The sequence below is a fragment of the Vanellus vanellus genome, assembly GCF_965231255.1.
Source record: "Vanellus vanellus genome assembly, chromosome: 15".
NCBI lineage: Eukaryota > Metazoa > Chordata > Aves > Charadriiformes > Charadriidae > Vanellus > Vanellus vanellus.
The window spans coordinates 14553063-14622241 of NC_138920.1; the positions used below are offsets into that span (position 1 = coordinate 14553063).

The window sequence follows — 69179 nt, forward strand, 5'->3', positions numbered from 1 at the left end:
CTGGGGTGAAGGCAGGGGCGAGCCCTCTTCCCCTGGCAATTTTCTGGTGGGAATTTCAGTGCCGGGGTCGGGGGGGGAGGGGGGAGAAATGGCTCCTTGCTTTCAAGTTTCCAGCCTGTCAGCCTAGGGACTGTTGAGGAACGGTGGGTTCGCTGGCAGCCGGGTGGTTGCGGCTGAAAGCTGCCTCCCGAGCTGCGCTGCTGGGGCTGGCACGGCCGTATCATTGCCGCACGCGACGTGGGCATGGCAGTATACCCACGGCAGCTGCGGAGAAGCAGCGTGTCCCCCGCCACCAGGTCACTGCTCCGTTCACTCGGCTGTCGTCCAGCAGTGATTTGCAGTGCCAAGCGTCAGGCTAGGTGGTCTGAAGGTCCTTCCTGCCTTTGGCACGGAGGAATTATGAACTGCGGGATCTGTTTGCAAGCAAGATCTGCCTGAACACTGTCCCTGCTCCCTGGCACCCCCTGGGGAATCAGGTTGATGTGGGAAAGATGCCCCAGCTCTGGGTATCTGCCTTGGAGCCCCCTCCAGCTGTGGACATGCCCGAGACCCCAGCCTGAAATGTGAACCTCGGTGTTAGGAAGACTTGGGGCACTGGGTTGCGCAAGAACCCCGCTCCCAGCCTCCTCGCAGCGGTGGGGTATTGCATGCCATGGTTTCTGTGTGTCTGGAAGTGATTTGAAAAAGCCGATCTGCTGTTAACCCTAAACAAAACAAGGGCCTTAAAAAAAAAAAAAAGAAAAAAATCTTGTCTCACTTATTCTTCAATCACTAGCCAGGAGCGACAGAAGTTTCGGGCTAGATTTTCTTCACGTTCCTGGAGCCTCTTATTAATATTTTGCAAGAGCAAATCAGCACCAGTCGACGGGAGAGCCCGTACGGCTGCAAGGAGCCTCCTCTCCACTCTCCGTCGTCCTGCCCTGGCCGTAGAACCGAGGAAGGTGCTGGAGCATCGCAGTGCTGGAGGACCAGCCGTGTGCTGCCGTCCGGAGCCGAGCCCCCGAGCCGCTGGAGGCTTTGGCTCTTTGCCCCTGCCCTGGGAACAGCAAGGTGGGTGCTGGGGGGAGCTGGGGGCCCCCAGATCAGGGCACGTGGCTGCTTGTGGGGTGAAGTGAGCAGCCTTTGGGGCAGTCGGTCATGGCAGCTGCTGGGGACACCCCATGTGCATCCCCCCATCCTGATCCTGGCCCTTCTCCCCAGCTTCGGCGGAGCATGCAGCGCTTTCCCTGGCCACATCCACCCCACAGCCTCCCACGTGGCCCCAGCAGCATCCTTGGCCTCTGGGCGGGCTCAGGACTACGCTGGGGCTGCGGTTGGAGCTGGTGCCACCAGTTGGCATTTGGGATGTGGTGGGGATGTGCTGCAGTGGGGTGGTAGAGGGGGAAGCTCAGATTTTCCCAGGCCTGGAAACGGTGCTGAGTTGGGGCAAACCCTCCTGGGTGGGGGAGGCAGCTGCAGAGCCTCGTGCCTGCCACCCTCACGCTGTGCAAGTGGTCCAAGCCTGGGCCTCCTCCGCACGGGGTGGCAGTGGGCTCGCGATGCTTTCCTTATGCAGGGGAAGACCCCCTTGTCCCTCTACCTCCGACTCCTGCTGCCCTGAGGGACACAACCTCCTGCCTGTGTCTGGCAGCTGCTGCTCACATTGAAAAGCAGCTGGACCAAAAGTGGTCCCCAGAACCCTTGGGGACATGGCTGCGTGGGGATGCCCTGATGGGGACCCAGCAGCTCAAGGGTAAAAGCCCAGCCTGCATGCAGGGCTGGGAGCGGGGCAGTGCCGGGCGAGGGGTTGGAGCAACGCTGCTCTCCCTGTTGCACCGGGGTGGTTTGGGAGAGGAGTTCCTAAAACACTTTCCACCCATGGAGCAAAGCCCAGCGCTTCAACCCCAGAGGACGAGCACGGTGCAAACTCTGCCTCGCAGTGCATTTGCCACTGGTGCCACGTCCCAGAGCAGGGATGATGGGGGGGAAAAGCCGGGGAGGGGTGGCGGAGGGGAAAAGGAAGGGCATGGCTGCTGGAGGAGGAGGGATGAGAGCTGCAAAGCAGGGAGAGAGGGGAAGGAGAGCTGTGAGGGGGGATGGAGCAGCGTGCAAAACACCCAAAAATGCCTGGGTGCAATAGATACTTGGGTGCAAAGCACCCAAAAATGCCTAGACCAGGCGATGCAGAGGCTGCGCTGCCTGCGCGGGCAACGCCGCACTGCTTCACTCCTCCTCCTCACAGCCAGCACCCATCCTGCAGAGCGAAAGCACCCTCGCCCAGTTGGGGTGTGGGTGAAGCACAGGGGTTCTGCGCCCAGCAGCAAAACCCCTCCTTTCGCCTCGCTGCCCCGGGGACATGGGGGACACCACGGGGTGCCAGTGACCCCCCACCCCGGTCCCCAGCTCCTCACCGGCCACATCTGCGGCGGCGCGCGGGGAGGAAGCGCTGGACATCCCTGGGCAGAGATAAGATCGGCGTGCGCACCGGCGGGGTGACCTCTCCCTGCGCCCTCCTCACCGGGCCTGGTGACGGGCACGCAGGACCCCAGCCCAGCACACAGCCTCAGGACTTGTATATTATATATTTTTTTACTTTTTTTATTTTTTCTTTCCTTCCCCCCCCCCCCCCCCCCCCCCAGGTTTTATTGGGCTGGTGGCTCACCGCCCCCACCCCGGCCCCCGGTTTCCCTTCCTAGCATCCCGCGCAGCCCAGCACCACACCTAGCAGAGGAAGCGTGGCGGGGACGGCAGCCTCCGCTCCCCAGCACAAAGGCATTTTTCCCTCCCTGCCCCCAGCCCGCGCCTCTGGCTGCTGGTTATTCCTCCCAGCCGGGTCCGACGCCGAGCTCCCACCCGCCCGAAAATAGACTCGGCACCACCTGGACCATCCCAAGGGGGTCTCGGGGATTTGGGGGCTCGAAGAGGGGGTGGTGGGGATGGCAAGAAGGTAAGAGGGAGCGGTGCTGGCTGAGCCTGATGGATATTTCTGCTGCTGATGGCTTCGGGTGGCTGCACGATCCCCAGGCTGGGCTAGGGGCTGCGTAACCAAATCCAAGGGATTTACCCCCAAAATTTGCATCCTGGTTACAGAGGTGGCAGGTGGATGCTGGCAGAGCTCCAGTGGCACAGCAGCAGCAAAACCCCAAACCGCAATGGGAAAATTGCTTTTTCTTCTCGTTTTGCAGAGGGTGCAGGGCTGGGGGGGAGCAGGCAGCAGGGCAGGGGCAGGATCCGTCCCTGGGCTGGGCTGAGGCGCTGCACCCTCCTGCGGTGGCCGGTGCCTTCTTCACTCACTCACACGGACCAGCCGGGCTTCTAGATGTGTTCAAGCCGCTAATGAATTAATCACCCTCCAATTACTGGTACGGGGCCGGTGCTGCGGTGTGTCCAATTGGATGAACGAGATATTTCACAGGAAGAGATTTCTTATTAATCACAGCTAATAATTATCTCGAGGGCACACCGCACAGGTACCCAGAGCGGTGCGGCCAGGCGGGATGGACGTGACCTACACCCGCACCCGCTTCTTCATCCCGAAGGAGATGCCCTTTACCAGGGGTGGCCGAGGGGAGTGGGGACATTCTTCACGCAATGTGGGGGGACCCACGCAGGGCTGCCGAGGCCGGCAGCTCCCCGGCACCCCGAGAGGTGCCTCCATGCCAGCGGGTCCCGCGGGCTCCCCCGGGGCCGGGGCTGCTCGCAGCCTTGCTGGAACAAAGGCTTCCCAAAGAAAGGCGCTTCCTGGAGAGCAAAGGACTCGGGGCCGGGGCTGCGTGTGAGCTGAAGTCATCTGCTGGGAAACGCTCCGCGTTTCGCCGGAGCCTCCCTTTTTCCAGGGCCCAGCTCAGCGCCCGGTTTCCTCGTGCACAAATAGTTCAGTGGGTCAGGCAGAGCTGGCAAGCGGCGAGCAAGCTGGCCGGGGGCTCCCAGGCGCCGGCAGATGCAGTACGGCATCCGTGTTAGGAGCATCCTGACAGCAGCCATGTGCCTGTGCAAGGGTGACATGTCCCCTGTGTCCCCAGCTGAGGACCAGACTCTTTCCCACCCAAGTTGGAGCGGTGGGTGGAGAACGGGTGATCACGGTCAGCCCCAGCTCCGGGAAGGGCTGGCTCAGCTGTTCTCTGCTCGTTTGCTCTTTTTCTTCGCTTCTAGCCCAATCTGATAAGTGAAGGGCACTGGGGACATAGTGGAAAGGTGCCCTGGGCCATAGTGGCTCTCTGCCCTGGGAGTGTGCCACGCCGGGTGCTCGCTGCCATCCTGCCCCGCTGCCACCCACGCCGGCAGGTCCCTGCTGGCTCCGGGGCTGTGCCGGGAGCGCGGTGCAGACCGCGCCGGCCAAGCCTGGCAATCAGGCACCTCATCCGAGGAAGCAGAGAAAGTTGTCTTTCTTTTTCAGCTCTTTTCAATAACCAGAGGTCAACCTTGTTTATACAGGGTTATAACTGGAACAGCAGCAATACCCATTGTGCGAGTGGCGAAACCCACAGTTAACCTGAAAAAGCTGTTTGCTCCGCACAAGCGCATCCGCCACAGCATCCCAGGAGGTGGCCAGAGTCCTCGGTCCTCACCGGGGCCGTCCTGCCTCCCCTTCCCCTGCCTTCACCCTGCCATGGCCCCTTCTTGCACAGCCCTGGCTCTCCGCTGATGGTCCCACCACCTCGGGGTGCTGTGCCTCCAGCCACATCACCCCGTGTTTGCTCCCTGACCTGCTCCCCCTCAAACCCGGGGGGGCAGCTCCCACCCCCCGAGCGTGACCAAAGCTGCTGCAAATCCCCCCCGCCCCCCACGGTGCTCACGGCTGGGCTAACGCCGGGGAAAGGCTTCGGCACGGTGCGGCGGCGCGGCGTGGTGCGCGAGGAGGGCTGAGCGCACCGGGGCGCGCGGGGCGAGTGCGCTCGGGGCGCGCGTGTGCCCGCTGGCTGGAGTCGCTTCCCCGGCAGCTGATTGCGGCAGCCGTGGTTGCTTTAATACTCGGTTCCCATCACGGAGAGAGCCCAGGCTTTGAGGAAGGAAAGTCTTACACTTCTACCAAGTATTTCAAGACTCCCATAAACACATTTTTGGTTCAGCATTAATGAATTACCTCAATGCAGAGCTACTCATGCCAAATACATGAATACAGAGTGTAGAAAAGCCGCTGAGAAGCAGATTTGGCTGCCATTCAGCTGCTCCGATCGGCGCAATTTCTTTTCTCGATTATAGCAAGAAAATGCACTCTGCCTGTGGCACCGCGTCCTCCCAGGAACAGGCAGCTGGCCGACAGTTGGGCTGCGCGCAGCCTGGGCACGGCGGGGTTAGTCGCTGCTTCCATCACTCAAATTGGCAGAAAATGCTGCTCGCTGGTGTCTGTGCAGGAGATGCAGCCAAGAACCGGGATCCTGCTCTTCCTGCGTGCCCAGGCGCGCTGCCCCGCGCCGCCCGACCTCCTCTTGGGTGCTGGGGAAAGGAAAACTGCAGTTAGGAGGATTTCCGAGCCTGGCTTTTTTGGGGAGGTGGGTCGGGGCTGCCTGTCTGCGGTCCTGCAGCCACGCGTGCCCACGAGCACCACGGCCGGGTGCAGCTCCACCATGGCCCCGCTCTGTGGAGCCGCGAAGCCTCACCCGTGGCCTCAGCGAGCACGTCCCCTGCGTTCCTCCAACAGCAGCGGCCCTGCCACGCTGGGGACTGCCAGGAGACGACGTGACGTGTCCCCCAGGAAAAGCGCCGACCCCCCTTTTGCAGAAAACTTTCTCGCCGGGGCTCTGCTCTGCGGGTTCCCCATCTCCACGTCCCGCCGGGTGTTTGCTCTTCGAGCGTCATTCGACTGAGAGCACCGTGGAAAAATAGGCTTGTGCTACCTCACAGGTGAGGATGCCACTTTCAAGCAGGGGAGAGGAGGGCAATTAAGGAAGGCAACACACAACACAGCGATCGCACCTCTACCGCTTGGCGTCTCACTCCCCAGAAGATCATCAGCAAGAGCTGAGCCGGTTATCGCCTCTCTGATCCCTAAAATGAAACTCCAGCAGCGAGCGAGCAGGGGAGAGGGGGCGGCCGGCTGCACCCCTGCGCCCACCGAGCCCCGCGGCCGGCGGCAGGAGGGTCGCCCGTCCTCTCCCTCGCCGGGAGGGCTGATGCAGCAGCGCAGGATGTCTCCATCTGGGAAAGGTTTGCTGTTCTCAAGAGCTGCTGTGGCTCCCGACATGTTTTAACTTAGCGCGAGGCATTACCTCACCGGGCCGCCGCAGATGGCAGATGGCAGATGGCTGCGCCGCGCTCCTCTCGCCCCTCTCCCTGCTTTGTCTGCAGCCCCTCAACCCAGCGCTTTCCACTCAGATTTTTCATGCGCTGGCCAGTTTGGTCACAGGATCCTGGGGAGGCGGTTGCCAGGTTTCTGAGCATCACCCCAGCCAGGCCTGGAGGAAGAGGAGCCCTTTGCAGCATCCCTGGAGGAAGAGGAGCCCTTTGCAGCATCCCTGGAGGAAGGGGAACACGGCAGCATCCCTGGAGGAAAGGGAGCCCCTTGCAGTACCAGCGGCACCAACAACCTTTGCCGAAGCTCGCAGCCCACCGCCTTGCACACATGGTCTCATGGAACCTCTCTCCTTTGCCAAGGCTTTCACTGCCTGGCAGAAAGGATGAGGATGTTGCTGAGAGCAACCTCACCTTTGTATAGACAGGGAAACCCTCAGTGCCAAACCCAAGTGGAAGAGAGGAGTTTTGGCTCAGAGGGGTGTAGACACTGCTGTGGGTCTGTGCCTCAGTTTCCCCATGTGCCATGCAGGACACAGGGCAACCCAACCTCTCCTCAGGCCCTTTAGGGACAGCGATCTCCCTGGCAGGAGGGTAGGATGTATCAGGGTAATTTTGACAGAGTGCTTATCTCCTGAGAAAGAACAATAATAATAATTACAATAATAATACTGAAAATAAAGAAAAGGGTCTGAGTGCTTTCCTTCCCTGCAAGCAGAGGAACAAGTTTTGCTTTTTGGTGCTGTATTGGGGACATTAAGCGAAGGGAAATGACCATGAACGTGCTGCATTTGCAGCTCAAAGCCCCAAGAACTGTGACATCTCCCCCCCCCCCAAATTGGTCTGAAAATGAGATTTAAAAGCTTGCCACGGGACAGCATGTTTTTCTTCACTTTCTGATTTCAGAGCATCCTTTGTGCTGCATCTCAGGGAAAATGGCAGTGAAATCCCCCAGCAAAGGATCTGGGGCCGGGGGATGCTGCGGGGGGTTTTGGCGCGGGGATGCAGGGTGGGAGGAGGAGGACGGCGTGGACCCCCAGGGATGAAGGCTGCGCTGATGCCGGGGATCCCCGCAGCTGGCGGGGCGCAGGGGGGCCGGGGGCAGGAGGGAGGTGACGGGGAAGGGCTCCAAGGGAAAGGCTTTGTTCGCGGGCCAGCCGGGAGCGTGCGAGGGCCTCCGGGTTCCAGCGTTTCTCCTCCACTTCGCTCCTGCTGTGCGCGGGAGCCGGGCCAAGGTGGAGCACGGCGGGGTGGAGCGGGTCCCCGAGGAAGGCAGGGGACAGCCGCGCATTTAGCCCATAAACTGCCTGGGAAAGCGGCTATATCTTTTCGTCTCCCTCCTGTGCTCTTCTCTCACCCGAGCCGAGCCCGTTTCCCAGGCTGCTCGCCCCAAACACCTCTGCCCTCCTCCTGACAACCCCTCTTGCGTGGCCCGTTCAACCTTGCTCGGCTCTGAAAGTGCTGGGGAAGGATAAAGTGAAGGCTCACGACAGAACAGACCTTCGTGGCGTGCCGGAGCTGGAGAAATAAGGTTAAAGGCTCTTATCTGATGGAGCCGCAGCCTTGCCAAAGCCTGTTGCTATCAGCTCGGGACACATGTGCTATTGGCAAAGCTTCGGGGACACAATAATACAAACAGTTTTCATTGTCGAGTCAACAATGATGGGAGAAGGAGCCTGGTGCTATTACCGGTATAAAAGGCGCGCTGTAGGAAAGCTCAGGACAGGAGGATGCAGTCGGGATCAACAGCGGGGTTTAGCAGATTACAGTTATATTTGTATTCGGGAAGGAGAAACCTTCCATCCCCAGTGGGCTGGAGCCAGAAGGATGGAGCCGGGGGTGGCGGGGGGGGGGGTTAGGCTGCAAGGAAAAAACTCTTTGAGCAGCGCTGGAAGCGGTTGCAGCAAAGTGCTGATGGCAGCGGGTTTGGGCAAGGGCAGGAGGAGGCAGGTTTGCAGCGCGTCAGCCCGAGGTCGTGCTCTGCCGGCTCGTGAGAAGTCGCCCAGGGGAAAAAAACCTCGTGGCTGCACATGTCTGAGCAGAGGTTGCAGGGCGAGGGAGGCTGCCGCAGTGACAGCCCCGGGCTTGTGGGATCTCTCCATACCCTCTCACTGCAAAGTCCCAATATTTGAAAAAGCCCACGCCGGCACATGCAGGGTGGATGGGCGATTCGGCACACGCTGCACCCAGTCCCTGCTGTCATTTGGGCAGATACGAGGATGGTGGAGAGAAGGTGGGTGACTCCACGTGGGCTGGTGCACAGGGGTTGTGCGGTACCTCTGCCTTTTACAGGGGGAAGCATCCTTCCAACACCTGTGTCATGTCCTCCTCAGCCTTCCCAGGCCCCTGTTAATCCAAACAGGGGATTTCTGGAAAACACATACTCCCGGGCTGGGCTGGATGTGCAGGTGGATGTGTGGGATGGGACAGTGAGTGGGATGGGGGCACCATCCTGCCCAGGGCAGCAGCCCCTACAAAGCGGCGCCCGCGGGGCTGCCACATGCCCCCAGCTCTGCCTGCCCTGGCCCCGGTGCTGTGCCGTGCCCCCAGGACCAGACAAGGTCCTGATCCGTGATGCCACACACCGGTGAGGGCACAGAGAGGGCGCGTAAGGGATGCAGGACCCAAAGCGCAAGGTGGAGGGTCTCCAGCCACCCAGCTCGCAGAGGGCAGGGAAGGGGCGGTCAGCAGACGGGGCACCGGGACTGAGGTGCAGTGCCATCCTGCACCCTCGGAGGTGGATGGTGAGGTGACAGGGAGCATCGCCTCGGCTGTGCCCGCGGTGGTGAGGAAGAGGATGCAGGTTTGCCAGCTGTCGTGTCATGGTGGCAGGGGGACAGTGGGCACAAAAGCCCCCACACCACGGGGGAGAGCTGGACAGAGCTGGAAAGCCGGGCAGGAGGTCAGGAACTTACCGGCTGCTGTCAGGGGCTGAGCGGGGCCAGGGCGGCCATTCCCACCGGGAGCAATGATGTCAGGCGGCGGCCATGGCCAGGAGGCAGGAAACCCGACGCAGCCAGCGAGTCTGTCCTCCTCGGCCTTCCTCTTGTGTTTTCGTGAACAATGCACCCCGTGGCAGTGGCCCTCCTGCACCCGCGCACAGCCCCGCGTGGCCACCTCGCACCCGTGTGGGCACCCTGGCCGCTGCTCCGCGCTGGGGGCTGCTCCCCCTCCACGTGGGCTGCGGGACGGTGCCGGCGTTGCAGTTTTTGCAGGGGGGATTTGGCGTGTCTGTTGCATCGCTGCGACGTCTGGAGGGAGGAAAACGTGGGCGTGCATTTGCCGCAGCCTGCACCGCTGGGGCACCGCTGTGCTGCCAGGCCCCTGCCTGCGCAGGCAGGGCTGCCGCTGTGCCCCCCTAGATGGCACATCTGGCCACGGCAGGACACATGTGCGGGGCAGACAGGCTGGCGAGCCCCAGAGAAAGCCCTTGGAGAAAGGATGGCCGTGCCAGATGCTGGCCTGGGCCTCTCCCACTCCCAGCTCAGCTGGGGCAGGGTAAATACCCGCCTCGAGCATCCAGCAGTGCCCACACGGGTGTCCAGATATTCCATCTGGAAGCAGCAACAGGGATTACTCAAATGGGCCGAGGGAAAGCTCCAGCAGACTGAGGTGCTCAGTGATGCTGTGAGATGCATCCTGGGCTGTGTCAAAAGCAGTGTGACCGACAGGGCAAGGGGGGCGATTCTGCCCCTCTACTCTGCCGTGGTGAGACCCCCCTGCAGTGCTGCCTCCAGCCCCGGGGCCCCCGGCATCAGAAGGACATGGACCTGTTGGAGCAGGGCCAGAGGGGGCCCTGGAGATGCTCCGAGGGCTGGAGTCCCTCTGCTGGGAGGACAGGCTGGGAGAGTTGGGGGGGTTCAGCCTGGAGAAGAGAAGGCTCCGGGGAGACCTTAGAGCCCCTTCCAGTGCCTAAAGGGGCTCCAGGAGAGCTGGGGAGGGACTCTTGATCAGGGAGTGGAGCCATAGCACGAGGGGGAATGGTTTTAAACTGAAAGAGGGGAGACTTAGGATAGATATTAGGAAGAAATTCTTTCCTGTGAGGGTGGTGAGCCCCAGGTTGCCCTGAGAAGCTGTGGCTGCCCCATCCCTCAGGTGTTCAAGGCCAGGTTGGACGGGGCTTGGAGCAACCTGGGCTGGGGGGAGGTGTCCCTGCCCAGGGCAGGGGGTGGAACGAGATGATCTTTAAGGTCCCTTCCAACCCAAACCATTCTGTGATTCTATGATTCAATGACTATGATGCCATGCAGAAGAGCATCTCTGGGCTGGGGATCCACTGGGGCAACGGGAGGGACGAGTCCTGCCTCTGCCCTCCCAGCCCAGGCAGCCGGGGCTTGGGCTTGCCTCCTGGCCCCAAGAGTAGCCCCCGTGCACCCCGTGAGCACTCAGAGCAGGCAGGGTGACGGCAGCCAAGCTAGGGGCTGCGAACGGGGTGGCTGGGTCGGGGCAAGGCGCCTGGTCACAAACACCCAGAGGGAGAGGGATTTCCTGAGCGCAGCCAGCTAAAGGATGGCCCCAAGGACTCCAGCTCAGCCTCTCCCTCCACCCCACCCAGCACACCCTTGTTTTCGCAGAGGTGCCTCCGCATCGGGGACACAGCAAGCTCCGTTTGCCAGCGGCTGGCAGCGATGTCCGTGTTGGTGCCGACAGGCCGGCTGGCATGTTTTCCCCCAGGGAGGCTTTAGCAGGAGGCTGTGCATTTCTGGGAATTGTGTCAGGCAGGGAAGGAGGTTATTGTTCGAGCTGCAAGTGTGCGGCGCGCTGATGAGATCAGGGCTCGGTGCTTGGCGGTGGGGCAGCTGAGCCGTCTGCAGCGCTGCTGATGGGGCGATAAGCGGGAGAAGACTCTTATCTGTCGTCCCATCGCTGCAGGGAGAGCAGGAGAGCGGAGGGCATGGTGCAACCCCCGGGACCTGGCTCTGCTCGGCCTCGCCGTTCGGTTAGGGGGTTTCAAAGGGAGTGATGAAGGCAGTGAGGCAATGAACACGCTGCCTTCGCCCTCTGGCACGCGGCAGTGTAGCTACTTGCTCTGCTGACTTCGGCCATGCAAACTCTTCTTCCCAATCCTCCCAGTTTGCCCAGCAGCCCCCTCAGCTACATAAATCCAGACCCAGCCCTAGGAGCCCCAACAGCTTTTAGAGCATGGGCGCCCTCACTGTGGGGGGAACCAGCCCCACATAGCTCCCAGCAGCCATGATGAAGCAGCTTTTGCTCCAGCCATGGATGGAAGAGGCCAAACGCTGCCTGTTCACTGCCTGGATTTCACCCTCTGCCTCACTGGTGGGGTAGCAGGAGGTGTGTGTCCATACAGCCACTGCGTGGGCACCATCCTTGTGTCCCCATGGTGGTGGTGATGGCGGGACCACCACAGCCACCAGCCCATGGCTGAAATGCTGAGGACCTTGTGCTTTGGCAGGGCAGCTCAGGGGAAGGTATTTCTGAGAAAAGGCCCCTCTGTGCTGCACCAGCCCTCCCCACCGAGTCTCTTCTTGCTCCCTCTCTGCCAGTCGACCCCTGTCTCCAGCTCCTCTCAGGTCTTGGTCCCAGCCCTGGCTGCCCTACCACGTGCCTGCTCCTTTGCAGGCAGAACATGGGTCCCATCGACCCCAAACGCTGTGGGAGACAAAATCAGAGCCCTGTTTGCAAAACTGCTGCGAGGAAGGGGCTGAGGGGGGATCAAAGCCCTTTTGCAATCCTTTGCTATGGGTGAGCTGAGAGGTACGACATCAGCCCATGAGAAGCTAACCATCCTCCTCCTCGGGAGGATGCCTCCCTCCACGCGCCACGGCTTTTGACACAGAGCAAGTCACGAGAGCTCGAGGAGGACAGAGCTGCTGCCATAGAGGGGCACCGCCATCCAGAGAGCTTCCCCACCGCCTTGGTCTGGAGATCACACTGGTGAGCAGGGACAGCATAGGAAATGCTACATGGGAAAGCCCTGTGTGAGAGCCCAGGAGCCCCTGCCTTCCCACAGCAGACTTATCAAGGCACCAGTTCAGAGTGGCGCTTTCCATGGGCCAAAAGGGAAGTGCATACACACCAGACTTCTCGGGGTCAAGGATGCTGGGCAAGCAGCGAGCCGAGAGGCTGCAGGGGGCAAGGGAGGGAACCGGGGCGTGGGGAGGGAGACACAAATAGCAAAATGAATGGCTTGAACTTCCTATGTTTTATGGAGGCAAATAAAAGGAGACAGAAAGGGGGAGAAAAAGGAGACCTGAATGCTTGCACACACTCTCACGCACACGCGGGCCAGCCCAGACCCCAGAGCCTGTTGGTGGCTGGTGTGGCGTGGGCAGCCAGCACCCACTTGGCTGGCACGGCTCTGGGCCAGCTGCTTGTCTGGCCCAGCGTCCCCTGAGAGCACCTCGCGAAGCGTGACAGGCTTCTGCTTAGCACTTATTCCTCCCCCTGACATTAATATTTTGAACAGCAGCCAGTATAATTAAAATCGTTAGAAGGAGGAGATTTAGGGAACATCCAAAGCGCCTCAGAAGAGCATCTGCAAAGCTGGAGGTCCAAACTCCACCCTGGTGCTCGCAACGAGCAGGACCCAGGGGAACCATCATCTCCTCCGCGTCCTCCCTTCCACGCTCCATTTTGCAGGGTGGCAGAGGCTGGGCTACCACACAGGGTGGTCCTGGCCACGTTCCCTTCTGTGGCTGCTGCCCGCCGCAGCCAAATACTGCAGGCCTTCCTGGTGCAGGACTTGTCCCAGGAGGTCCAGATGGTAGTGTCCCCAGGCATGGGCTGCTCATGTTCTGCTCCAGGACAGATGCAGTGGGAGGTTGTGGGGAGTGGAGGACATGGACCCTCTGTGGGCTGCTCTGCTGGAGCGGCACGGATGGAGCCTGCGTTATCTCCTGGGAGCCATGGCGGTTTCTGTTGTGTTAGGAGGGCCTGTGCCATGAGATGAGGTGTGGAGAGATCCTTTGACTCCTTAGAGGAGAAAACAGGACTGTCTGCAAGACAGAAATGCAAGTCACCATTTGGGCCACATTCTCCGGGTTTCTTAAGTGTTTGGATGGAGCATTTTGGCCTCCGGGGTCAAATGTCCCTGGTGCCAGGGCTAGGAGACTAAGGACATCAGACAGTTGCAGCAAGGAGGAAGACAAAAGGCAGGATTCCTGCCTCTGTTCTGGGGCTGGCACAAGCTCATGTTTAGGGGTTTGGTTTCCCTGTCTCTCTCCTTCTCCTCTCCCAAATTTGAGCTGCCCTGGGCTCAGGGAGGAACAGCAGAATAACCATCCCCAGGGAGGTCAGTGCTGGGAAAGGCTTGACCGTCAGTGCAGGAGGGTGGCTCGCTGCGGGCATCCTCGCCAGCAATGCATGCGGGCAGCAGGAGCCACACTGCAGAGGCTGCTGGGCCAGGTGGAGACAGACAAGAGCCAAAAGCAAACAACCAGGAGCCCTCAGCTGCGGCCAAGGCAGGATCATGAGGGTGAAAAGGAGGGGAGATGCATCAAAACCCCTCCCCAAAATCAGCACTGCTCTGGCAAAGCCTATGGCAGCTGCTCCCATCTCCTGGCTGCTGTCTGCAGTGCTGGATGAGGGCCCGGGGTCTACCAGCTACTTGCTGTCCCCTGTTCCTTGGATTGGGTCTCCTGCTACCAGCTCAGAGCCCAGTATATTGCCCAGGGACAGCCAACCTTCCTGTCCCTGTGAGCCGTGACCCCGAAGCTGAGATCCTGGAGACCTGGGCACACCTGAAGTTAAGGGGTGTCTCAGGACAGAGTTTCCCCAGGGATCTTGTGGTGGGTAGGTGGGCAAGGCTGGGCCCAGGAGTGCCTCTTGTCTCTGCCTTCTCCAAAAGTGGACCAGATTGAGTCTCCGGTGGTTGGGAGCAACAGAAAGGGTGGGGTTTGGTGGCTGATCTCCAAACAAATGATGGTGACTTGAATCTGCTGGAGATACTGGAAGCAAGGAAAGCTCATCTGGCTTGATCCAGCCCATCCGCCAGGTCAAAATCAGCTGAGAGTCACTTAGGAAACACTGTAGCCCATGGGAAAACCAGGTAAGATTTTGTGGGTTTTTATTTTGCAGCAAACTCTTCTTCTGGGTCCACCAGCTCTGCCTGCCGAGGGGAGCTGCCAGCAAGACACCACGTACGGAGACTTTCACAGTGCCTCTTGGTGTGCAGGGGTCAGGTGAAGCCCCCTCACAAGCTCTCCCCCGAGCCCAACTCCAGCGACAGACTCGCCCCTGCTGTTTTTAGCACATTCAAGTAGCTGCTTTCACAAGAGGTAAAAGAAAGTTCATGGATCCGTTGACAGATCAGCCCAAGCGGGAATTTCTCTGGGAATTCCTGCAATAGCAGGTTGGCTCCCGCGGAGGTGGAGTTTCCTCTGGATCTACCTCCACCCAGGCTTGGGGAGCGCTCTGGCCACCAGCTCCACGCTCGGGGGGCTGGGCTGAGCGACGCCACCGCTGCTTCCCAGCCAAGGTCAGCCAGAAACCCTCCCTGCTCTGCAAACGCCTGTCCTGTTAACCCTTGGGAAGAGTGGAGCCGCAGGCTGGCACGGTTAGACAGAGCTGGCCCCTACCCGCAGGCGTGCAGGGGCAGGGGGCATTTTCCTCTCCCATCCTGCAGGCAGCGACTGGGGCTGCAGGCGTGAGGATTTCATGCCATTGTGTTCCTTGGGGACCTGTTGCCAACCAGGCAGTCGTAGGGCCTGGGCGAGGACGGTCTGCCACGGCGGGAGGCCGGTATTGGCGGGGTGACGGGTTTCTTGCTCAGAGGCAGGGAGCGACGGGGTGACAGCGCTCGGCATCAGTGACTGTTCTCTCTGGAATCTGAGACATGTCCCCGGCCATACTTGTGGTCAGGAACCATCTTTGCGTTGCAGTGATACAAACCACATTCACAGTGGCAGCAGTGCCGCTCGAGCGCGCCTCTGACGCCAAGGACCGGCGTGACCCGACCCCACACACAGGACAGGCAGCTGTCCGCTTCCAAGGACCTCCAGAAGGTCCCCTTGTTGGGACTTGTTTCCTCCTCCCTCGCAGAGGTGGGCCTCTTCAAAATGGCACCCCCTCACTTCACGGCCAGACCCTGCCAAGAGATGGAGGCTTTCCAGATGCTGCAGAGGCTCCAGACGGCAGGTTGGAGGGAACTCACATTTGCAAACATGAGGCCAAGCCAAGAAGTTTCAAGGTAGCTCCAAGTGTCATGCCAGGAAGAGGGTCTAGAGTTCAGGTTTGGTCTGGGGCCACCTCTGCTGTTTTGGGGATGAATCGAAACATGTCTCGCACATCTGGGGAGCAGCTCTTGCCCGAGGGGATCCCAGAGTTCTGTCTAACTCCATGCGAGATGCCACAAAGAACAGCAAACCAGCAGCTTTATGTACCTAACGGGCAGTTTGGGGGGACAGCCACCCAGCAGAGGTTTAGCAACGATCTGTTCAATACTCCCCACCTTTGTGTCCTGGTAAAGCTAAACTCTGTCCTCAGTGACTCAGTTGCCACAGGACAGAGCAGGGTTGGAGCTGAGCTCAGGGAGCCCTGGTTCCCAACGCCTAATTCTGCCGCCTGAGGCCACATGTAGCACATCTCCACGCTTCTGCTAGATCTGCAGCCCCACCGAGGCAGGACACGGCCGCTCTTTACCAGCACAGTCAGGGCCCTCTCCAAAACATCCGCGCTTGGCAAGGGCTGCGAAGCCGGCTGTGCAGGAGGAGGCATCGAAGTTTTTCCCCCTGCCAGGAACCAGCTGGAGAGAGCAACAACATTCAGCAGCGAGTCCCATCGCGCAGCTCCCGGGGGACGCGCCGCCCTCGCACAGAGTACGAGTGCCACCTACAGGGGGGCTCCGCGCCCCGGCCTGGGCACCCCCAAACCATCCATCCCCTCTCCACCCTTCTGCTAATTAGCCTCAAGTCCCCTAAAGCCGTGCTGGACTATCTGCACAGCCCCATGTCTCGGTTTAGCCAGGCCAGCAGGGATAACCGTGGCACTGAAGGCGACCTGCCGGGGGATTGCAGCCATGGGGGATATCCCTGCGGTGCTCGACGGCTGCTGGAGCCACTTGCCCGGCTGCTGCCTCGCCTCCTCTTCCAGGCGGTGCTGCTGCCGGGGCCGCAGCGGTTCCGCGGGGATCGGCTCACCTGGGCTGGAGCGAGGGGCAAAGCAAGGCCCACCTGTGGCGGGGGCCGGCCATGTTATAAAGGGCAGGGCCCCCCGCCCCCGGCTGGGCTGTGCGCGGGTGACCACCCGGGGCTCAGCTCAGTGAGCCCTCCATGGGGGGGAGGGGAAATCCATGAGGGATGGGGTGGCCTCCCCCTGGGGGATGCCGTGCCCGGCTGAGGGGTAGCCGGCTCGGCCGCCGCGAAAACGGACTGGGACAACGCGTGTAGCCTCGGCTGGCTCGGGGAGTGCCTGAAATGGCACCGCGGCAGCGAGAGACCACGGGGCTCCGTCGCCGGGCCGTCAGGGCGGCGGCCTGCGGGCTCCTGAGGGTACGGACTACAGCTCCCGGCGCGCCCCGCGGCAGGGCAGGGCAGGCGCGGGGCACGCCGGGAGTTGTAGTCCCGCCGTTCGGCGGCGCGCGGGGAAGAGGCGGGCGGGCGCCTGGAGGACTACAAGTCCCGTCGTACCCTGCGCGCCGCCCGCCCGGACTGCGGTACTGGCGGTTGTGGTGGGCACCGGGCAAACGCCGACAGCCCCCCCTCACCGCTCCCCCCCCCCCCCCCCCCCCATCGCCCCGGGACCGGCTGCCGCGGGGAGCGGCGCGATGGGCGGGGAGGAGGAGATCGTGCGCATCGCCAGGCGGCTGGACAAGATGGTGGCCAAGAAGAGCGCGGTGAGTGGCGGCGGCCGGGCCCCCGCTGCCCGGTTGGGGTGAGGGGCGGGGGGCTTCCCCCTTCCCCGGTTTCTGCTCTGGCAGCCGGGGCCTCCCGGTCCTCACCGCCGGGCTGTAAGACCCCCCCCTCAGTCCCCGCTGTGAGGGGACCTCTCTGTTCCCCGGGGAGCGGGCGCCTCTCCAGCCCCCATTTTGGGGGCCTGCCTCTCTATGCAGTCGTTATGTGGTGGAGCAGAAGCCCCCATCCTCCATCAAGGTGGGGGTTCCCTCCCCAGCCCTGCCGGCAGCGGGGTGGTCTCCCTCTCTGTTCCCCGTCGTTGCGGTGATGTGGGATCCACCCCGTTCCCTCCCACTGGCCGTTATGGGGGGGGGGGGGCGGCTCCATGTTCCCCCCTCCTCCCCACACTGTGACCCCCCACCCCAAGGCCTCACGCAGCCCCTGCCCCACAGCTCAGCACCTCTGGGGCTCACCCTGTGCTGCCGGTGGGGGTGGGGCCCTTTCCCTCCCGGGGAGAGCAGCCTCAGCCCTCCTCCCCTGCCCCCTTGGGGAGGGGGGTCCTCACGCTTCCCCCCCCTCCTCCCCCCCCGGCCTGGAGCTCTGTTTTGCCCTCAGAGAAAACCCAAATGCCTCTTGTATTTACCTCCTGTGTCCCCATCCCATGCTCACGCTCCCTTGGAGTGTGGAGGGCTGGCCGTGCTGCTGTCCCCACCCTGGGGGTCTGGCCGGGTGGACTGTGACCTGTGTGACTGTGGGGGGGGACGGGGACGGACAGACGGACGACGACACACAGCAGCAAGTGTTTCCCTGCCTGATGGGACATGCCAGTTGGTGTTTGTACAAACAGCCTCATGCAAGCGCCAAGGCAGCAAGCTGGGTGGCAAGGATTTGTGATGGAGGTGGGCTGTACATCTGTGTTTGGGGTGGGGGGGAGAGGGTTTTAGGGGCCAAGGGAGGATGGGGGTGGGGCATGGGTGAGGAGGAGGAAGGGGTTAGGGGAATGTGGTATTTGGGTAATGGGATGCTGAGTGTGGTTGTCACATGAACTTTTGGATGTGGGACTGGCTGTGTCGGCCGTGGATAGGGGTGGGTGCTGGCACTTGTGTAGCTGTTGTAACAACCCAGGAAAGTGTGTTTGGGCTAAACCGCAGCCTGTGATGTCTGTTCCCGTTCATGGCAGGTTTTCAACGCCATTGTTGAAATAGGAAAGGAGCAACTTTGCAGAATTTGCTTCCAAGCGTCATTGAGAAAGAGGCAGCTTCTTAAATGAGTGGTATGCAATGTTTCCTCTTGGTTGGCATTTTTTTATGGTACTGAACTGCGGCATATTTATTGTATATTGGCTAATTTGTAAACTCTCCCTGCAGGATGGTTGCCTGGAGTACCTGTTTGTTACTCCAGTTTTTTCTTGGATGCCCATTTTACTGCCATTGTGCCAACTGGCTCAATTTCTCATAATGGAGATGGGAATCACACGGTGATTTTGTATGTTAAGGGCTGGATTTAATGGAGTCCTTTTGGCTGTTGGAGGAATGGAAAAGTGTGAAACTGCCTGAGTGGGAAGTCGCCCGTTCTGGGTATGGTAATGCTGGTGTGAGTGGCTTGTGTGCACGCTTGAAAGCTTTGACTCTGCCTTGATTTGGCTTTCTCAGCATCTGTTCTGTAGGGTGGCACTGGCAGCTGGATTGCATCCTGTGATGAATCGGAAATGGCCCTGCTGCATAGGAAGGATGGGATCTGAGGACAGGGTCTGTCAGTGCAGGCTGCTTCGCTTCTTTGCAATTGTAGGCTCTGTAGGTCTTGTGCTGCAAATGGGCTTGGAGTGGTTGGTGTTTTAAATGAGCTGTTAAATGTGAACACTAGAAGGCCTTGTTTGACAGAAGGGGGATGGGAGGAAAGAGCTAGCTGAATGGAGACAGACATACTCCAGACTGATCTGCAGAGTGCTGCTGGAGGGAGACTAGTGCTTCTGTCCCTGCCATTTCTCTGATTGACTACCAATTTTCGGTATCTACAGACTGCCTAGTCAGATACTTTTTTTTTTTTTTTTTTTCTGGATCTGGGTTCTGGGATGCACAGCTGATGCAAGGAAACTTCATATAATGAATTCGAAGTGAGCAGCTCTTCAGCTTTGCTGCTTGATGGCTTTGCTCCTGGTATCAGCTCTTGTCCTGAGCGGAGTCGGGTATTAATGTGAAAACTATGAAACAGCTACATGAAGTTTCATGCTGTCAAAAGAGGATATTTTTAGCTCTGGCTCTGGATAGTGTTTTTGAGCTTTAGATGGGTGGCTGAAGTTCTTGCAACTATGCTAAATTGTTCTTGTGAGCTAATATCAATAATCAGGGTCCCCAAAACAGTGAGTTTGATAGTAGGATTGTTCCTGTAAGCCAAGTAGTGTGCTGGGGGGGCAGTTGTGATTCAGAGTGTATTTTTCAGGTGTTAAAAATGTTAAGCTTGCCAGGTAAGGATAATAAGATAATGCTGCAGTTGTACCAAACACCAGCAAAGATCCATGGTGCTTCAGTGCTCTTCTGTTTTCCCCATTCCAATCTCTTCGGTGCCTCCAGGTCACAGGATCTACTGTCTGTCTGGAGCAGCAATTCCAGCAGTAATCTTGTTGACCTTCTAGGGAAGGCTCATTGGTGGTTATCCCTTTAAATTCAACTTTCTGAATTTATTCCCAAGCTGTTGCATTTCTTTACTAAAAGCTGAGGAACTCATTCTGTTTCACTCTTTCCTTTCCAGGATGGTGCAATGGATTTACTGAAAGAACTGAAAAGTATGCCTATGACTTTGGACTTGCTGCAGGTGAGTTGCACAGTTAGGGTAAGAAGCTGAAGTCTGCATCTGGATGAATTCAAAATGTTGGCTAAATAACCTTAACAGATTTCCTCTTGCTTCTTGCCTTGCTCAAAACATCAAAATGAACTTTAAATCCAGAAAATAGTACTGAACCTGGGCTTTGGACTGGCAATTAAATAGCTCTGGGCCACCATGTGCTGCCAGAAATTTGTGCACAGCTGATGAGGCAAATGTGGGTAACTGCTCAAATCCTTTCCTATAGTTCAGAAAGAGGAAAGACCAGAGTAATGTAGCAAACACAAAGGGCAGTCACGGAAGAAGTTCTGTAAGTCTTTGTAATGGTGATATTCAGGACACTGAGGAGGTGTGAACAGAATTACAATTCAGAGATTAAGATAGGCATCTTGGATTTTTACACTCTAAGCTTGAACGTCACTTAGAGGTGTGTAGGGAAGGTATTTGTGGGTGATTGGATGTCTAGTTTCTCATTGTTTTGAATAAGCTGGAGAGTGTCATCTCGCTCTTCCAAAGTTGTAAGTAGACAATAATTCTGCAAGTTCTTGGATACTTCTTATCTTGGTCATTGCTTTGTCTTTATCATGCTTATTTCTGATTTCAGTTAGTAACAAATAACGAATCTTTTCTTGAATGATTCATTTGAGTGTTCACTTGCAGTCCACCCGCATTGGGATGTCAGTAAATGCACTGAGAAAGCAGAGCACAGATGAAGAAGTGATAGCGCTTGCCAAATCCCTCATCAAATCTTGGAAGAAACTTCTAGGTAAGAAAATCAGCATGTTCCTGTCAGATTCAACTTGTGAAGGAGCTGGCTTCAGCGGGAGGCTGGGTTTCTCAAGAAAGCTTATCTATTGATCTGAATAGAACATTCTAGCAAATCAGCCTTTACAATTGCACCCTCTGTCTTTCAAGTTTTGTCTCCTACCATGCATTCCTCTGGGTTTAGCTAGCTCCTCCTTGAAAGAGCGTTGAAAGCTTCAGGACTATTCTTAACGTGTACCTGGCCATATAATAATTAGCGGCTTTATTTGTAGAAACAATAACTGCACTCAGAACCCTCTGCCCCTACTTGTGCTATGTGGCATTAATACAGCGTGTGCTGTCAACCTTTTGCAACAGCTCGGAAAAAGAAATGCTGGAATGCATTTTGGGTGATGAGTTGGAGAAGGATCTTAGTTTAACACCTTGTAGGCAAATTTACATGGATTGTTTCCTGCTGGGAGGACTTTCGTGGTGGTCAACACTGAGAAGCAGAAGCTTGTAATTCTGTCTGAGGAGTCTTAATGTTGATAGAGCACAAATTAATGTCAAATTACAGATGGAGGGATTACAATTATGGTCTTAGTGGTTATGTTTGCAATAAAAGAATGAGGCACCTGCAGCGCTGAGATTGGAAGGGCAGCACTACCTGAGCCCTGCTAGCAAGACTGTGTGTCTCCCACTCTGTGCTAGTGGCAAAGTACCCCAATGTGAAATTCAAACACTCCTTATTTTTTTAAACAGATCTTTTGGGCAGCTGTGTGTAAAAAGAAAAAGAGTGAGGTGGTGTTTAAGGCAAAGTGAAATGTGCAGCTGGCTCCAGTCTGTGCCCCATGGCTCCATGTAGGCTAAATGAGTGTTAGGAGCACTGTTTTCCTGTCCTGGCTGGGACTGTCACTTCCACCCTAGGGTTGATGTGTATTGGCTAGGCTGAGCCAGTTTACCTCTGGGTCAAACTTCTTCTACAGTGCGATGAAAGTTCTCTCCAGGGTTGTGTTACTGGCTTTCAACATCACTTGGGAAACACTAGAAGTTGTATTCCCAGAAGGACTAGCCCATACTGGCCCTTCAGGTGGCGTTGGCTGGAAATGCTGCTTTCGGTGGTGCTTTAGAGAACTTGATCTAACCTGTACTCAGCAGCCAGGGTGTCTCTGAAAGAAACTTTTGTGATGAGGCATGACTTGAGAGGAAGTTTATCTCCTAGGCAGGGAAGGTGATTGCTCTTTGGTTTGGTGAGGAAAGCTTTTGTTTGAGTTAATTTCTACTTAGAGGCAAGCAAAAGGTCTGTTGGAAAGCAGGGGAAGGCCATAATGGCATTCTTTCTCCCGATTCTTTTTGGAGAATAATAACTTGCCTTATGCCAACGCTGTGTAGTGTTAAGACATTGATTAATGTATGCAGGGTTGTAGCACAAAGACCAGTTCTGAACCCTTTGGCATCCGTTTCTCCTCTTTTGAATATAGATGCTTCTGAGGAAAAAAGTGAGGAGAAAAAGAAAAGCCTGTCCTTGCCAACATCTTCCTCAAAGGAGACTGGTAACTCAAGAGACCAAAGGTAATGCTTCCCTTTAACTGTTACAGAATTTGAATTTTCTTAAAATTATTCACCTTACATTATTTTTAAGTTGCAAATTTTGCATAGTAGAATTCCTGGTCAGAAACGCCAGGGGTGTAGAATTCTTCAGAGGCAATCTGTGTGGTGTTTTACTACACTGTAATGCAGAAAAATACATCTACAAAATACAATGGCTTTAGTGAGTTTTTTGATTTTACTGACATCTTGTTTCATGTTTTTCTACTCTTGGTTATGTGTTGATTTTTCTATTAGTAAAACATTCCTGTGTTCTTTTTTTTCCTGTGTTGCATTTTTATATGTTTTTGCTTATTTTTAACTTTGAACTCCTTAGAATGAAGGTTATTTTTGGCCTTTGCAATCTCAAGTGATGGATGGGATTGATTCATACATCACTACAGTAAAACTTCCATTTCTTTGTCCTTGACAAGTCCCAGCAGAAGTCCTCTTTTTACTCTGGACTCATGTCCACCCATCTGGCAGGTCTGCTGCATGCTTGCCTCTTGCCATGCCTTGAATGTTGCATCCTGTTTCCACTGTCTGTGACTGCACTTTGCACTTGCCAAGCTGGCAAGTGGAGGCAGTGATCAAAGGGGAGGGGGCAAATGGAATTTAAAGCTCTGTTCCGAGGCGAGAGACTTCTCTCAGCTTCAGATCCCAGGAGCGTGTGTGCTTCAGAGGTTTGACCCTTAAGTGATACAGCCGATTTCCTAAGTTTGCCAGAATATTGAGTGTATTAAGGCTATAAACCTGCTGGTTTGCAGGCTCTTCCATGTTTGCAGCCTGTCTCTAGTCACTTTTTTGTCACTCTACCCTTTTCTCTTTTTGCTGAGATCTCTCGAGGCTTGACGCATTGGTGTGAGCCATTGCAGCGGTACACAGAGCTGCTGATGGAGAAGGCTACTGATGCTGAGCTACATAACTTTAATTAGCTTGCATCTTTGGTTGTCTTCCATAAAATGTGAAAAATAATTTGCTGAGTATGAAAGTACTGGGGAGACTTCACAGCCAGAATTGAGTCTTGTAGTGATGTAGTGCAATATGGGAGCTAGGGCTGTCTAGATCTGTGTGTGTGACTCATCCAGTGGCAGTCTGGTGTGTGACAGTGGTGTGGGGGTAAAAGCAGTAGGATGGAATCTCCCGGCTGCTGTTTCTTTTTGCCCTCTTGAGGGGAGATGAAGGTTGGAGGACAAAGAGCAGTCATGGATAGCAGAGAAGGGGTTGCTTTGTAAACTGAGAGAGTGGATCTGAGCAGCATCACCAGCCTTGTGATGCAAATACCTTCTCTTCATGATCTTTACAATCTAAAGTGCAGACTGGTACTGCCTTCCCTAGGGTGTGGACACAGGGAGGATCTGTTGTAGGGCTGATGAGGGTAGGAACAGTCAGTCGTGGGCAAGAGCCTTTGTGCATGCCCTTACTGGTGAGGGAACCAGGGTAAGGGCAGAATCCTTTGTGGAAGTACTTGTTGGCCGTTCCTAATGGGGGAAAGAGGACACATATTACTGACTTAGGAAGTAGTATTGCAGTTCAAAGAAAAAGGGAAGCTTCTGATTTAACCTTTGGAAAATTGAGCGTGGGGAATGTGGAGCCTGAAGGGAAGGACGTGTGAGACATTCCCTGGGCACCGTGGCAGTAGACACTTCATGAGCAAATCTAGCTGGGCCTGCTAGGGCACCTGGTTTGAAGGCTGAGGCTTGTAGTAATTTCACTCAGAATAGAATCCTTGCTGTAGGTAGACTGGCAAAACCCCACCATCTCCTTGCCTTCAGACAGTTATCATGGGGCATGTGGCGTGGAGCTTTCTGGCTTGTGCTGCTAACCCTCCCCTGTGCCTTGAGGATGTGCTGCATCTACTGCAGGGGGGTTTTCCCTTGAGGCTTTCTATGTATATTCAGCCTCCATCTTCTGAATGGCAAAGCATCCCCTTGGTTGTGCAGGATAAACAGAAGCAAATGGATTAGCTTAGCATAGGCAGGCAGAAGTGGTTAGCTCCTGGTGTCAGTCTGTTGAGCCAGAGCTCTCTTTGCAGAGGCAGGAATGCTTATTCTCCAGTGCTGCAAAATAAACTACTAATCTGCCTTGAAAAAAAATAAAATAAATCATTTATTAGCAGCAAAGAGTCTTTGTTCTTTGAAGCACAGGCTGTGATGAAGGGAGTCTGACTAGTCGCTCAGTGTGCGATAGCTGGTTCAGATGAGGCTGCTCTCAAGACACCAAAGAGATCAGCTTGTATTCAGATATTTCAGCCACTTAGTCTGATAGATTTTGGCTGGGCCTTCCTCTCCTGTCAAGGAGAAATACTTGAATAGCTCTTGGCCTGAAACTTGTCTTGCTTTCTGGAACACAGATGTAGAACTCCCTCTGTAGTGACTAGAGAGCTAGCGCTGTGAGACCTGAAGGCTCCGAGCCAGCCAGTGTGGAGCTGGCACCTGTGAAGTTATATGCTGCATTACTGTAATCCAAAGCATATTCTGTTGCACTGTAGTATTTTAGACCATTAGTGTAGTACGCTTTAATGGGCTATGTCTAATGTTTCTCTGTCTCTGGCAGCATGAGCTTTTTCTTTTCCAGGATTCTCTAAACTGCCTTTATTAGGAGGTTTTGGATCTGTGGCCTGAATTCAGCTCTTCCATGGGATTTTCTTCCAGTGCAGCCCTGAGTTCTGCCTGCAGTCCCTGGCTGTTGCTTTGCCACCATTTTGTTCCAGCATAGCCTTTTTTATGTATAAGCTTTTGTTGCCTGCATAGATTTACAAGCTCTTTCTCCTGTTTAGTAGGAACAGTGTGAACCACAAGGATTTCCTGAAATAAGTCTTCTAGGTGTGCTTGAGGTCTGTTTCCCAACTACTTTAATTATAAACTAACTTCTAAAGCTTAATAAATAACTTTCTGTACAATCTTTGGAATGGCTGAGAAGTCTGTTTCATCTAATTTGTTGTCATCTGTTGTCATGATCAGCTGTCATCTCAGGGCATGTATGACATGTATGTGTATGTAGGCGAATATGTCTTTACTCATCAGCTAACAGAAGTGGGATAAGCATGCATCTTGTCTAGCTTTTCTTCCACCTCCAGGGAATAAACATCTAAGTACTTAAGTCAATAGCATTTGTAGATAGAACCTTCCTGAAAATCACGTATTACCTGTGCAAGTATTAGTTTAAAGACCTGATGTTAAGTATTGAATGTGGTGAAGGCCAGTGTTGGGAGTACACATGCAGTGCTTTGCTCTGGGAGACCGTTGCTTGCAAAATGAAATAGAAGTTAAAGCTGGAAGAGGTCTCAGGGAAGGTTCTCCTGCCACCCCTTCCCAGGACAGCACAATTTCTACCCAAGCTGTCCCTGAAAGGCCTTTCTCCAAGCTTTTCTAAAATAACCTCAGGGTAAGACGTTTCCACAGCTGACCTTGGCAGTATCTTCTAATTCATAATTCTCCGTTACAATTTGAAACTTGCTGTCAATCAAAACCTGTCTTGCTAAGGCCATTTCTTCATGCTTTTGTCTGTAGGAAGTATGGAGGATTTTTCCTACTGTCCTCCTTTGTAGCAGATTTTTCCAGTATTTGAGGACTTGCTATTCTAAGTCTTCCCTACTGCAAACCACTCCAGTTCCTTCAGGCTTTCCTTATGTTGTAGGTATGTTTTCTAGGCTTTTTGCCTTTGTCCTTTGGGAAGCCTCACTTTTCCAAAGTGTTCTATGCAACATGATCAGCTGTGATTTTTAGATTAGTTATTTGAGTTGTGTGTGCTTTGCTATATACACCCCTGTGTCTGCTGCCTGTGGTCTGTGCATAACTACTTAAGCACCTGATGGTGATTTGTACATCCCAGGTGGGAGAAGGTCATCTAATTGATTATTTGCAAGCTGTTTCTTTATAATATGTGCAGTGTAAATCCTATGGAATGTTTTGAGCTGTTTGGATGTTGGATGCAAATCTGTTCCTTAATAGCCTCCTGCAGTGCTGACCAGTAAAACTAGCTGGTAAAAAGTGCTTGTAGTCAGCTACTGGTCAAAGAGAAACACAGTAAGCTCATAATATAATCTCCCTCATAGAGTGCAGCTATTTTATTGTAAGTAAGAAATTAACCTTCTGCTACAGTTTGAGCTGAACAATTTGCTGAAGGTGCACCGGTGGGTGCTTCTTAAAAGGGCCTGGCGAGGCTTTGAGTTGGGGAAATCCAGTAGCCCTGATGATGATCTACAGGCTCTGAGGCACTAAAAAGCCAGACTGGATTTGAACTTAGCAGCAGCAGGGTCTCCCAGGATAAGTCCCCGAAGTTGTCTGGCTCAGTTTGTACAGCAGTAGATTCAGAAGGTTTCCAGCTTAGCACTATTTTTCTGTGGGCTGACTAATCCCTTCCAGGACAGTGCAGTGGAAGTGCCTGTTCATAACAGATTTATTTTTGATGGCAAAGAACTGGCAGTAGTGACCCAGCTTAAAAGCAATTGTCAAGCCACTTAGGCTTGACTTAGCCACTTAAAGGAGATGTTGCCAGTATGGCATGAGTGAAATATCAGGGTTTCTCTTTTTTTTTTTTTTTTTTTTTTTTTTTTTTTCTCCTTTTTCTCTTACTGCATTTGTGTTACCAGGCATTGGCCATAAATACAGTGCATTTTGTGGCCCAAACACCAAAGTCAGAGCAATCTCTGCTGAAAAATTCACTGTTCTGCTGCCTAGATTTAAGGAGGTGTGGAGGAGGGAAGCTCTATAAAATCATCTGGGAATCATAATGGCTCAAATCTTTTACCAGCAGTATTTGCAGGGCTAACTAACTCTATGCGCAGATGTTAAGCTTTATGGGCAAGATGTCTCAATGCTGTGGGTGTACACCCAGCAGAACTGCTCAGTGACGTTACTCCTCCGGCGTGCAAACCTCACAGCGGTGCATCCAATCCCAGCCTGTGCTGTGATTGTTCACCTTCAGTCTCTCCAGCCAGCTCCCCTTGCAGATGACCTGAGGCAGCCACAGCAGGCAGGTGTTTGCATTCCCTTGCCTGTGCCTGTGATGGATTGCAGGTGGAAATGAAGTTATTTTTGTGAGTGAAGCAGTATTTATTAGTCCTCTGTCAGCCTGGCACCTGTGTGAGCCGTGTGTGGTTGTGTAGGGGTGATCTGTGAGATGAGTAATCAAAAAGTCTTGTCCAGATTACAAGAAAAAGGAAGATCCTTTTATGTGTTATGCTTTGTTGTTGTGCCCCTCTTCTTTTTTTTTTTTTTTTTTTTGGTAATACCAGAGCTGAAGGAGCCATTTTCTTTCATTTTCTTAGCACAGCCGCTCCTTCTTCTGAAGGGGCTAGTGTAGGCTCCTCTTACTTTCTGTCCCAGAAGGCAGCATGGTGCACTCCTTGTCAGCTACAGAGACCTAGAGTGCTTTTTTGTTCTCTTTGCTGCTGCTGACCTGTTGGTAGTAAAGGATGAGAGATGAAGAACCAGCTCCAGCACCTGCTGAGATTAACCTTAGTGGTGGTTTCTGCTCCCCTTCTGCTGAGAGCAGTTATGGACTCTGCATCCTCCGAAGTGAGTGGGGAATAAAGTCCCACGCATCTGTGTACTATGCTACCAGACCAAGAAAGTGCTGATGCTCTCAGGAAGCCCTGAGTATATTTGAGTTACTGATGGTGTCCAATGGCTTTATAATATTTTTACTTAATGCCCAGTGGTGCAGCAGTTGTGATATGTGTTCAATAACAGAAGTTGGTTGGCAAGCCTGCTTCATAGACTAAACCCTCCATTTGCAGAGCCGGGAGAGCTTGTATCTGGGTTGCTGTATTGTGCTGTATGCTGGTCCGGGGCATGTGTCTTTGCACTGTTTTGCTCTGACTGGTTTTGTATTATGATTAACAGGATGCTTGGCCACATACCTGCTGATCCCTTCTCTGCTCTCAGTGACCTGAACTGAGACATTCTGACAGGTGAAGTTTCTCTTTTAGCTCCAACAAAAGGCAGGAGCCTCCGAAGACTCCAACCACCCCCAAAATCACCACCTTCCCTCCGGCGCCTGTAACCTGTGATGCTGTCCGCAACAAATGCAGAGAAATGCTGACAACAGCTCTACAGGCTGATGGTAAGTGCTGGGGGAAACCTACATTGCCCGGAGTGCTTCACAGCTCCTGGTGCATTCTGACAGAGACCTCTGCAGGTAGGTCAGTTCCTTTTAGATATGCTCTTCTGTAGCAGCCTTCCCAAAGGATTATTGCCATTGGCTTGGTCTTGCCACTGGTCAGACTGGCTGGCGTTGCAGTGCTATAGACACTTGGTATAAAGTGGCAGCATGTCAGACAACGGCTGTTAAGAACATGGGATCTTCCGCTCTGCGGCCTGGGGTGGTCTGGCCAGAAGTTTTGTCTTCAGGTGTGCAGGTATTTGATTCCATTTCTAGGTCTCAGCCTTGTCCGATTACTGTAAGGTGAAGCTGTCATCTCTGCTTACCCTTGGGGCACAAAATGAAGCTGTAACTCAGTACATGGAGCTGGTCAGTAATGGTGCTTATGCCAGTCACCATCTGCTGTTAGGCTCCCCTGCCTTTGCAGACTGGAGCCCCTTAAATACCATGGTCCTCTGTGGATCTGGGGTGGAATAGGTCTCTTGCATGCAGACTGTGCCATCTAAAGCGAGAGGCAACTGCAGGTGCTCAGCATCTCTGAAAGTCAGGTTTTAAACAGCTCAAGCTGAGCACATGCTTGTGTCCAAATTGCAGATCCCTTTGGAAAATTAGGGTCTAAGCACTGCAGAGTTTTATTAATTTGGAGCCAAGGAATGTAGACGGCAGATGGAGTTCACAAAGTCTTTATTTCTAGCCATCCTGTGTGTGCGTACATGGTTTATATATGTGCTGCATTAAATACTTTGTGTAACTCTTAGAAAAAACTTTCCATATGAAGTCTGGGTAATAGTCCCCTCAAGTCTTTCACTAAGCTTATCCCTCTTCCCTGCTTTATGGCGTTGGTTACCATACCCAATGTCCAAACTCATAGCAGTTATTGCACTTTATATGATGCTGTTAATTTGGCGAGAAGAAGAGTGTGAAAGAATAGGGGAGGGGCAGACAGAGTCCTCAGTTGAGAAGAGAAACGAAGGCTTGACTGATGCTCCGTGCTTTTGGGCCCTGCCAGATTGTTGGTCTGAGTAGAGCTATTTCTCATTGACACTCATAGAATCATAGAATCAGTGAGGTTGGAAGGGACCTTTAAGATCATCAAGTCCAACCATTAACCTACCCTGATAAAAACACCACCACTTCTAAACCATGTCACTAAGCACCTCATCTACCCTTTTCTTAAACACCTCCAGGGATGGTGAATCCACCACCTCTCTGGGCAGCTTATTCCAATGTTTAATAACCCTTTCAGTGAAAAAATGCTTCCTAATATCCAATCTAAATCTGCCCTGACATAACTTGAACCCGTTTCCTCTTGTCCTATCACTTGTCGCCGGGGAGAAGAGGTCAGCTCCCATCTCTCTAAAACCTCCTTTCAGGTAGTTGTAGAGGGTGATAAGGTCTCCCCTCAGCCTCCTCTTCTCCAGGCTAAACAACCCCGGATCCCTCAGTCGTTCCTCATAAGGTTTGTCCTCCAGACCCTTCACCAGCTTTGTAGCCCTCATATCTGATGAGACTCAATTCCTGCCTATATATGTTTGATTTCAACTATACCAAGAATATATTGGAAAACTGTGTTTTGGGGGCCAGCCTCGTGTTGGCTTTGTCTAGTGCCGTCCATCTCCTCGAGTGGCAGAGGGCATAGACTGATTGGATTGGTTTATTTTCATCACTGCCCCCTTTCAAAAAGGTCACAGGGTAGCTAGAGCGAAGGCCAAGATGCTGTTTGATGGAAAGAGCATGTAAATCAAAATAGCAAACTATCTAGCTTTATGTCTCAGAAATACTGAGCCTGGGGACCCCTTGCCTGGTTGGAAGTCGTTGACCTCATGTTTCTCTTGTCTTACAGATGATTATATTTCCATTGGTGCTGACTGTGAGCACATAGCAGCCCAGATTGAAGAATATATCCTTACTGTACAGGGCTTCCTCAAGGGCCTGCATGCCTCCGGGCCATGAGATTAATGTGCTTGGAGGAAAAATGGGGCAGTCTTTCTTTGCATTAATGTTCTGCTGCAACTCTGCTTGTCAGGGCTCTGAGTTTGGTTCCAGCTCTGCTTGGCTGAGTCCTGGGTCACTAAAGAACCACCAGTATGGTGTTGGGAGCTCAGGGCAGACCCCTTGCTGGTGTGATGGACGTGATTATTTCCTTCTCGTTCACGCCCTAATGGACTGTAATCCCCAGTTTGTCCTTCTCATCAAAATGCTATTTCCTGCTCTCAGCTCTGCTTCCAAATACATGCAACGTCCCTGTGTCTCCCTGTTGAGGAGAGTGTGCTGATATAGACAAAAGCAATGGCAAGGATGGAGCAATGAGGATCAAGTTGCTTGTTGATTTGAGATAAGCCTGGAGTTTGCTTGGTTTGGGGGCTGTGGGGTAGGAGGTGCAGTTGGCCTCTCGTAGTGGAGGGTTTTGTGGCTACCTTGCTGAGAGAAAGAGCAGGTTGAAGGACCTGAGCATAACTGAAAATAAAGATTATTTCCAGCACAGTGAAAAAGCCAAAACTGAAAGCCCCTGGACTGTATAAGCCTGCTCTCAAATCCACAGTTAACCTCCCTGAGCAGACACTGCTGTTGGGTCCCAGCACCCTCATCTGCATCCTTGCAGCAGGTAACACTCCCTGCTATTCACAAGTGGTGTAGAAAGTGCTTGGGGGACTCGGATTGATTGTAGACTCCTTGACTGCTGTGTACGCATATACCAAGATGTCAAGAACACCGACATGAAATACAAAAACCGAGTGAGGAGCCGGATCTCAAATCTGAAGGACTCCAAAAATCCTGAGCTGAAAAAGAACGTGCTATGTGGGGTGATTACCCCCGAGCAGATCGCAGTGATGACCTCGGAGGTGAGGCAGCCTAAGGAGCAGGGTTTGCTTCTTACAGGGGATGTGTCCTGTGGGTCAGCTTGAAGCAAGGGGCTGGTTTGCTGCCAAGATTGCAGATTTCTCAGCAGCTGCTGCTGGAGTGCATGGGGAGCTAGCTAGCTATGGGGTTTACAATGTGGAGAGCAGTTTGTTGCACCTTCAGATCCTCGTGGGGGCCTAGGTATCAACCAGAAACCAGCAATTAAAGACTTTCTGTCTTAATACCCATCTGTTGGGCCACCCTGTTTTCTTGAGTCTTTCCACTGCAGTAGGTGTGGTGGTTAAAACTGGACAGATGCGATTTGATTGTTTTTTTTTTTGAAAGGAAATGGCCAGTAATGAGCTGAAAGAGATCAGAAAAGCCATGACGAAAGAAGCAATCCGGGAGCATCAGATGGCCAAGACAGGAGGGACGCAGACTGACCTCTTCACCTGTGGGAAATGCAAGAAGAAGAACTGTACCTACACCCAGGTTAGTCTTCTAGCTCCTACAGCCTCCACACAGTTGATCTCTGCACAGGACATGATCTGTCATGGTCACGAGCTCTTACTGCTCTGTGACAGGCCCTGCAGCATGGCACAAATTTTGCCACTGGCGGAGAGATCTTTTTTTGTACACTCAAGGCTCTCTAAAATGTGCTGCTTTTTTGCACAGTGATTTTGCACTCATCTTTCCTTGGAGCTTGTGTAACTTTGTGGCCCATTTGTACAAGAGGAGGGGTTGTGCAGCACCAAGGAAGCTTTCCAAAAGTATAGCAGTGCTGGTTGCCATGTGGCTCGGGAGAGCGGCACATTGAAAGCAGGTGCTGGGAATGTGGAGATTCAGACAAGAAAGGAGTGGGTAGTGTAGAGGAGAGAGACTGCAGAAACCGAGGCAGGCACGTTGATGGTATTAAAAGTGCAAATTGAGAACAGGTAAGCTGCGGCTGGACAAATCCCAACTTATTTAAAAATCAAACAGTGTGAAACAGGTGAAACATGAGGAATAAACGAAGAAGTGATGTGAGCAGGCAGAGGGGATTTTTCTTCTCAATGGATGACCGCTGGAAGCCTTGTGCATTACCAGTGCTCTTTAGTTCCCATATTTGCGCCAGGCATCTGGAGATAAATGTGCCTTTGCTGTGAGTCAGTGTTTTAGAATGTGCAGATACCCAAAAATGCACCAGCAACCACGCAATTGCTACTGAGTGGGTGTGCACAAACTGCGTGTGCAAGTGCCGAGTGAAACTCCTTCGTATGCTTCGACATGACGTGCAAACACAGATGAAAGCCAGGCAGCTGACCAGGGATTTTCCTTTGGCTCAGCAGCAGTCTTGCTTCCCGCAGGCTGGCTCAGGCGAGAGGCCTCGCTCCGCGAGTGCATCGCGGAAGGTCGGCACTGCCTGGGCTGTCTCGCTCGCCTCAGCAGCACGTGAGACTCGAGTCCACTACAGGTGGAGACAGACTCCGGCTGCCTGGAATTGGGGCAGGTCATGACAGTGTCTTTTAAATAGAAATATCAGAAGGTTTTCTGTGTTTTTATTAGTTTTCCAGTGAAATCGCTATTTGGTGACCGAGAGGTTTTAAGTGCTGAGTAGATGAACTGGCATTTGTGAAAGCATTTGAAGCCAGGCAGTAACGTCGGGTGAGAATTACAGAATTTAGCTATCCAGCATGCTTGCAAAACATGGTTAATTTGCATCATGCAAATACCGTGACTCTTACATATTGGGTAATTACACATGTAGATCACTATAATTACTCCTTGACATAGTTTTGCTGTCTGACTTGCACAGGGAGTGCCAGTATTTTCAGTGTAGATCTGCCTTGTGGTATTAAAATGACATGAAAATCTGATTTTAGCAAAGTATGTGTTTCTGGCAAGAGCTGGTCAGAGGCGGCAGTCACATCTGGGTTAAATATCAGCGTTCCTTAATGGCTCAAATACAAAACAGACTGGAAATGTGCAGGACCTGGTAACCCAGAGCATGTTGCTGTGAGGCCAGGACACAGGACTGGTCTGTAAAAGAGAATGGCTTGAGTGCTTTTTTATGTGTTGCTGTGGAGCACGTGCTTGATGGGCTGAGGGTTTTGTCGTCTCGCCGCCGGCTGCATCCCTTCCCGGGGGACAGTATGGGGAGGGACCGGCTGTGGGTATGTCCACCTCCGGAGCCACCTGCAAGAGGCAGCAGAGGGGGTGAGGAGGGAGATCTGCTGTCCCAAAACGTGTCACTCCAGGTAGTGTCAGGCTAGAGACGGGTCATATATATACACATATATAGAGAGGTGTATATCTGTGTGTAAAATAACCAGACTCATTTTGCAAGGAAGCTCCTCTCATCCTCCCAAGCCTCGGTGTCACATTGATTTCTGACAATGTGACCCCAGCAGGAATCCCTGGTGGCCAGAGGGACAAGGAGCTCCCCGTGAACCCCCATGGGGCTGTGTGCGATGCTCAGCTCTCATTTCCCTTCTGTCTTCCCACAGGTGCAGACCCGCAGCTCTGATGAGCCCATGACCACCTTCGTCGTGTGCAACGAGTGTGGGAATCGCTGGAAGGTAGCGCACCAAGGATATTACTGGCACTGAGGGGTGTTAGGGTGGCTGCACCCACAATGCTGCAGACGCTTAGCTGCTGCCCTCAGAGGTGCTTGCCAAACGCTGACTGGCTCTATCAAGTGATCTTTCCTCCCAGCACAGAGGCAAGAGCTCCTGGGTTCATCCCGTCTCTGCAGTCAAGCTGGGGTCGAGTCTCACTTTTGCATTCCCTGCCTCCCTCCTCACATCCCCTCTTCTGCCATGACCAGTTTCACTGTGCTTTCCATGCTTCCTTTGCCCCCTGAGAGATGGTGGTGATGATGTTCAGGATTTTAAAACTGCTCTTTCATACTGTGCACAGAGCTCGGGGGTGAGCAGAAATCTCCCGGTCAATGGTGAGCAGAAATGGCTCCACTACCAAGTGCCAAAAGAGTCAGAGCCGAGAGATTCCAACGGGAGCTCTGTTTGGCCCCTACTCCAGGGGCTGAGCCCTGCCTCTGCAGAATCCCCAAGCCCTTGCCAGCTTCATGAAACAAGACCATCACCTGGATCCCTGCCTTCTTCTAGGCAGCACACAGCATGACCCACAACTCCCTTTGGCAGTGAGGTTTTCTAATTGGGGTTTAAACTCCCTTCTCTTGCAGTTCTGCTGATATGTGCCATGGCCCGAGAGCGGCAGCCAAACGCAGATCAGACCGCAACCTCCATACGCCAGCACCCACGGCAATTGTGTATTGTGTCCCAAGTGAGTTTGCATTGTCACGCACTGAGAGAGCAGCTGCGGGGAGGCCTGCCTGTCCGCTTGGGCCTCAGTGGAGAGCCACAGTTGTGGGCCGACAGGTTGGCAGGAGAGCTCACTAAACACACCTAGTCGTTATTTTCTCATCTAAGCAAGTATGGTCACTTTTTCTTCAAAACTAATATTAAACATTTTTGTCAGTTTCTGACTTTTATTTGAACTGTGTGCATGCAGCACTTTGCTTTTGCGGCAGGGTAACTTGACGGATGGACAGTGTCCAGATGGATGAGGACTTGAACGGTGCTTGGACCACCAGAAGGCAAGAAGCCACTTGTAGGTACATCCTTGGTGTGTGGTGGCTGTTCCTAGTCAACTCCTGAACTGTAAAACCCTGGGCCAAGTCCTGGGGTGGCTGGGTGGGTGGTACTGGGCTTCCTCACCTGGCTGAGGAGACCTGTTGATGGGCCCCAGATCAGATGCTGCTTTCCATCTTGGCAGCATTTATTTGATTTTGCAGTGATGGATACCTTCTCGTCTTGGGGCTTTAAATGCCGACAGCACAGACTGCTGCAAGATGAAAGGAAAGATGTGGACCTATTGGAGAGGGTCCAGAGGAGACCACGAAGATTGTCAGAGGACTGGAACACCTCTGCTGTGAGGAGAGGCTGAGAGAGTTGGGGTTGTTCAGCCTGGAGAAGAGAAGGCTCTGGAGAGACCTTATTGTGGCTTTCCAGTCCCTAAGGGGGCTACAGCAGAGCTGGGGAGGGACTTTTTACAAGGGCATCTAGGATGAGGAGGGATGGCTTCAAACTGGGAGAGGGGATTTAGATTAGATATTAGGAAGAAATTTTTCCCTGTGAGGGCGGTGAGCCCCTGGCGCAGGTTGCCCAGAGAAGCTGTGGCTGCCCCATCCCTGGAGGTGTTCAAGGCCAGGTTGGATGGGGCTTGGAGCAACCTGGGCTGGGGGGAGGTATCCCCCCCCAGGGCAGGGGGTTTGGAACTCGATGATCTTCAAGGTCCCTTCCAACCCAAACCATTCTATGATTATGAGAATGCCACCCAGCCTGTAAAAGGCTGAAAGCAAGGTGATGCCAGCCACAAAAAACCAACCCAAATGGTTGATTAGGGGGAGCAGAACAGGGAAGAAGGTGTGGTAGGCCCAGGTGAAGTTAATCTTGATACAGGGAGAAGCTGTCAATAAAGGAGGTGGAGGGAATCCAGTGGAACTGTTAACTGGGCGTCCCAGGTGGTTTCCTGGGACTTTGTGTATGCTCTGCTCTTAGCTTGATGGCTGAAAGGCAACCTGAATTTTCAGGGGGACTTGCTAGAGAGGCTCGGGAGGAGGGGAAATACTGCGAACACAGGAAAATTTCCAGAGGCTTGGACTTGGGGGAGGTAGGGATTACAGCTATTGGTGGGAGCTGTTAGCACTTAGCTCTAGAAAGGGATGAGGTTTGAAGTGAGCTTGGAGCTCGTGCTTGGAAGGGGTGAGATAAAGGAGCTAGACGCAGAGCAAGCCTCAGTTGCCACATCTGCCAATGTGACCCTGTGAAGGGGACCTGTGGGATCGGGCTAATTCTGAGGAGTAACCAGAACCTGGTGGGGAAGTTCTGTCCTTGCAACAGCTTTGAGCCTGAGACTTAGAATCCCTTTTCCTAGCCTTTAACTGGGGTGTCACAGCATTTAGGGGACCCCAGTAACTCCTCTGAGCTCGGGAGCAGTCCTCGGCACTGCAGCTCTTGCGCTGACAAGCACTGCAGGAGCATTTGCAGTCACATCTCCTATGGCATCGCTCCCCTCTTCCAGAGTGAAAAACAAGTATTTCCACTGGCTTTTCAGCATGCCAGACAGCAGACACTCAACAGAGACCTTGGAGATGTTTAGAGAGGAGTAAGCGGCCACATGAAAGCAATAGGAAATGTGCTTGCAGCCCCTCTGAGGGCTCTGCTCCTCCGGAGGCAGGAATCCCAACAGGATCCTTTGCTCAGGGCTTTCACTTTATGGGGTGCAGCCAAGTCTCCCAAGAAGGAAAAGATTTGAAGATGCTGACAACTTGTTTCAGCCTCACGAGTCTTGTGGCAAATGGGATTATTTGAGCCAGGCTTGGGAGGGAACAGTGTCCTTGCAGTCATGCTCAAAAAAACCTTCAGGATCTGGAACCTAAGCTGCCTCGTGCGCAGGAGCCAGCTAAGAACCGCTTCTGTTGCCTTTCTTCTTGTGTTACTGTACGGAGGAGGCTTGAGTTTGGGTGCAGCTTGCTGACAATCCTGAACGAGGTATGGAGAGTCCCAAGCAGGAGGAGCCCCTCAAAGCAAGAGAAAAGTACCATATTTGGGCCATTGTGTGTGCAGCTTTCTGGGATATCACCAAGGAGAGCCAGTGAGGGGAAAGCTATTCCATAAAGTGAAGCTGTACTTCCAAGACAGCTCTTATAAGGTGTGTAAAAGTGTGAGGATTGGGAACAATGCACTAGATTATCCAGTGGCAGTGGGGTCTTCCCTGGGCTGAGACCTTCACAGTGTGCAGAGAGGTTCTGACCCGCCTGCTGCTCTCTGGAACGGCTTCAGGGATGCTCAGCCTCCCAACCCCGCGTAAGGCCACATGAGAGAGTTCCTTTACTCAGAGCAAACTGAGCACCCAGAACGAAAGCCTCCCCGGTGCAGGGTGGGGATGCTGCTGTGGTGCAGGCTCGGCCCTTGCCAGGGGAAAACCTGCCAGTAACAACCAACTAATAACAATACTGCCATTCCTCAACAAACGAACTATCTCTGGTCTCTCTCAAAAATACATTTTCTTGAAGTGTATTTCCAGCTTGGCAAACAAAACTAAATTTACTGACATGAATTTCCATGCAGTTGTGCCGCTAGGAAGGAAACAAAAAAAGAAGCTGAGAGAATTTTTTGTTTGCTTGTTTAAAAAAAAAAATCTTACATAAAAAAAGAACCAGTGCTTGCTCTTTTTTTTTTTTGAAAGGGATGAAGAGAGAAAAAGGAGGGGAAGGGGTTGATAAATAGGAAACCATGGGCTGTTCTGGGTCAGGAAAAGCAAAGATGAGCGTTGGTTTTCTGCAGCGGGGCTGAGCCGGGTGGCAGGACCCCCGTGTGTGCTTCGCTTCACCGTGGAGGACAGAAATGTTTTGATTCTGGGTGCCAGGGTTCCAGTAAACCATTCCTCGTGCCATACAAAACCACACAGACAATGCATATCTTCCCTCTGATGTTTCCCATCCTGCATGGAGCCCTGTCTGCCTGGTGCCAAGCTGCTCCCGAGGGACCAGGGAAGACCCCTGAGCTTCTCCCCGATGGTGGGGCAGGCATGGGCCAGCCAGGAGCCTTTGCTTTCGGCGGTCCTGCTGCCTGCGGGTTTCTGCAGGAGGGAAAATAATACCTGCACGGTCCACATGTGTTTTCCCCTTCCTTGAGGTCTGTGAACCGAGGGTGCGGGATGCTCTGGTGTTGAGGCGACAAGTGTGTGGTGTCCCAGGGCTGGAGTGGTGTGATGGGGACTGGTGGAGGAGGCAGCTGCAGGGTACCCCCTGCCCACCCTCCAAGCACCTCCTTGTGGCCCCACTGTCCCTTCTGGCCCCTCCACAGCCCCTCAGGCAGCTTCAGAGGTGGGGGGCTGAGGCTCTGGGTGGGGGGCTGCCTGCCTTCTGCTCCATCCGGCCCCAGTGCTGCCCCCCGCATCCACCAGGAATGCAAATGGGGCTGCAGCACCGTCCCCCCGCCCCATGGGCCACTTCAAACAGACGGAGCGATGTAAACCTGACAAGATTTTATATGTACAGAGACGCTTGTCAAACCCCCCTCCCGGCCCTCGAGTCCCCCAGTAAAAGCCAACAAAACAAGCATTTAAAATAAAAAGTAAAAAAAAAAAAAAACCAAACCCAAAAAAACCAACATCCAACCTCCCCCCCACCCCAAAAAAACCCCCCAACCCAGTCCCCAACTGGGTCTCAGGGAAACGGGGACGTGCCACGTCCCCAGGTGTGGCGGAGAAGGGATAAAGTGACCTCTTCAAAATGGGGTGCGGGTAGAGCCGGGGAGGGGGAGCCGGGCCCCGGCCGCTCTCCCACGCGCTCCTGTGAGCTTCCCCGGCTCGCTCCGGCCAGCGGCGGGGACGGGACAGGGGTTCAGTAGTACGAGCCAGCCCGGGCTGCGCGGCCGCGGTGGCACCAGCCCCGGGGACAGTCCTGGAGGGCGGCCCAGAAACCGGGGTGACGGTTCATAGGTAAAAAGCTAAAAACTTTTTTTGGGGGGGGGCTGGCAGGGAGGGCGGCAGGAGGGGAGGACGCACCGAGCCCCCAACGGCCACTGCATCCCTGCCGACATCCCCGCGGCCGGCGGGTGCCCTTAGGACTCCGAGGAGGAGCGGGAGACGCTCTGGAGCAGCGATTTGTATATGGCAGAGTTCAGGAAGCGAGGGTAGGAGTCTCTGTGCATGAGCGTGTAGATCTGGAGCTGCGCGTCGTCGAAGGTGTGCGAGGACGGCTCCTGCATCTTCCGATTGATGACCTCCCGCACCCGCGAGTCCAGGCTCACCTGGGGGCAGGGAGAGAAATTGAGGGGGTTGAGGGACCCCCGGTGCCATGCCCCCAGCCCCGGCACCCACCCCTGTGCCAGCTCTCGCGGGAAAGTGGGTATCGATGCGGGAGCACCACGGGGAGCCCTCGGCGTGCTCCACCCCGGGGTGTATTCACACCGGAGCCTTGGGGTTTTGGGATTTTTGGGGAGAGTTGCAGGGAGGTCTCCGGGTCCTCCCCGTGTCCCCTTGCTGGGCACAGGGAGGTGGTTCGGGGTGTTCCCACCCTGGGGATGCTCTGAGCTGTGGGATGCGGCATCTCCTCGGCCCGCTGGTGCCCTCCTGAGGTTTCGGCCCCGCAGCACAACCCGACCCCTGGTCCCGCCGCCGGCCGCGTCCCGGGAGTCCTGGGGCAGGGGGGAGCCGGGGATATCCTCCCCACTGCCATCCACAAGCACCAAGCAAACCCATCACCCTGCCAAACTCATCCCCAACCACCCGCCCTCATCGCCAAATTGCCGCAGGGCTGCAGCAGTAGCCGGGGCAGAGCCCTTTCCCTAAGGAATACCCCCCTACCCCCCATTTTTTGCCCAAACCCACCCCTCAAGAGCCGCAGAAGGGGCTCTGCCGCGTACCTCCTTGGGCGAGAGGATGGAGATGTAGTCCTCGTAGATCATCCTGGCCTTCTCGTCGATGGTGTGCTTGTTGCACTCGTTTTTGAGCTCCTCGCACGCCAGCCAGAAGAGCATGTTCTCCTCGCTGTACTCAGTCCGCAAGAACTCCCGGAAGACGTTGCGACCCGCCGGGCTCTTCATCAGCTTGTCGAAGGACTGTGCCCAACCCCGCACCTCCTCCGGGGTGGGTTTGGTGCTGCGGGATCCCCGTGGGGAAGGCAAGGGGACAACGTTACCGTCAGCCCGGGAGGGCTGTGGAGTTTCCCGCTGTGTCCCTCCCGACACGGCTCATCCCTGCTCATCCCTGGTCCCGTCCCAGAGGGACCCGTGCCCGAACACATCCCCCGTGCTCATGCCGAAGCCGTTCCAGGCTCTGGTTATCACGGAGGCTTTCGGCGGTGGCTCACAGGGTCTGTCCCGGCTCTGCTCCACTGCGCTGGAGCGCGGGCTTGGGTTCAGCTGAATTTCCCAAGCTGGGATGTATTTTGGTGTGGGCTTTGCCCAGACCCAAAAGGGAGTAAAAGCGGCAGCTCCGAGCCAGCCAGGGAGAGACCGACATCGGTCCGTCATTCCTCACAGCCGGGGGAGAGAGCCTCCTCCCCAGAAAGCACTCATTACCTGCTAAAGCAGGGCAGGAGCACTCATTATCAGTGGCTAATTAGCACGTCTGACCCCTAACCCTGCTGTGCCAGGTGCTGCCCAGAGCGCCCACGGATGGGCTGTCTGCGGGGGGCGCGCTCGGCCCCCGGGGAGCGGGTGCTCGGTGCAGAGCATCCCTGGAGCACGGTGCCTGCCCGTCCTGCTCCTCCCTGCGGGTAAATACACCGTGTCCCGCAGTACATTTACACTGCTGCTGCCTCCGCTTCTTTTGCAGTGCTGAGCGCCCCCGGGAACGGCCTGTGCCCTCCTCTCCCCGTGGCTGTAAGGTGCTCTCGGCAGCGGGTCTAAAGGGCGGGATGAGGCTCTGTCCTTGGGACGCGGCCTGAAAGCTGCTGAGGTTCCTGTGTGCCTCAGTTTCCCTTCGCCAGGGGCCCAAGGGCCAGAACCACAGGGGGCTGCACCCCATGGCTCCGGGCTCCCCGTTTCTTGGTGGGAACCGGGGACACGCCACTGGAACCACCACCAGGACCCCCCCCGAATCCTGGCGCCCCGACCCCGCTCCCCGTGTGTGCACCAGCGGGCGGGATGCGGAGCTGGGTGCCACGGAGGGTGGCAGCGGGGACTGTGCCATACCGTGCCATGCCATGTCGTGCCGTGCCGTGCCAGCTCCCCCCACCTCCTGCCCCCGCGGCGCTGCCCCTGGCACTCACCACGCTTCACAGTTTGGGATGGTCTCCAGTTTGGTCTCCCGGGATGCCCTCCACGCTCGCTCCCGGTCCTCGTTCCTAACGGGGAGATGGAAAGGTAGTCAGGGGCGTTGGGGACGCCCCCGGACCCCCACTGCAGGGCACAGGGCTGTGGCTGTCGGGGCTCAGCACCGCGGTGCGCTTGGCCCCTGCGCACACATCTCCAGCCGGTGACGGCGATGGCCATGGCTCACTCAGGAAGCCGGTGGAGATGGAGAAACGCAAAGGGCCGGACCCTGCGCCCCCAGGACACCCCAGCACCGCTCCAGCCCGGAGGCTGAGTGCAGGATGGCGGCACCAGGGCTCAGGGGTGCCGGTGTCCCCCCGTCCCCCCTTATCCTTTGCCCCCGGGGGGGTACCAGCAGCACAAGGGGAGAGCAGCCTCCAGCCAACTTCCCTCGGGCCCTTGAATTTCGGCACCCGGCACCAACCGCAGCGCTTCCTGCTTGCGACACCGTCCCTCGCCGCTCGCACAAGATTACATGTGCAAACTTCTCCCCCGGCAGCGGGCGGGCGAAGCCGCGGGCACCTCCCTGCTCCGGCCGTGGCATACAGGAGGGATCTCTGTCCCTCTGTCTGTGCTCAGGGGCTCTGGCAGAGACGGAGGAGGGACCCAGGGAAGGGTCACACTGCCCACAGCCGAACGCCCCCGAGCCACGCGCCCGGGAGGAAGATGCTCAGGGCAGGCTGCGAGGGGAGCTGATCGCTGCCTTGCGAATATAAGGAAAGGAGAGGGGATCGGGCGCGATGTGGCCCCAAGGACACAGCGGAGGGTTGCACGGGGCGGGCGCATCAGTGCTGGGGATGCACCGTGGGCCTGCATGAGGCTGCCGTCGGTGCTGGGGATGCACTGTGGGCTCAGCTCCAGGGCTGGTTGCTCCTCCAAGCTCGGCATTGCCGGTGGCTGTGAAGCCCAAAGCTGCTGCAAAGCCTGAAGGCATCAGCAGTCTCCGAGTGGGCTGATGCTGAGGATGGAGGACAGCAGACAGGCTCTCCAAAATCGGGACTATCCAGAGAATAAGGATCTGGGGATCCTCAGGAGATGGACGGGAGATGCAGCCACAGGCAAGCGGCTGGTTCTGTCCTTGGCTTTGGGCAGCGCTGGGAGGTCAGGGATGGACTCTGCACCCGCTGCTCCAGGGCAGAGCCGCCTGGCAGCGCTCCCACAGGGGAGGGCCACCACCTCGCACAGGGTACCGGTGACGCTGGGCAGGGAAACCCAGCTTTCCTCCTGCCCTGCCCTGCCTGAAACAGGCAGCAAAACCCTCCTGCCTGCACAGCGCTGTGCCCAGGGGTCCCGCTGCCCGGCCTCGCTGCGCTGCCCGGGTGCCCAGGGTTGAGCACCGCGCTGCGCCGCTGGTGCTGCCTGCAGCTTCCCCCGCACAGCCCGGCCGGGGGTGTCCAGCCCCAGGAGAGCCAGAGGGAGGTTCCCGGTGCTGCTTTCTGCTCTATGTGTTATAAAAGATTTGGCTGACGGGCAGGAGTTGCAGAGCACCCGGGGATGGGGGCTGCCGCAGGAGCACATCTCCCTTGAACCCGGGCGCCTGCTTTGGGCAGCAGCTGTGCCCAAGCGCTCGGTGCTGCGCGGAGGAGCAGCGACACATGGGCAGCCCTTGCAGCAATGTGCGATCGCAGCCCAGAAGGCCAACCGTACCCTGCGCTGCATCAGAAGTGTGGCCAACAGGGCGAGGGGGGGGATTCTGCCCCTCTACTCTGCTGTGGTGAGACCCCCCTGCAGTGCTGCCTCCAGCCCCGGGGCCCCCGGCATCAGAAGGACATGGACCTGTCGGAGCGGGGCCAGAGGGGGCCCTGGAGATGCTCCGAGGGCTGGAGTCCCTCTGCTGGGAGGACAGGCTGGGAGAGTTGGGGGTGTTCAGCCTGGAGAAGAGAAGGCTCCGGGGAGACCTTAGAGCCCCTTCCAGTCCCGAAAGGGGCTACAGAAGAGCTGGGGAGGGACTCTTGATCAGGGAGTGGAGCCATAGGACGAGGGGAAATGGTTTTAAACTGAAAGAGGGGAGACTTAGGATAGATATTAGGAAGAAATTCTTTCCTGTGAGGGTGGTGAGCCCCAGGTTGTCCAGAGAAGCTGTGGGTGCCCCATCCCTGGAGGTGTTCAAGGCCAGGTTGGACGGGGCTTGGAGCAACCTGGGCTGGGGGGAGGTGTCCCTGCCTGGGGCAGGGGGTGGAACGAGATGATCTTTAAGGTCCCTTCCAACCCAAACCATTCTGTGATCTCCCCTCCGCAGGGGCATGTCGGACGACGAGGCAGGCGGGTGATGCTCTCTGGCCCCGCGGGAGCCTTGGGCCGGGGCGGGCGGTGGGACGTACCATGAGCAACTGCAGCAGCAGCACCAGCAGAAGCAGCAGGCATTGGGGCGGTGGTTGCTGGCGGGTTGCACCGTTGTCGGAGAAGTCTCATGCCGGGACATCGGAAGGGGTGTCTCTGCGGACGCGGGTCCTGCGTACTGAAAGGCAGGAGGGCAGGGAGCGGGTCAGCGAGCTGCCGATGATGATCCCCTCCACATGCAAGAACCCGGAGGTAAATGAGGGGAACACCCCTGTGCAGTGACTTGCTGTGATTTCTTTTTGGCTCCCGCTCACTGGCTTGCTGGTCACCCCCTCACCTGCGTCCCAGCCTCATACACGGTGGACGGGGTTGGGTCGTGCTTTGGGGGTTCTTCTGCTGCTCTCCGCTCCCCCCAGCCCGCGGGTGAGCCGTGCCGCCGGGACCCCCCGGCTAATGTCCCTGCCGCCTCCTGGATGGAACCTGTGGGGAAGGAGAGAAGTGGCACCATGTTACCTTCGCAGAGGGACCCCCCTCTGGCTTTGAGCGGCTCAGGGGGGGCTGCTCCGTGACGGGGAAAACCCTTTGCAGGCGGCAAGCTGGGGCATGGCAGGCGGACAGAAAGCGTGCAAGAAAAGGAATTGAGAAGGAAAAGAGGAGGGGAGACACAGCGGCAGATGCTCTGCCAGCTCCACGCTTTGCCCGGGACCCCCTCCCATGCTTTGTCAGTGCTGCGGAGCCCCACAGGCAGCAGCGGGGCTGGACAGGGTGAGGGGCTCAGCGCCACCCTCGTGCACCGCAGGGGATACCCAGTGCCATGGGGAAGCGCAGCCGGACCCCCCCGTAGCGTGTTCAGCCCCGGGATGGGGAAGTCGGAGCCGCTCCACGGCATCATGTGAGTGGAAGGAAATGGGGAGGGGGGAGTTTTCACAGCTCCCAGCACTAAACCAAAACTTGCCCCGTGCCAAGCGTTTGGCTGAGTCTGGTGCTCTGCATGGTCGCTGCTGAACGGTCCCCCTGTGCCCACAGGTCTGCCTGTCCCTGCCTGTCCATGCCTGTCCATGCCTGTCCCTGCCTGCACATCCCGGCTCAGCCCGGAGCAGGGATGCTGCTGGGCAGGAGCGGTGTCGGGGCTCAGCGCCCACCTCGGTGCGGGGCGGTGGTAAGGATGCGGCTACGGCCGGGCTCTGCCTCGTGTGCCCCGCCACGGGCGGCGGGCAGCAATCACCGTCCTTCCTCTGCCAGAAGGAAGGAACAGGAGGGGGGGCAGCGGACAGGGAGACCCCCCGGCCGCCTCAGCCTCAGCATCCCCGTCTCGAGCTGCCCCAGGTCTCATCACTTCGGGTTTGAGTCCCCCACAGACTCACCGAGGGGGATGGAGTCCGGGTGCGGGTCCCAGCTGGGGACAAGGCTGTCCCCAGAGTCCCCCCCAGCCCCGCGGCCGCCCCAGCGGGTGCAGCCCCCCCGCCAACCCCGGCACAGCCATTGCCCGGCAGTGCTTCACGTGAGCTCCTCGCCTGGGCCCTTGCAAACCCTCCCGCTGGCTCCCATCGCTCCCGCAGGAACGAGAAAGGAGAGAGTCTGTTTTGCTCCCAATTGTCCCTATTTATAGCCCTGAGTGCTGGCAGGACGGCTGTGACCTTGTCACCCGGCTCAGCAGCGTGCTCCGCTCCCTCTCTCACCGTGCTGCCCTCAGGCCCGTTTAACCCCCCGTTTTTTTCCCTTTCCGTTGCTTCCCCCGCACCGAACATCTTCTCCCATCCCCGGCGGCCGCTCTTCCCCTTGTCCGCCCGCGGTGCCATCCCGGTGCCAAGCCCACCTGCCCCACGGTGCCACGGCCACGCTGCCGCGCCTGGCGCTGCTGGGGGCAGAGGGGGGGGGATGGCGGCCCCCGGGCTGCGGGCACGGCTCCCAGCGGGGCTGCGGCACTAATTGCAGCAAGAGGTGATGAGGCCGCGTGGGAACGGGGCGAGCAGGAGGAAAACCTGAAGGCCGGGAAAACCCTGCTTCCACCCAGCCCGCCCCGAAGGGAAGGCAGCCCCCCACCTCTGCTGCAGTCCCGGGGTGCAGAGCGGGCGGATGAGGGGTGGCCAAGGGACGGGGACGTGCGGACAGCGCGTGGCATCACTCCGGGAGGACTCCCAGGCACTTCGCTCCCGCAGCTGGTGCTCGACTTTAGCCAGAGCAGACCCGCAAAGTGGCTGAGCCAAAACACCCCGGAGAGGCAGCGGGATGGAGCAGCGTCCCCCAGCGAGGAGCACCCCGTCCCCAGACCTGCGGGGTGTCCCGCAAGGAGGCAGGATCAGCTCGCTGCCCATCCCGGGTGCTGCGGCACCCACCCGGGGACACCTCGGCTGCGTGGGCTGCGCCAAGGGGGACAGGGAGGTGTGGGGCTGCAAAGGTCCCCCCTGGCCCATGGCACCCAAAGGCAATGCCGGTGTGCTCTGGATTTGCACCAAAAATCAATGCCAGCGCGCTCTGGATTTGCACGGAAAGGCAACGCCGGTGCGCTCCTGATGGGCATCAAAAGGCAACGCCGGCACGCTATAGACTGGCACCGAAAGGCAACTCCGGGGTGCTCTGGATTTTCCCCGCCCTGTGCACCCCTTAAGGCCCCGGTAGCCGCCCACCCCACCGTGCCGGCGGGGGCCGCGTGCGGAGGGGCCGTTTCTGGCGGATAAGGAAGCTCCGGCGGGCGACGGAGCCTACGAGCGCCGGAGGGAAGGAGAGGGTGCGCGCACGACGCTGTGAAAAGAGGAAGGATGACAAAATGGGGACATTTCCCCAGCAGAGAGAAGAGACGCCCCAAAAGCCGCCCTCGCCCCAACCCCGTGAGCTCCCCAAGCCCCCCCGTGAGCCTTTGCCATCGCTGCCCGGTGGCTGCAGCACCCGGACTGGGAGTCCCCCGTGTGCTGGGTGTCCCCGGGCCGTGCCAGCTCACGCGCCCGTGACGTCCCCACCGAGCCTGGCACCGCCCCATCCTCTCCCCAAACGGAGAGGGGACCCCCCCACACACACAGCCAGACGTGACAAGCGCTCCCCAAAATGGCTTTTGAAGGGAAACCTTCCCTTCCACCTCACTCCTCGCCGGGGTGTTGGCTCAGCCCCGTCCCACGTAGCCGCACACGAAGCGCCCTGTGCTCTGCTCGCCCCGGGCAGCGCAGGCGCCAAAAATCGCCCTGTGCCACCGGGAGCCGTGGCATCGGGGTGCCAGTGCGGGTAAAGCCACGGTGGTGGCAAATACTGGCAATAGGGGTGACACCCCTTCCCGCACCCCACCTTCCCCAAGCGCCCTGGCCAGGGATGGTGCCCCGAGCATCCCCCTCCGGCCACCCCCACCTCTGCAGAGTGGGGAACAAACCAGTGCCCACCCCGGTGTGGCGGCACCCCCGGCACAGCCCGTGCCGTGCCGAGCCCCCGGCGTGCCCAGCCGACCCCGTGCCGTGGCTGGGAGGATGACCTGGGGGCCACGGGGGGAGCCGCCGGCGGTGTGTCCGTACCTGCAGCCCGGCCATCGCGGCGGCGGCGGCGGGTGCCGGCCAGGGTGACCCCAGCCGGCTCAGGGGGTGCACGGCATCGCCAGGATCACCAGGTCTGAGGGCAGGGAGATGGGAGAGAAAAGAAGACAGAAAGAGAAAAGAAAAGCGGCCGAACACATCCTCTCACAGGAAAGGGAGTGGTAAGGGAAGTGGCAAACTCAACCGAAGAGTTCAGACCTTTTTTGGGAAAGCCCCGGCAGGGCCCGGCTGCTCTCCTTTGCCGCTCCACCGCGGGGCCGGCCGCCGCGACGGGGCAGGAATGGGGCAGAGCGAGTCCCACCGGCGGCCGAGCTGGATGGTGTTCCCGCTTCCCACCCCTCGGCCGGATCCAGCGGCACGAGAGCAGCCGAGCGTGGGCTCCCCGGCTGGCGTGGGCTCCCGCTGCCGCGCCGGCTGCAGCCCGGCATCTCAGAGCCAGCCTGGGCACACCGGTGCTGGAACAGCCCCGTGGCCAAGGAAGAGGCCAGCGCGGCTGCCCCGCGGAGCGATGGACAGGATACATCCCCAAAGTGGTCCCCGGCACCCAGCCAAGGCTGTTTCAAAGGGACGGTGGCTTTCCGCCACAGTGCCCCAGGTAGCCCCGGGGGCTCCGGCACTGGCCGTGGGGCGAGGACGCCGGCAGCGAGGTGGGCAGTGAGGGAAGGGGACCGGTGGCCGCGGGTGGGCTGAGTCAGAGCCTCCCGCCGCGCAGCATCGTCCCTGCGAGGCGGGGATGTGCCAGCCCGCCTGCCACGCAGAGCGCAGCCCGGTTCCCCCGGCCAAGAGTGACTCACAAACAAAGTTGGTTGGGTTTCTGAAGAGGGAAAAAACCTCTTCAGAAAAAGAAAAACAACAACCCCCCCCCAAAAAAAAAAAGAAGAGAGAGAGAGAAATCAGATGCCCAACCTCCGTTTCTTTGATTAAATTTGCCATCGGCAGCGCTGCGGGCAGAGAGGGCTCCGGCCCCAGCACCACACCAGCGACCGAAACCAGTTTGTGGTCTCTACCGGCGGCTGCCCCCTCGCTCGTGCGGGCTCGCCGCAGGTGGAAAAGGGGAGAAAAGGGGAGAAAGAGGGTGAGGGGGGGACGCCGGCACCCCCTGCACGCTCCCCCGGGGCCATGGGGCTGTGCCAGGCTCCCGGCCATGGCACGTGCCCGTTATCAGCCCGGCCCAGCGCCCCGCTCGGGGCAGCCGCTTCCCTCGCCTTCCCCGGGGATGCCGAGCTGTTATCTCCTCTCTTCCCAACACCGCATACCCCGGCACCCAGAAACCAACGCGGCGGCGGCGCCACCATCCCCAACCTCACCCCATCCGCATGGAAACCCCCCCATCACCCAAAAGTCACCCCCCGCTTCGGCAGCCCCTTCTTCTGCCCGCGCCCACCGCACCACCGCTGCTGCGCTCAGCGGGGCTCAGCGGGGCTCTGTTTCTCTGGTCACCCGAACTTCATTTATTTTCCAGATGGTTTTCCAGGATTCCCTTTGCCGACACCGGGCAGGGCCAGCTCCGAGAGCCGGGGGCTGCCAGGATGCGGCCACGCTCCCACGGGGGGAGCCCCAGGTACCCCCTCCTCGCCGGCATCGGGGCACCCACTGGCAGAGAGGATATTTTTATTCTCCGGCCGCCTCCAGCCCTGGTATGAGCTCTCCACCCCAGGAGGGACCTTCCCTTCGTATTTTATGGGTCAAAACCAGGAGGGATCGCCGCAGGGATCGCTCCAGGAGGGGCAATGCACAATCCCCTCCCGGTCCCCGGGAAAGCTGCCGGCACGGCTGAGCCCCCGCTGCACGCCAGCAATGCCTCGGTGGGCAGCAGCGCCGGATCCGGCCCCTCTCCATACCTCGGAGGAGCTGCAAAACACCCGTCACCCGCGGGACCGGCCATGCTGGATCAGCGCGAGCAGAGCGCGGCAGCCCCAACTGCCCGCATGCTGCTGCTGGATTCTCCAGTGTCTAATAAGGGCTGAGCCCAGCCTGCAGCTTCCCCACCTTCTCCCAGGAGGGACCCAGCACCTCCGGCCTCTGCCAAATTTGGCTGAAACCAGCCACCGAGTGCAACCAGACGTGGGCCAACCCCGCAGGCAACCTGGGCGGGCGATGGGGGGCCGGCACCCCCCTAGACCCCCCTCCGCCGGGGTTACCCCGTGGGCAGGCGCTGCCGCCAAGCCCCACAGCTGCCGCCCGCCCCCGCAGCCTGCCCCAGCCACCTGCCTGTGGCACAGGAAGTTTTGGGAGCTATTTTTAGACCCGGCTTTTTCCCCTCCTCTTTAGCAACCTATTCAAAAAAGACTCAAGAGGTGAGGCTCGAGCCCCCCCCTCCCCTGCTCCGTGGGGACGGCGCTGGGCTGACCCCGATGTTACCAGCACCGAGGTCCCGTCGGGACGAGGGGACGGTGATGCTCACGTGGCTGCGCCCCCGCCGCCTCCCCGCCGCCCCGCCGAGCGCGTGTTGCTGATAACGCCGGCAGATGTGCCCGCGCACGTGGTGGCAGAGGCGGCGGCAAGTGGATGCCTTTTGGGGAGCTCCTCTGGCCGGCAGTGATTTTTCTGCCGTCCCCTGAGACTGGAAAGGCAGGTCCTGGCAATGGGAACCGGGAGATGCTCCAGCGTGTCCCAACACCTCCCCGGTCCTTCACACCCTGAGGGCTGACAGCCCTGTGGGCACCTCTCCTGCCAGGATGAGGACGATGCCGGGGACCTTCTCTGCGCCGGCCATCTCCTCTGCTCCCTGCCCCTCTCCTCGCCTGTAGCTGGGGTGTATTTCTGCACTGAGCATCCTCCAAGCCAAATCCTACCGCCAGCCCTCCCGAAAGAACCACACGAACCTCTCTCCAGCACCTGCTGGAAAGAGGCGAGCAGACCTGCGAGCAGGGCTGCCACGGCCGAGATGGCCACCGCGGGCTACCGGGTGGCACGATGGGCACAGCACCGCTGGCACCTGCCCCTCCGGCCCCGGCTCTTGCATTGAAACGCAGTTAATTATTTCATAGAGTAAAAATAGCACCCGCGACAATCAGCTGGGGGATTTAATAAGGCAAGCCCTGACAATTATGTTTCTATTAGTAGAGGTATCGCGGCGTTGTTAAGGCAGACTCCTATTAAGCATTTGGTAATGATCCATGCGAAAGGAGAAGGGAGATCAAGGTAATCAATACTCAGCAGGGGCTAAACCGCATGGACGGAGCCTGGCAGCTGAGAGGAGGAAAGGGAAGAGGAAAGGGTGGGATACGGCTTCGGCACGGCTGGGGTGAGAGCGGAGCCGGGTGGGTGGCAGGGTGCTCCTCGCCCACGCTGGGACCGCTCAGCCCCATCCCAGCACACGCCAGTGCGGGCAGCACCGTGTCCCCCTGGGGACCACGGGGCAGAGGAGAGGGCATCAGTGCTAATTTGGGGGATAGGAGGACCAAGGATAAGAAGACAAGAAACTGCCCTTTCTGAAAACATGAGGAACCAGACAGAGAATCAACCCTGGATCGGGATGCAAAGGAGTGACCGTGCACCACAGGGAAACGCTGGATCAAAGGGGTCGCTTACCGCGGCTCCGAGTGCTCCCCGACACGGACGGGGGGCGACTTTCTCCCCAGCCCCGGCACCAGACCAAACCCTGCCGGCTGCACCCGCAGACCCGCGCCAGCACGGGAGCCGCTGGCCGGGCACAGGGAGGAGGTTTGGGAGCCTGCGCCGACACGGGCAGGAGGTGGGTCCGGCTGCGCCGAGGACAGGTCTGGCCCTGCTCTCCTGCCCCGCGCGGCATTGATGTGGTCAGGGCAGGGCTGAGCCCGGCAGCCGGCTCAACCAGCGGTGGGACCGGCCGGGCCAGAGCCATGCCAGCATGATGGCTGGGGACAAGGGGGACCACCCCCCAAACGCTGTGCCCTGGGGACGTTTGCACACCGCGGTTTATTCACCCGGGCAGCTGTGGGCCCCACTGCCTGCACACTGCCAGCCCTGACGGATGTCTTTTGGGGTCTAGCTTCAGGCAGATGACACACCTCGCTGGTGAGCACCCAGGGCTGGGACATCCCCCCGGCCCCAGACCCAATGCCACCACAGGTCCTGGAACCAGAGCTTGCAGAGCTGAGCTTTAGCTTGCACCAGTAAGAAAACTTCCTCCCACGTCAAATTTTGGTCCAACATTGTAACAGTAATGGACTCCACGAGTCCCACAGGAGACTGTCCTGTGGGCAAATACCCAGGACAAGGGGGATTTGGTGACCTGATGCCCTGTCCCAGCTCTGGAGCATCCCAAGGGACATATGTGACCCCTGTGTTGTGGTCACCACCACCTCACTTGTGCTGGGGCAGCAGCGATGCTCTGCCCTGCCCCAGCCGTGACAAGCAACCGCGAGCTCTGCGAGCAGAGCAGCTCGTGTCCTCCGAGACCAGCCGCGCCGGTTATTTAAAACCCGACCAAAGGGGAAGAAAGACAGCGGGGTTCAGCTCGGCCATCCCCGGGGAGGAGCTGGCAGTGCAGGGAGGAAGGAAGCGCTGTCACCCTGCGTGGCCTCCGTGCCACAGAGGTGGCCCCCAGCCCCAGGGCAGTGCCAGGCAGCCGCAGCCGCTGCATCCCGCTCCGGCCGGGCACGCTGCCCCCCGACGGGTCTCCGGGAGACGGCCGGGCCAGCAGGAACCCGGCCATGGGGAGACGCCCATCGCAGGCATTCTGGGCTCAGATCGCGGTAGTGGCCCTCACCGGGGATCTCAGTGAGATCCCCGATGTGACAGGCCACGGCGATGCCCTTTGCCCATCCCCCGGGATGCTGCAGGGCTCGGCTGTACCATCAGAGGACACAGCAGCTCACCCGCCACTGCTGTCATGGCAATACATTTCCCCCGCCCCAAATCCGCTTTGCGAGCTCTCTCCTCATGGTGAAACCTGTACTGGACTGGCAAGTGGCATCTTTCCTTGTTTTTTCCCACTTTCCAAGGCTAGCCTGAAGCTTTGCCTTCCTTTTCCGGGGTTCCTGCCCGCTAATGCCAATATGTACCTGTTTGCTCTTCTCCTGCCCTTTGCACTGAAGTGCTGCTTGGGCATTTGCCTTCTGTTGGAGGAAACTACTTAAGCCCCGGTTGGGTTCATGCCTGCAGGAGAGGGAGCAATTGGAAAACCCAACCCCTTAACCCCAAACCCCTTTGCTGGCTCCCTGACCCCCTCTATACCGAGCCAGCAGTAAATCCGTCTCCGGGAGCGGGCTGCCAGCGCACCCACAGCACGTCCTCTGTGCCCCGAGCCACAGCCATGTGTGGGGATGTCACAGGCTCCGCTCCCCCTGTGCCCGTCCCGTCGCTGCCCCGGAGCCTCCGCAGCGTTTCTGCCTCCAGAGTGGGCAAGTGCTGACAAGCAAGTCTGGAGCGTGGCAAAGCTGGGCCCCCAAACCCAGCTGAGTCTCCCAGTCTGAGCAAAGAGCCCTCAAAAGGTCGGCTGAGGCTGTTTCCAAGCGGTTAGAGAACTGGAAGGGTGGCTTGTTATAAAACCCTACCATACATTTTCCTGATGTCAGGAAACCCCCTTTTTTCCATGTCTAAGATGAATGTTAAACCTGAACCCCAAAGGACTTTGTTGTTGTGTTTGTTGCTGTAGCTGCTACACGCACGCACACACACCACCCCGGTTACATCTCTGCTTTCACGAAATAGCCAAAGGCAGGAGGTTTGCAGGACAGGCGAGAGGCAGAGCGCTCCCCGTCTCTCCAGGTAAACTCACCCAGGACGGCTGAGGTCCTATGGACCCGGAGGAGCCGATGGGGTGGGCTGGCGCATCACGCTCCATGCCCACCCCGGTGGCCGGGGAGGGGGGGAATCACAGGCGGGATGTCCCTGTCATCAGTCTGCCCTGAAGAAGGAACCCAGTGGATTTCAAGCCAAAAATAACAGAAACCAAATAACACTCCGTGCTCCCAGAGAGTGCTTCCGCAGAAAGGCAAGGGTCAATCAAAACTCAGGGGTTGCTCCCTTGTTTTACACGGTGCTCTGGATGCACCAAGAGCCAGGATTTTGCCTTCACTATAGTTTTACCCCAAAGCCGCCGGTTCCCCTGTCCCCAGGTCCCACGCAGCAGCCAGGCAGGCTGGGGGGCTGCGCAGGGGACGCCCCATGGCTCACGGACTGGCACGGCCACAGCAAGGCAGGGGGCCAGCGGCTCCTGCAGCGCATGCACAGTGGCATTTAAGGCATCCAATCCCTGTGAGAAGTTACGGGTGTCCTGAAACTCGTGGGCACGGCGGGCAGAGCTGGCCGGTGGAGTTATTTGCCGCAAATAATGCTGCGGCGTAACCCTACAGTCGCACGGCCGCGGCAATAAGGATTCGGGACTTTCTGCAGGTCCCCCTCCCTGTGCTGCACAGGACGAGATGTGGCGAAGCAGCTGGCGGAAGAAATGGGGTGGCTGAGCCCAGTACCAATGGAAATGAGTCGGAGGAGGCTCGTGTGGCTCTGGGTGCAGGATGGTACGAAAAAGGAGATGCTTGTAGGGCTGGATGCCCGTTCCCTGAGCCGGCTCGAGCAGGGGCGGTGGTGGCCGCTGCAGAGCAGCTTCCCGGTCTGCGATGGGGTTACTGAAGTCCCCGCGAGCCGGCGAGTTTGGTTTCTTCCCCTCTTACACCACAGAAGATGTCGGACACTCTTCCCCCATCCTGTCCTCCCCACAGGCAAAACCCATGTTGAAACACGTTGGGGGATGAAAATACCAGGTGGTAACGTCCAGTATCTTTCCTTCCCCCCAAATTAAGAGGTGGCTATGAAATAATGTACATAGACAACTGGCTTTAGATCCACCCCTCTCTGAAGAGCTTTTGTAATGGAAATGCATAGAGAGATGTGCAGAGACGAATAAGGAACTGAGTAATAGGAAGTCTCGGCAAAGGCTGTGGGCACCGGCTCACCCGGAAGCCGCTGTTATTCCAGGCAAGAGCCCGAAGCGCCAAACCCCGCGAGCGCGTGGCACGGCGGCACGAAGGCGGTGATGCCTGCCGGCCTTGCTCTGCCACGGCTGCTCTGCTTTTGGGGTGCTCAGGCATGGCCGGGGGGGTGTTGGTGGAAGAAACCAGCCCAAGGAGCAGGAGGAGCTGGAAGGGAAAGGGAGGGCACCCCAAGGGATGGCTCAAGAGAGGCACCGGCACCGAGCCATGGCTCTTACCTCCTTTTGAGCCTTTATCCAGAGGATAAAAGTTTGGAGGAAAAAAAAAAAACAAAAAGAGGAAAAGGCACAGCAGCTGGAGCCCACGCTCTGTGGAGGTCGAGGAGCGACACGGCGGCTGCTTTGCCCCTCCGGACCTGTTGCACGCAGGGAAGAGCCCTGAGCATCGAGCTCACCCGCCCCCTTCGCACAAGGCCAGTGGAAACTCAAGACGCTGTAGCCCAAGTCCAGCCTAAAAGTGAGATTACAACCAAAGATAAGCAAAGACAGGAGAGGATGCACCACGTGAGGTGGCAGAGATGTGCTGCTCCCGCACCTCGGGCAGACTCAGCATTAATTACTCTGCCCAGATATTTTTCTTCCTTACCCTCTCTGGGTTTGAGTTGCATTATCTGATTATCTGCCTTCGGTTCCTTCTTTTTTTTAATAACAATATCAAAATGGGCACCCACACCCTGATTGAGATATATTCATGTCACTAAATTCCTGCTTCTCCACTATAATCTTATGAGGTGGAGTTTGTTTAATTGCTGAAGAACACGACTGTATTTTGATTAGCGGCTTGAGTCATTTGTGGGGAAGGGCTGACGCGGAGGAGCTAAAATCCTTGTAGGGAAATCTGATGTGGCGCTCTCCCTTGGGAGATATTCTGAAATATGTGCCCACTGGGGTGACCCGTTTTCCCAAAGAAAACTATATCCACCCGGCCAGCAAACGCCACGGGCTCCGCTCATCCAGCGTGACACGGGACGAGCGTCTCTTATTGACGGGGATGGTGGAGACGCATCCAGAGGGGAATGAACTCCCCTCGCAGCAGGGAAATCCCTCCCACTCACTTAACACTTTTTGTTTAGATTCTTAAATAAGGCCATGGATCCGTGCCAGAGCAGCCTCATGGAAGTGGTGGGGAGAGGGAGCTTCCCGGGGGAACCTCTCCATGCCCAGAGACGCACCGCGATCCACAGGCGGAGCAGCTCCGGTGGCTGTGCCTGGCCCTCTCCATCTCTCGGCCGCGGGGACGTGGCGCCGAGTTGCGGCATCCCACAACACTGCCCATGTGATGGACTTGTGTTGGGTGACCATCGGATGTCACATCCCTACAGGGGAGAGCCTTGTCCACCACTGAGCCACATCCCTCCGACCAACCCTTTGGCCGTGCCGCTGCTGGAGGAGCCGGCGGGGACTGGAGCCCGCCATCGCCCTGACCTCAGCCAACCTCCCCGAGCCCCGGCGCTCCCCACTGACCTGTCCGGCCAGGTCGGGGGTCCCAATCGCTGCTGCTCTCCGCGACGAGACATGGCACCCCTCTGCACTGGGGGCACGGGGAGCTGCATGGGGAGGGGGCCTCCCTGGCCGAGCCGGTGCGTGGATGCTCCAGCGCCGCCCCGGCACCCACCTGTGGGTGTAGGGAGGGCCGGGGCAGCCCTGGGCCGAGGAGGCGTCGGGGTGGGGGATCCTCCCTGCAATTTCCCCCCACCCCGGGGCTGGGCAAACCCCGCTGCAGGCGGCCCTGTGGCTGGAGGGTGCCCCCCTCCTTCCCCCTCCATCCTCCTCCTCCTCCTCCTCCTCCTCCTCGCAGGAGCCCTGCCCTCCCCCGGGGTGATGCGGCGGGGAGGGCTCCCTCCCTGCTCGGTGCTTGGGGTCCCCCCGCCCCGTCGTCCGGTCCCCACGGAGCATCCCGCCGTTCCCCCCCTCCTCCCCAAAAAAAACCCTCGCACATGGGGTTGGTGACAGGCAGCAGCCGGACACACGGACGCGCAGACAGACACACACACACAGCCCGACCTCTCCATCAACCCCGGCGCTCCGCGGTGCTCGGTGCGTGTCCGGGGGGGGGGGGGGAATGCGTGGAAAAGGGGGGGATGCACAGGGCGGGGGGCGCATGCAGAAGCGGGCGTGCAAAGGGGGGCAGCGGCGGGGGGGGGAGGGGGGGGGAGATCATGCAAAGCGGGGTCCGCCCGGTCGGCCGAGGCGGGGAGGGTGGGGGGGCGATGAACCCGTGTCCGTCTGTCTCCCCCCCGCCGTGTCCGTCCCCCCGCTCCCTCCCAGCTCCGCGGCATCCCGCGGGCGGCGGCGGCCCCGGGCCGGGGCGGGGGGTACTCACGGGCCGGGCATCCGCGCCGCCGCCGCCGCCACCGCCACCGCTACCGCGCAGCGCCGTCCGCGGCCGCCGCTGCCCCGCTGCCCCCCCCCGGCCGCCGCCTCTGCGCTGCCTCCGGGCTCGGCACCGGAGGGAGAGGGAGAGGCAGCGGGAGCGGAGCGGAGCGGCGCGGCTGCACTGCGCACGCGTCCCCCGGCCCCTGCGATTGACTTCCTAAAGCAATTGCAGCTTTGGCACTTCCTCACGTCAAAACACACACACACGCGCGCGCACACACACACACACACACACGCACAGCGCCCAGCACCGGCACCCAGTATGGGCACCCACTATGGGCACCCGGCACCCTGCAGCAGCACCTACTACATGCACCCAGTACCAGCACCATGTACCCAATACTGACGCCCAGTACCAGCAACATGCACCCAGTACCAGCACCATGTACCCAATACTGACGCCCAGTACCAGCAACATGCACCCAGTACCAGCAACGTGCACCCAGTACTGTTACCCTGCACCAGCACCCAGTATGGGTACCCAGCTCCGACAACCCTGCACCAGTGCCCATTATGGACACCCCAGCACCGGCACCCTGCACCAGCACCTACTACATGCACCCAGTACCAGCAACATGCACCCAGTACTGGCACCCTGCACCAGCACCAGGCACCTGTACCATGCACCCAATGCTGGCACTCGGCACCAGTGACCAGTATGGGTACCCAGCACGGGTACCCAGCACCAGCACCCTGCACTGGTATCCAGTATGGGCACCCAGCACCGGCACCCTGCAGCAGCACCTACTACATGCATCCAGCACCAGTGCTGTGCACCCAGTACTGGCACCTTGCACTAGTACCCTGCACCCAATACTGGTACCCTGCACCAGCACCGGAGGTCCCCTCTGCCCCCGCGGGACCCCTGCCCATCCCCGGAGCGCGGGGCAGGGCCGCCCGTGGAGCTGCCCCCGGGGCTGCTTCCCAGCCAAGAGTCCCTGCCAAGGAGCGGCTTTCCCTAAATCAGTGGTTTCTCTGCTTTTTTTTTTTTTTTTTTTTTTTCAAAACAGGGATTATGCATCGCTAAAAATAAAGGGTGATAAAACTTTGGGAGAGAAAAGAGGCATAAAAATTTCATGATCTTGCCAGCCAGGGAAATTATCCCACTTTATTATTTAAAACCTCATTAAAAACCATTTCCCTGGGAGAGACAATGATCAAACCACCGTCTATTTCAATCCTCGAGACGTGTACTCTGCTACGTGGGGAACGTGTTTAAAATAGGCCCCTACATGTGACTGCTCAGCTGAAAACACCAACCCCGACCCCCGCCCATACGCGCAGTGCCTCCGGGCTGAGCCCCCCGGCCCCTACGCGGGGGATTTGCAGGGCACCCGCTGCACCTCCTGCCATTTCAACCCGCTCTCTCCAATACTCCGCATTTTCTTCTTTTTCCCCATCCAGCTCACTCCAGCGGAAGCTACAAAGCGCCTGACCAGGGGGGATCTGCCCAAGGAATTCTGCGGATGAAGCAGGGTCCTTCATCCGACTGCAATTTTTCCAAATCTTCGGAGCAGCTCCAGTGCTGCCAGGCTGCTCCCTCCTGCCGTGCGACCCGGCCGCCAGCCCTCCGATTTGCTTCAGCGGTTCATTTAGCTGGAAGCTCACAAATGCCCGGAAAGGCTCCCACATCTTCAGGAACTGCTTTTGTAGCGTGTGTTTGGGATTTTTAAGAAATCCCCGTGGACGTTTGGGCTTGTGATTCCTTGTGATTCTCCAGCGGGTCTGTTCCTTCGGCTGGTGAAAAGACCACGAGTGTTTGGTTTAAAAGAAGTCACCTTTTTAAAAAGAAAGTGTGGATTGGGAGAAAATGTTTGGGGCTCCCAAATCACCTGCAAAGTAGTGCGGTCAATGAATAGCCAAACTCACAGCAGTTTGTGCTGGCAGTGCCACAGCTGGGCCTAGACGCCTCCTCTTTAAATACACACACCGGGCAGGGAAACACATCTTTTCTAGCAATTGCAAATGCTCCGATAAATAGCCAGGAACACTGCTCCGATTCGGCTTTGAGGTTGTAAGCTGCTCTCCCCCAGTGCCAGCCTGCGCTGTGAAGCAGGGATGGGAGCAGGATCTCCTGGGAGTGACAGGGCGCATCCTGCCCGCACTCAGAGGCACCGAGGAAGGAAGCGACAACCTCGTTTGAGCCGTTTCTGTGCTAAATGGTGACAGTCGGTGACTGCCTGGAGACTCCCTCCACCCTGTGCCGGTCCCGCAGCAGCCTCTCCGGCTGCGCCCCAAGCTGTTAACGCATCCCCAGGCTCTCCCACCCGAACCCCTTCCCAGCCTTGGCCGTCTCCAGCCGCTTTCCAGCCCTCACGTCCGGTTGCAGTAGCGGGGACCGCCCGCAGGTGCCGCCCGACTCCGCCAGGAGAGCGGCGGGTGCCCCGGCCCCGGTGCCCCGGACTCGGCCCCCGCCGCTCCCCCGGCGGGGAGAAGGGCGTTCTGCAGAGCGGAGACTTCACTAGTGGCCTGGCGCAGAGCAGCTCCAGCACAGCAGCACTTGGGCAGCCGGGGCACCATCCTGTTAGGTGCCGGTGCCTCGTCCCTTTGGTACCCGATAGGCATTTCCGAAGGGAGAGCGCGCTCCCTGAAAGCACAGAGAGGGCCTTCCGTGGGTTTTCTCACTAATTTTCTCATGACGTTGTCATAAGACAGCGCTGGATGAGCAGGAGTGACCTCTGCCTGGAGAGCACAGGCAGTGGGGAACTGCGAGCGTAGCACCTGCAAAGCTTGCTTTCCTCCTCAAGAAGAACTCCGAAAGGAGGGTGTAGCGAGGTGGGGGTCGGCCACTTCTCCCAAGTAAAAAGAGACAGAAGAAGAGGAAACAGCCTCAAGTTGTGGCAGGGGCGGTTTAGATTAGATATTAGGAAAAATGTCTTCACCAAAAGGGTTGTCAAGCACTGGAACAGGCTGCCCAGGGAAGTGGTTGAATCACCATCCCTGGAAGTATTTTTTTAAAAGACGGGTAGACGTGTTGCTGAGGGACATGGCTTAGTGGTGGACTTGGCAGTGCTACGTTAATGGTTGGACTCGATGATCTTAAAGGTCTTTTCCAACCTAAACGATTCTATGATTCTAACTCCAGGCAGAATGCTCCGAAGCCTCTTTTGACAAATATCGGAGAGGAGTCAGCCCGCGTCAGGCCTCAGATACAGCAAGGCTCCCGATGGGTCTGCAAAGCACCATTTGGTGGAGAAATCCTGTCAACGGTTGCTCAATACCCATCTCCAAAGCGCTCTGCAACATCAGCCTTGCTGGTGCGGCAGAGTGGGCTCATCCCTCCCAGGGTGTTTCCAGTTTGTGTGCTCCTTGGGAGGCTGGCAGGTAATGAAATGGGACGCGTGGAGGCTGGTGAGGTGTTTTGCTTTAGAAAAGCCTCTTTCTCCCACCAGCTACCTGAGCCTTTTAAAGCTTTCCAAGCAGCAGAGGGTAGTTTTACTGGAGTGACCAAAAAAGACACACCTGGGACTGGAGCTCTGAGGAAGCAATAGTGTTTGAGCTACTACAGCCCAAGTGGGAGTTACGGAAGAAGCAGCTCTTGTCTGTCACCCCCGAACGTGCATCTCCTGTCTGCGGAGGGCAGCCCAAGGACGTGGCAAGGTGAGGGTCACCTTGCAGGCCGTGTGTGTGTAAAGAGTTGGCATATATGGGTGCAGGAGGCAGAGCTGCCCTGAAGACCAGCCCTGCTCCAGGGCAGAAATCCACGCTGTGTGTCTCAGTCGCAGAGCTGCCTTGGCGAAATACCTGGTTTGGGCTGCACAGTCCCGTCACCGCTAATTTATTCTTTTTTGAGAAATACCCGGGCACCCTTTATAGCCTCTTTAGTCTTTTAAGGTCCAAGGAATGTCAGAACCACATTTCCCATACTGATCTCTACCTTAGCTATCAGGTGTGCTACAAACCCGCGTATCTCCACGGCTGCCCGTGACTGCTCACATGCTGACTTAAGAGCCATTCTGGTTGGGGTCACGTTTTTCCCACAGGGGCCTGAAATGTAAAGATTGTCTCTCCTGTACACAAGCTTGAAGATAAAGCAAGAATTTGAAGTTCTGGAGTGTGGCTCTCTGCAAGTTGTGGAGCAAAGTTTAAAAGGGGCTTTTGCACTACCAGGAGCAACACAACTATAAATTCTATCACATTTAAGGGGAAAAGGGTCGATTATTTTGATTTCCTAATGTAACAGCTTATGCAATCACACTGTATATCAGCACACTAATATTCTTCCAAATTCTTCTCTTCAAAAACTTTTTAACCCTTTGGCCAGTTTTATGCAAAACTGACAAGAAGTATAGAGCTCAGTTCCTGCATTTACAAACAGCTGGGTAAAGAGTGACCCTGCCAGGGCTGCAGCTGTGAGAAAGACCAACACATGCTGTCAGACCTTATTAGACACTAGAGAATCCGCACGGATCTGACATTTGATTGATGCCCAAACCGTGGGAAAAGCTTCAGTCAGAATTTGTGCCCTCTCAGGCACCCAGGTCAGTCCCCCAAGAGACACCAGCCTGTTGAAAGCCAGACTCTGCAGATTCTGTGGCGCACAGAGCTGTTTGTTTGCTTTTTAGTGCCAAGCTGGGAGGGGGCAGGCAGGGAGAAGGAGCTGAGCAGAAGTCTCAGTCAAAAGGGCTAGCGCTGGGGTTTGAGGATGGGACTAAGAACAGCACAGGCACTCCAGCCCCAAAACGCGCCTTCGGTATTGTAGAGATGTCCTCCTCAAAGGAATCACTGTGAATTATCAGCTCTGCTGGCGGGTGGTACGAGCTGACAGGGCCTTGGGGGCACTAATCCATATTACCACTACGGTTTTCATCAGTGATCTACAGACTTTCTCTCAAATTCTCAGCACTGTTTGAGAGATGGCTGAACAGCTGTATAAAGTACGTCAGAAAGAAGTTGGAAGTGGTGACAATAAGGACAAAACTGAGGTGGCTGGACTCTTCTGGTTACTTTTGGCTGAAATCATAGAATCACAGAATGGTTTGGGTTGGAAGGGACCTTAAAGATCATCTAGTTCCAAGCCCCCTGCCATGGGCAGGGACACCTTCCACTAGACCAGGTTGCTCCAAGCCCCGTCCAACCTGTCCTTGAACACCTCCAGGGATGGGGCAGCCACAGCTTCTCTGGGCAACCTGTGCCAATGCCTCACCACCCTCATAGTGAAAAATTTCTTCCTGATATCTAATCTGTATCTCCCCTCTTCCAGTTTGAAGCCATTATCCCTCATCCTATCACTACATAACCTTATAAAAAATCCTCTCCAGCTTCCTTGTGGGCCCCCTTCAGATACTGGAAGGCTGCAATAAGGTGTCCCCAGAGCCTTCTCTTCTCCAGGCTGAACACCCCCAACTCTCTCAGCCTGTCCCCACAGCAGAGGGGCTCCAGCCCTCTGATCATCTTCACGGCCTCCTTTGGACCTCCTCCAACAGGTCCATGTCCTTCTTGTGCTGAGGGCTCCAGAGGTGGATGCAGTACTGCAGGGGGGTCTCACGAAAGGGGAGTAGAATCCCCTCCCTCGCCCTGCTGGCCACGCTGTTTTGGATGCAGCCCAGGATATGGTTGGCCTTCTGGGCTGCAAGTGCACAAGTCCTCCTATTGAGCTTCTCATCAACCACCACCCCCAAGTTCTTCTCCTCAGGGCTGCTCTCAATCCATTCTCTGTCCAGCCTGTATTTGTGCATGGGATTGCCCCAACCCAGGAGCAGGACCCAGCATGTCGACCACGCCACACAGCTTGCTGTCATCAGCAAACTTGCTGAGGGTACACTTAATCCCACTGTCACCGACAAAGATGTTAAACAGCACCGGTCCCAGTACTGACCCCTGAGGAAAATCAAGGCAGGCAGAGGAGATCGGGATAGCTGTGCCCGTTCTTTGATCCCAAGATGGACAGTGGAAAAAAATTTGACCAAATCCAGTCTGTTCCAACCTATGGCTGCTGTGACAGTTCAAAAGCATCTCTGACTTTTTAAAATGTAGAAGGAGTTGAAAGACACTTTGGAGACCTTCCACCTATAAAAACGAGCCCAGTTTGGTCTGATCTCTGTACAGAAGTCCACAGGTGGGTGGAACAGCTCCTGTTGGTATGATGGAGAACTACTGGAAAGTCGCTGCCTTTTGGCTGCAGGGGGAAGGTGATGCAGATGATTAGAGATGGAAAGAGTGTATTTGAGGGGAAGGTTTGAGAAGTCAAGGTCAAGTGTCTATAATGTAAAGAACATACTTTGCACAAGAGGGGAAGGTAAAGATATTCTTGGTTGCGTAATCTAGCCTGAAAACTGTATTCTCTGATTTTTATTCTACTTGCATGAAAAGCATCTCTCTATCACTTCCTCATCTCTAAATTGTTTGGTAGACACGATTAATTAGAAATCTGATCTGTTGAATAGCAAAGTAATGAATCTTTGTGCTTTCCATTTCCTCCATCTGAACTGGAGAGTGTTTTTCTCACAAGATCTCAGTCTTGAGCAGTAATAACAAAACCACAACTTCTGTTGCAGTTCTTTATTTGCAGGTTGGATTCCTCTGTAGACACATCTAAACACAAGTGTACATGACCTGCTGGCTACAAGACAGCAGACAAAAAAAAATGATGGTTACGACTGTGTGAATGAATATCATTCTGATATTTCTGTTTTAACATAGCAAGGTTCAAGACTCATTGTCAGGAAAAACTACTCATGACTTTGAGGTTTCTCACTTACATGCTAAGCTGAGAATAACTTCTATATGCAGAACAATTTTTGTATGATTTTTGGTTTAACACCATAGAATCCCTATTTCTAATTGATCAGGTGATACTGAAATAGGTAAAGCTTTGGTTATGGCTTGATTTATGTGCATGGAATTCCAGAGCAAACACAATCGAGTTCCCAAATTTATATTTGTAAGAGATCCTGGGCTAGACCGTGTGGCCAACCTGCCTGTTCCTCTGGCTCTTCCACACTGCAAGCACTGAAGGCGCGTCTACCGTAGCTGAAGCTGTTGCACAGGTTGGGAAACAATTCGTTTAACCGGGTAGCTGAAACATCTGGCTATTCCTGGTCCCCTGTCCCAATCTGTTAGCTGTCTTCAATTATTCTAAAGAGTTCCTCAAAGTTTCAGTGTCTTCTAATAAATTTTCCACTTCTTTCATCTTCTAGTATTGCTTTTATGTGACTCTGGAACACAAAAGCAATATGAGATGATGGAGTAAAGGAGAGCAGAGTGCTGTGCACTGAGGAAACATTGGCTTAGATGCTACTTCCCCAGTTACATCTGTCAGTGGTGGATTTAACTCAGTCCAGGGGAATAAAGGCAAAAAGTAGGAATATAGGCATTTTCTCGCTTTCCTCTCTTCTTTCTGTAATGGATGTGGGACAGAGGGAAGATATTATTTGACATCGCTGCACTCTTAAGATGTTTTTCATTACAGAAGTAAAAGTGTCACAAATATGAACCTCACCCCTGCCTTAAAATGCTCGGTCCAGTGTGGGAGGCCTGTTTCTGAAGGGAAAGGGTTTATTTTTTTCTCAGGCTTGAATTGATCTCGGCTTTCCCTGCTGTGACTGCTGGAGGAGGAGGGGAGGGCTGGCGGGCTTGTGTGTAAAGATTCATTTCCTCCAGGTCCCCGAACAACCATCAGATAGCACTAGGGTTCAGCTGCCATGAGCCCAAACTGAATTTGCAGCGGAGGCCCCATATGAAATCCCTGCAGCCTAGGGCATCCCGGGGAGGAATCCCTGCCCTGCTGCTTGTAGAAAAAAACCCCGTGTGCTTCTCCTGGTGGAAATGGGTGTCAGGAGACGTCTGAGCCCTGTTGCAGCGGAGATCTTCTCACTTTCTGTTTTCCAAGACCTGTGCTGGGCACAGACTTAAAAGTATCCCTAGAACTAATTGACTGATGCATCCTCTTTCTGACACGCTCCCGGATGAGATGAAGGGAGCCATTTGCTCCTTCCCCTGCCCCTTTTCTCGGTGACACAGATACCGGCCATGCAGCTCTTCCTCTGTTTTGGCGAAGGGAGGGGCAGTTTCCTGTTTTGCTACAGAAATTACATTGATCCAGGATGCCTTTGAGCTGCTGCTGGTCCTGATGTGCGTAGACGGGCTAACAGCGTACGTGGGCTCTGCGGCTTTGGCTGCAGCTTTCCCGCTCACTGCTTTCACCCTCCCTGCACTGCACCACGGCTAGAGCCTCAGGGTGGACATGTATGGAGGGCCACCCCTCTGACCAGTGTGGGAGGCTCCCAAGCACCACTAACAAGCTTTTCCTGCAAAAATGGGGTCTGCTTTTCCAGTGGCCCATTCAGGGTGTTTTCAGGTTCCCAGCACAGTAGTGCAGCTCCATCCCGCTCCAGCCATGGGGCTGTGGGTCGAAGGCCAGGGCTGTATCTGACATTAACATCCCAGAAATCCGCCCCAGGCTGGCAGGAATAAAGTGGAGAGACGTGTTTACAGCTGCTGGGGGGGGCAGGTGGGGAGCGCAGGCAGGGGAGCAGACACAGCCCAGTGTAACAGTCTCACGGTCTAGCTGTTGCTGTCAAGGATTTGGTCTTGAATAAGGAGAAATGATGAGCAAGCAGCAAATTGGCTTTGCTCAGTGCTGTGGCCACAATTAATAAGGAGGGAACTGGGCAAAGGTAATGTATAATTAAGTTGGCTGATAGCAGAGTCCTGTCCAGAGGAGGAACGAATTGTGGGCTGTCACGCTATAATTAGCAACATTTTGTTATAGTGCTTTTCCTTTCCTTGAAGGATCCCAAAAAGCTTCACAAAATGCACTCGGTTAAAGTTGCCAGCTCCCCTCGAGGAGAGAGGCGCCACGTCTGCAATGCCCTGATCCTGTGTGGTAGAACAGCGCGGGGCTGGCAGAGGGAGTAGGATAAGGCTTTTCTTCCAGCGACGCCCAGCTGGGAGACACAGGGTGTCTCTGCCTGGGGTGACCTGTGAAATGGGTGATTTTGCCTGTGAGAAAGCTGGAGCAGGGAGAGGTGAAGTGGCTTTCTAAGGTCACCAAGTGAGTCATGGGTAAAGCTAGGAATAGAAGCCAGCAGTCAGGCTCCCAGCTGCTGTACCTATGGTTATTTCTATTTATGCTCTTCACTTCTCTTGCCCATGGTTTACTGAGTGCATTCCAAGAGTAACTTGCCTGCCAAACTTCCTCCCCTTTAAAACCAGAAATGGACAGATAAGATAGTAGAAGAAATCAGTTTAACTGCTGGTATGTGCACAAACATACCTGAACCCCGTCCAAGTTATCAGCCTTTTTTTTTTTTTTTTTAAATGCTCTTTCAGGGCAGGAAAAATGCCTCCAGTCTCAAAGCGCCTATGGCAGTTTGCTGGCAGGATATCAGATGATTTATTTCCTTCGCCTGTGGTCAAAAGAAGAAAAAATTAAAAAAGCAAAAAATAAAGAAGGCAATCATGTTAGACATAGCAAAACCCGGTCAAGTGACTCCAATATAAATCCCACGAAGGCAATGGGAGAATCGTGGCTCTGGGAATTAGAAGATTAGACTGTAAGCAAAAATAAAACTGAAACCCCAAATAAAAGCTGCATTCTGCCACTATAAATTTTCCCAGGATGCCTTCTCTACCTCTCAGTGAAGGCCTTGAGAGTTACTTCCATCAACTTTAGTCGTAAATCAGATTGGGCCTAAGGCCAGAGTACCTGAAAATTCCTAAACCAGGGGGTGGGGATTTGGCTCCTCATTATTCATGGGGCGAACAGAATTAGACTGCTGTGTCGACTGGTGTTCAAAGGTTAATCCAGGTAGCAGAACTGACGTGAAGTCAGAGCGTTAGATCACATGGAAACATGGTAGTGGCCTGAGCAACCAAAAAGAGCTATGCTGTATCTGCTGGTGTGCTACCCAAAAGCAGGCACTGAGGATGGAGACAGGATTGCCTACTTTGCGACATAAGCTGTCTAAATTCACTCAAACTGTCCCTTGTTGTGGATCAGCGGACGGGCTGCCCTTGGACCCTTGCATCTCAGCGCAGCATCCCATCACTTCTTCACACTACTTGGCTCGCTCTGTCTGGCTCTCCTGTCTCCTGTTTTCTTCTTTTTGTGTTTCACCCTTCATTTTTCTATTTGCAATGTTTTTATTGCAGTATTCTCTTCATTCCCTAACTTGAGAGGTGATCTTCTGTGTAAGGTGTGCAGAAGCTGCTGCTGCTGACGCGAGTCCCCTAGAAGAGCAGAGAGGTGCCTGAGTCACTAGGCTGCTGTCTGAGCCTCAGGATGCGGCTGTGAGCTTTTCTCCCTCAGGATGCGGCTGTGAGCTTTTCTCCCAGTGATCTGCACCGTGGAAGCAGGGAGCTGCCTGATCTTTGACGAGGAGGGATTCAGCACTGTGTGGTTTTCTGTGTTTCTCCTGTTGTCTACTTTGGTAGATTCTTCCCAACCTTCTCTGGGATCTTTGCAGAGGGATCAGACTGGAATAACGGTGGTTTGGTTCCCAGAGATCTTGTATACACAGGCTATTAATTTCTATGAGCTGACTTTTGCAGAGCGTCTGAGGCATAAAAGCTGACCTCTCCTCTTTGCCCTCGCAGTGATTCCCTAATGTTAGAGCTGATGAGTAGTGTACAACCGAGCCCTCCCTCCTCCTGTCAGTCCTGGCTCTGCACACTGGAGTTCCAGGTCCTTTCACGGAAATTAACATTTACTTTAAGAACTAAAATAAACAAAAACAAATAAATCTCCTAACAAAATAAGATCAATAAAAACATAGCCAAGTGCTTTGTTTTGCTTAGAAGACGCATCTTTGTGCATATTCGCTTGTGTGTTGCCAAGTTTTGGAAATCAGCAAAGGCTGACATTGTTTACTGCAAATTAAAGACCCTCTGGAGACACCCTGTCTTGCTTTCCAGTATAGCCATGGGCTGGGGGAGGGAGGCCGTTGGACAGTAGCATAGAAGAAACCCTGTTCCAGTGTTGCTAACTATAGCATTAATTTCAGAGTCATAAATAACTTCAGTACCATGGTTACAGCACTAGCCAAGTATGATATCATTTAGTTTGGGATTACGGAAAAATATCTTCCTTGAGGCTGTGGGTTCTAAAATAAGCAACTTTTCCAGAATGGGTTTTCTCCCAAAGACTACACAGAGAAACTCCAGCCTGTAGCTGTAAATTAGAAGGATTACTTTGCTAAAACTGACTGGATGAGAAGTGTCAGCAGGTAAAACAGCTCAGAGGGTAGATTCTTCTAAGTTCCTCAGTGAATGACAGCCTGGCACTCTGTCAGTTTTCTTAGAAAACAGCACCTTCTGTGAATGAGAGCAAGCATAGTCTTTTTCTTTTCCAACCTGAGCTCTGTATTATGGAGAAATGCAGAAGCATAGGCCCCTTCAGAAATCAGACGCCACTAATGACCATTAGAAAGATGGATTGAGAGATTGGTACTGACAGTTCCCATGGCTGCACAGGCAACAGTATAGTAACTGCGCAAGCAAATGACAGCTAGCATGCATCCATTGGTCCAGTCGAACAAACAACTGTGATATTTGTATTACAAAATTTACACACAATTACACGCACATACAATTCTGCAGGACCTTGGGAGCACCAGTGAAAGGCTGATCCTGAATACGTGTTACATATAGTATAGCGCTATAATGGACTACAACAAGAAACTCAGATGGGACGAGGGGCTCATGCAGAGGCATAACAAGAGAAAATTTTATGGAGAAACAAACACTTTAAACACTGCAAAAATGGTCATAGGTTGGTGATACAGGAAATCTGGCTCTAGGGCTCCTGGATACAAAATGCTAGACCACACAACCCAAAGCACTGATCCCATTCAAAACTGTTGAAAAAGTTATGACATTAAGTCTGTATCAGTAGGCTTTATGCCAGGTTAGATATTGTCTTTCTTCCTGTTGCCGGCATAAGGCCAGCATAAACGCCGTATTATGTACTCTGGCTAATTCAACAGAAGCGTAATTGTGTGCCTAGGCATGATCTGGATTGAATTTGTCCTGCTAAATGATCCAGTAGTGCTCAAACCTGGTATAAAGGACCATAGAATTGTGGTACAAACTTCCATTTCAAATTTCATGTCTTCTCTAATGTAAGGCAAGAGAATTTTGCCACATGCAAACGCCTATGATATGTCTTGAAATGCTTTCCCTCAGTTTAATGACATTTCACAGCATAGATTAGAGAGTGCCCCCCATGAAAAGCAGTGGAGAAATTTGAACATACGGGGAAAAAAGAAACGCACTTTTTATTTCTGCTCTTCCTCGTTCTAATCATACGGAGAACATCTGAAAAGTGGCATTTCAGGATAGGCTGAACAAGTCTGATACACTGCATTCATTAGCCCTGCCCCTCACTGCTACAGTCTGATCCCCGCTGAGAGGTCCTCTGGTGGTTAACTTACCCTCAGCTCCTGATAGTAGTCTCAGCTTTTGAGGTGATTGTGGGCTTCTGCAGCTCTGAGCAGCCTGAAGACCCTGGCCCCTTGCTTTTGCTCTTTGTCTATGCTAGGCTTCTTTGAAGTAAACTGTAGTCCATCATGAAGATGTGGGAGGCCAGCATGGTTTCCATTTTCTCAGCAGTGGGCTCACCAAATACCAGACACCTTGCCCTCTCTTGGGCTGTGTTAAACGGAGGGATGCTTTTCGTTTGGGAATAGTCCTCTATGCGTGTGAATCTCTGTCCTGAAGTCATCTTTATTTCAGCTGTGAACTGCAAAGCAACCTAAAGGGGAAAAAAGAGGAAGAAGAGAGGAGAATTATATTTGTGTATGAAGACAGAGGTTTCTTGAGGTACCTGGTATACTTTACTTAAAAAAATTTAAAGGGCATCTGGCCATGTGAGTGGCTAGAAGAGATCTCACTAACATTAGTACTAATTTACGGTATCAATAGTTTCTTTATTATGGCCAGTGAATAAAAGTATTGCTTTTAGGCTCAGAAGATAATGTAGCTCGCTTGTGGCTTTCATGCTGACCTGTCCTTTTAACACTGGCAAGCTCAATTCTTTGTAATTTCTCAGACTATGCCTGTTTTCTCCACATCTGTTCACTGCTTAATAATACAGAACCCTGACCTAACACTGGGATTTCTACCACTGCATAGGGCATCATGACCCAGTCTTATTTTATCGAGGTTATTTAGAGCTTCGCTGTTTTGTTCAAGTCCTCTGCTGTCAGGGAAAAGAGTCAAGTCT

General features: G+C 55.7%; 3 protein-coding genes across 6 annotated transcripts in view; 1 reads left to right on the plus strand and 2 right to left on the minus strand.

Annotated features, from left to right (window-relative positions):
* The window catches only part of SOX18 (SRY-box transcription factor 18), a 4210-nt gene extending 4105 nt beyond the window's left edge, over positions 1-105 (minus strand). The window contains exon 1 of the mRNA XM_082491112.1: positions 1-105. This exon is cut by the window's left edge and continues 1198 nt beyond it. The gene's annotated coding sequence lies outside the window, so the exon portion shown is untranslated.
* A 16776-nt stretch (positions 106-16881) lies between these two features.
* Positions 16882-34582, plus strand: TCEA2 (transcription elongation factor A2; the record flags this gene model as incomplete). Of its 4 annotated transcripts, XM_082491138.1 has the most annotated exons (10): positions 16986-17005; positions 18184-18276; positions 19752-19814; positions 20484-20589; positions 22049-22139; positions 28090-28223; positions 30106-30162; positions 30951-31105; positions 31449-31595; positions 33590-33691. In XM_082491138.1, the coding sequence occupies exons 3-10, from the start codon at positions 19761-19763 to the stop codon at positions 33689-33691; spliced, it is 846 nt and encodes a 281-aa protein (XP_082347264.1). In that variant the 5' UTR covers positions 16986-17005; positions 18184-18276; positions 19752-19760. The 4 variants fall into 4 exon arrangements, with proteins under 4 accessions (XP_082347262.1, XP_082347264.1, XP_082347263.1 ...); XM_082491136.1 differs by lacking the exon at positions 18184-18276 and having other exon boundaries at positions 16882-17005; XM_082491137.1 differs by lacking the exons at positions 16986-17005; positions 18184-18276 and adding an exon at positions 18529-18580.
* Positions 34583-38314: 3732 nt separating this feature from the next.
* Positions 38315-43643, minus strand: RGS19 (regulator of G protein signaling 19). The gene is made up of 5 exons (XM_082491258.1): positions 43545-43643; positions 43249-43385; positions 40885-40959; positions 39536-39770; positions 38315-38920 (listed from the first exon to the last, which is right to left on the minus strand). Exons 2-5 carry the CDS (start codon positions 43347-43349, stop codon positions 38732-38734), a joined length of 600 nt encoding a protein of 199 aa, XP_082347384.1. The 5' UTR covers positions 43350-43385; positions 43545-43643; the 3' UTR covers positions 38315-38731.
* Positions 43644-69179: the final 25536 nt, after the last annotated feature.

Excerpts from the sequence above, each read along its gene's own strand:
- RGS19 (XM_082491258.1), bottom strand. The coding sequence starts at position 43,349 with ATGTCCCGGCATGAGACTTCTCCGACAACGGTGCAACCCGCCAGCAAC. Across the intron at positions 39,771-40,884 it reads ATCCCAAACTGTGAAGCGTG|CACCAAACCCACCCCGGAGG; the intron begins GTGAGTGCCAGG and ends GGGATCCCGCAG. Across the intron at positions 38,921-39,535 it reads CCATCCTCTCGCCCAAGGAG|GTGAGCCTGGACTCGCGGGT; the intron begins GTACGCGGCAGA and ends CCCTGCCCCCAG.